This window comes from Aegilops tauschii, chromosome 2, assembly GCF_002575655.3.
Source record: "Aegilops tauschii subsp. strangulata cultivar AL8/78 chromosome 2, Aet v6.0, whole genome shotgun sequence".
In the NCBI taxonomy this organism is placed as follows: domain Eukaryota; kingdom Viridiplantae; phylum Streptophyta; class Magnoliopsida; order Poales; family Poaceae; genus Aegilops; species Aegilops tauschii.
This window is the reverse complement of record NC_053036.3, coordinates 202,049,418-202,121,506: the sequence shown is the minus strand read 5'-3', so window position 1 is coordinate 202,121,506 and position 72,089 is coordinate 202,049,418. Positions and strand designations below refer to the sequence as shown.

Here is a 72,089-nt window from a genome sequence, read left to right as displayed (position 1 = left end):
AAATGTTGAGGAAGGAATTCGGGGCTAGATCATGGAAATCTAGCCCATAGTAAAACATGAGACCGTGGCCGAAAGGATGGAGGGGAAACCCTAATCCACGAAGAAAGTGGGGGATGAATACTACCCTCTCATTGGGCTCCGGAGTGGGGATGATCTGCTTTTTGGCCGGAAGCCGGTGGGCGATTTCCTTGCCTAGGTACCCCGCTTCCCAGAGTTCCTTGATGTTCCCCTCCGTGACGGAGGAGGCCATCCACTTGCCCTGTGCTCCGGATCCGGACATGGCTGGAGTGTTTGCTGGGGATGGAAAAGATTGAAGCTTGGGCGCTCGAGCTTGAGGGCGGATGGGCTGAGGAGGAAGAAGGCGTGGGGTAAAAAGGTGGATCCTTATCCTCTTATAAAGGTAGTGAATGTCAAGCACCCCCTCCCCGGCCTTAAAATTTGCCTATTCCCAAGGGGTCATGCGGATGGCACGGTTGGATTACCCAAGCCCTCATTGATGAGAATCCGGTAATAAGGGGGCACGATCTCTGCTTTAACAAGACGTGTCACAGGAGGTTGCGTCTCGAAACACGAAACGGGAGGTCGAAAAACGATTCAAAATAATGAAGTGGCCAGACGTAACGTCTCACTAGCAAAGCTGTCAGTAAAGACATACCATGTTTTTCGATAAAGTATTATGCCCTTGCGGTTGTGGATTGTAACTGTTAAACAGAGCCGGATATAGTTCTTTTGATCAACTACTTTGAAGTGTTCGGAGGAGGAACCCACCTTGCAATGCCGAAGACAATCTGCGCGCGGGATACATCGTCATTGAAGCCTGGTTTAGGGGCTACTGAGGGAGTCCTGGATTAGGGGGTCCCCGGGCGTCTGGGCTATGTCACATGGGCCGGACACGTGGGCCGTGAAGATACAAGATAGAGGGCTTTTCCCCATGACCGGATGGGACTCTCCTTTGCGTGGATGGCGAGCTTCGCGCTCGGATATGAAGATTCCCTTCTTTGTAAACCGACTCTGTACAACCCTAGGCCCCTCCTGTGTCTATATAAACCGGAGGGTTTAGTCCGTAGAGGCAATCATAATCATACAGGCTAGACATCTAGGGTTTAGCCATTACGATCTTGAGGTAGATCAACTCTTGTAACCCCTATACTCATCAAAGTCGATCAAGCAGGAAGTAGGGTATTACCTCCATTAAGAGGGCTCGAACCTGGGTAAACATCGTGTCCCCTGCCTCCTGTTACCTTTGATCCTCAGACGCACAGTTCGGGACCCCCTACCCGAGATCTGCCGGTTTTGACACCGACAGGGCCCGCCTGGCCCACATCCTTCTTCTTCCTCTCATTCTCCCGCGATGCAGAGGACGATCGCGCGCGCCGGCGATGGTCCCCGGTGACACGGGTGGACTCAGGAGATGCCCCGGCCACAGGTGGAATCGGCATGGACCGCCGCATCCGCTGGTGCAGGACACGGCCACCGGAGATCAATGACTCGAGTGGGGCTTCGGCTGTGGCAGAAAGGGCTTTGGTCGATCTTGGGCGCATGTCAACAGGCCACCGGAGGAGTGGGAGAAGGGCAGGGGAGGGTCGCCGGGCATAGGAGGTTTCACTGGTGGTGCCTAGGGGAAGAGTAGGGCTCCGGTTCGGCCGAATTTAAGAAGAGGTCGGCGGCGAGGCTCCAACCATGGGAGGGGCAGGAGAGGTTCTCCGGCTCGGGGAAGAAGTGGGGCGGGGTCCTGGGAGTGAGGGGAGGGCAATGGAGTGCTCGGAGGAGGCCGGGGCTGGCTTATATAGGCGGGGTGAGGCGGTTCGAGCTCGGGTGCCGTCGTTCACGTCCGGCCGAGGCTCTGCCGGCCGCAGAGGTCACGGGGAGGCCCGGGAAGACGACGAGGGGGAAGAGGACGAATGGCATAGGCTCACGGAGATGAGCGGCGCTTGGGGACACGAGGAGGAAGAGGACACGGCCGAGGAAGACGACGTGGTCATGGGCCAGAACTGCGCGGCGATGGTGACGGCTCACCGGGGAAACAAACGGAGGGGGAGATGGCTCCAGGAGAACGGGGACGACGCGGGGAACACGCTAGACATGCCCGTGCTCACTGAGGCGCTGAGCAGAGGAGGGGCCTAAGCAAGAAGACGCTCAGCTCGCGTCCATGGCGTGCCAGGGCGGTGGTCACCGCGTGAGTTGGCGCAAGCAGGGCACAGTGATCGGCCAAATAATGTCTGGGGGACAAGGGAAGCAGAGCAAGATGCCAAGGAGGAAGAAACCACGCATAGTGCTCATTGGTGTGATCACAGGTAGCAAGAAAACAAGGGAACAACAAGGTGTTTGTAACTTTCTGAGGAAGATTGGTCGGGACGATTAGACTGAGCTTTGGCAGGGGTTGATCACTCACTAAGGTGATTCTCTCTACAAAGTTTCAGCTCAAAATAATGAAGTTATCTCGCACTTGATGTAGGAAATGCCCTACTGACTAGATTTGGAAATGAGGAAGTAGCACTCACATAAATGAGTGTATTTGGCTGAAATTTGGTACAGGTGAGTCATTTGGGCATATGAAGACTCTGTAAAAGTTTCATACCATTTGGATACACCAAAATAGTACTTGCTTCACAAAGCATCCCTCTGGACAGAGTCTTAGGAAAATTCTTGAGGAAAAATGGCTCAATGAAATGTGCCCAAATTTGGTGGAGATAGGTTATATGGGTAGGAGAAGGCTCAGGAAAAAATTGTCATCCATAATGGAGCAATATAAAATATACTTGCTTCACTAACTGAAAATTTGGACAGAAACAAAGAATTGATGCCCGGCTCACATGGATGCATTGCATGAGCTCAAATTCTGGGGAGGGCTTAGATTTGATGATATAAAGGACCATGCAAAATTTCAACTCAATTGGGTTAACCTAGATAGTACTTCCTTCACAAACAATTCCCTCAGACAGGAACTTTGAAAAATTGCTCAGGAATATTTACTAGGCAAATTAAGTTGAATTTTGGCATGAGGCAATTATTTGGACATGAAAAGGTGTCCAAAAAGTTTGGTGTCAATTGGGCAAAGGTAAATGGCACTTTCTTCACAAACTGCCATTCAAGACAGAATAGGGAAGGAATTAATTGAGCATGATGAGGAACATGGCAAATGAAATATTTTGCCATATTTGGTGAAGATATGACCCAAACAATTTATGAGAATTATTTGGGAATTTTGTGAGTGATGGAAATATAGGTTGCTTCACAACCTAGGGCAAATTGGGTTATTCCTTTAACAGAAAAAGGAATATTCCCAAGGAAAAGATTACTGGGGTTGGTCCAAGATGGAAATGGCAAGGTCTAGGGATGGATAAGAGGATGACAAGCCACTCTGGAAAGAAAGAAGAGGTCATCTTCTTCAATTTCCATCCCACATAGCCATGGAAAAAGAAAACTCAAGCAAAAATCTCAGAAAATCAAAAGAAAAAGAAAGGGCCAAAAATCAGGCTATGACAAACCTTCCCTCCTTAAAGAAATCTCGTCCTCGAGATTTGGTTGCTCAGGGAATAAGTATGAATATACTTGACTTAAGGAAACCGTTTCCAACTCAGGTATCCTTTTTCCTTTATTGATTGTTCCCCATTGAACTTCATATGACGAGACTGCCCGGTTCTGGGGTGGTTTGCTTCACTGTATCCACATGCTGACAGATCTGAACTCACAGGTTCATGCTTATACTGGCTCCAATTCTTTTCATATATGTTGCCTTAGCTGAGTGTGACAGATTACCATGACTGAAATATATGTCTGTTTCACAAGTCCGAGAGTGATTTCCGATGGATATGCCATCCAGCACTGACAACCTTTCATGAAGTTGGGAATAGGTTTTTCTGGTGAACACCCAATCTTTTTACTCCTTGCATTGGGTTTGTCAGCTAATGTAGGTCCTTCGGGTCCAAATTAGTGTTATGGATCATAACTGCTCTTCTGACTGATATTGATTTCTCGCGGAGTTTCTGAATCACCATGACTGGCTCCACTGTCTTGAGTGTCAGATCTGTACCAAATATTGGAATGTCTCCTGTCATGGCCAGCATAAAGGTGTACGACCTTGTATGTTAATATCCGCAGACTTGACTGATGGTGGTTCTGGCAAAAGAATTTGGTTCACGACAGGCTATCCTTTGATGATCCTCATAAGTGAGGGCACATGCCTCAAGACCGTTATTCACCATCCTGATTACTCATTCTGTCGATATGTCCATGGGGATAGTGGGCTGTGTGATGCTTTACCATAGTTGCTGGAGTCACAATGTTGATTTGACCTTTGGTCGGACTTCACAGACCCAGATATTTGTTACTGACAAGTCTGAGCAGATACTGTCGACTGAGCGGGTTGTCTCGATATGGGGTCCTTCCCAGGATTGAGTAGACCCCTTAGGTGGATATTCATGGTGATCAATACTGACTTAGACTGCCTGGGGTATCTGCACCACGTGGGTCATGCAACAATTATCAGTCTTGCTCCTTCATTATTGTTCTCCTTGTCTAGATCCTTTGCTGAAAGAGCTTGGTCATATTGCTTCTTTGTGTGACCATAGATTCTGTCGGGTGCAATATTCTGACATGTGTACTCATATCCTCATTTCCTGACATGGTAGCATCATTCAAATTGTCGGTTCATCGTCTCTCAAGTGTTAACCGTAGGAAAATGATCATCCGAACCCTTGCAAGAAATCGGGAAATAAATCAGTAGCCACCAGAACGGTCTTTACAACTCAGATCTGGGACATCACTGAAATAACTCAACCACGGCTCAAGGCAGCCGAAAAACGGCTCAGAGCATGAGACCGTGTTGATAAGAAGAAAGTGGCAGTTCCCTAAGACGACCGAAAAGCAGCTCAGAGCAAAGGGCCACTGTCACAAAAAGAAACTCAATAGCTGTACGAGACGGCTGGAAAGCAGCTCAGAACTCATTACAATTGTTGATTAGAGAAATATAAAGTCGGCATCCACCCCGGATAGCTAAAAACAGCTCATCATAGGCGTGGTGCCGTTACCGGAGAAGAGAAGACAAGGGCTCATCAGGATCATATTCCAGGTTCATAGGTACTTGTACTGAGCTCACTGTTGTCGTCAATCTTCACAATCCTTTGTTAGACTGCGGTGTATAACTAGCTTCCTTCACATATATATGAGAATCTGATTTCCGAGGCAGACTTGTGTTCTGACTGATTCTTGCTTCTGACCAAACTATTGCGGGTTTGTTGCTTGGGATTCACTGCCAAATGCTGTCTATTCACAGTGCAATATCTTACCCCAAATGCTGTACTGAGGATGACTGGATGGCTTATGCTGGAAACCATAAGGAGTATCTTGATGGGGAAGACTCAGTACCTTATACCGGAAGCTTTTGTGGTTGCTTACTGAAGAAGACAGAGTATCTTGCACCGGAAATCATCCATATATTGTGTTGAGGAAGATAGATGAATCTTGCACTGGAAGCTTCTCTGGTAGCTTGCAAGGAACGACTGGGTTGCTTACACCAGAAGCTTCTCATTGTGATATGCGGAGCGATTACCACATATACATACCATCTTAATATTTCCGTTGTTAACTACCTGTATGAAACGGGGTTTGCTGGACTATCCTTATTTCTGAGTCTTGAATACGTGGCACATTCTCACTTGCTTCCAGGTATATCTTGTTTCAATATCATCCTCAACGAAGAATCAAACCTTGCATCTGACCATACCTTTGACTGATAACATACTGTCGATCTGGCACACATTTCATCTTATTGTTGATTTGATCATCACTGCTATGAAGAGCGCACACTGAAGGAGACTTGATTATCCATATTGTTGTGAGGAGTGCACACTAATGCAAACTTGATACTAACAGTCCGTCCAGGATTTCTTTGGCATTCAGACGATACATTCCTAATTTCACTGCAGTCTGCTAATAATTCCATTCTGTTTAGCTGAGTTTCCAAATATATGCATTCCTTGCTGATTCTTCGGATCCGGTGTCGTTTGACGAGCAACTTTAATAAGGGAAAAAATATGTAACATCGAAGGCCCAAAGAAAGAAACAAAAGAAACGACGAAAACAAAAGCACACAAAACATACAAATAATATTACTCCCTCTCTCTCAGTTTACAAGGCGTGCATGTACCCCTAGGTCGTCGATTTGACCAACCTAATAGAAGTCATATATTACAAAAAACATACCATTATAAACTTCAGATGTTCTATTTTCAAACGGTATAATTGTTGTGTTATATAGTTTATATTATGGTGATAAAATTGACAACCTAAGTATACGCGCAGGACTTGTAAACTGAAACGGAGGGAGTAATTATCAAGCAACATCACATATTACTGCTACTCGCAACAGTAATATGCATGCATACCTAAGAACACAAATCACAGAAACTCTGGTATTACGGTCTAATATGTTGTGGCGGTGTGCACGAAAATGAAATCCATGTGTGGAAGGAATTGGTGTAACCAAGGCTACACCAAGCGCTGGCTGAACTCCGGTTGCAACTGGATGGATATGGAGGCGAGGATGGACGTGGTGATCATGTAGCGAGACACAAAGGTCACGACCACATCATCATCAAGCGTACGAAAGGGAATCGTACACGTCTAAAGAATTGGATGACAGGGCAAGATAGCGGTGAAAAGCTGGGCTTGCTGGCATTGCCCTTTTCCGATGACAAGGATCAATAAGGGTTGTCAAAGGGACGAGATGAAGATCACGGTTCGGGATAGAGACAAGTCTATCACCGAGTCGATATGGGTGGATGATGGAAAAGATATCAACGCAATTTCCGAGCATAACTCCCGCAAATGGTGTCTGGGACACTGGGTACCAGGGCATCACTCTGCTGGGATAGAGGTGAAGCCAAACACCAAAAAGCAGGGATGCAGAGAGGAATGGTGCATGTAGTGGATCGAAACCGATACCACCTACACTCACATGATCAGCTATAAGCGACCAGATAATAATCTATATGCATGTTATGCGACAAACAAATGCAGCAATCAAGTGCAACAAACTAAATGGGCTCTATACTACCGCATTCTAACACTCGCGCGGACTAGGGCATCCTACAGCCAGACCTACTCTGATACCAAGCCTGTGGCACCCCGGCTCAGAGAAACCGGGACGCCCCATATTCCATCCCAGAGATCAAGGAGAAGTCTTCTGGAATACGACACTGCTTAGCATAGAACAAATCAGCTCTTTATTACAAGCTATATGGGTACAGGGGGATTACATCGGCACGGCGACACTACGCCTGCCATGGTTGCTCCATGCAAGCAGCAGAACAACACGAAGCAGCGGAATAACTCTAGCAGCGGAACAACGACAATGGTGATGAACTCCACTCCGTAGGGACTCTGACTGGAACGCTTATCCTAGCTCGCAAACAAGGAATCCACGGCAAACAATCAATCAAATCCTGCATGACCTGCAAACTGGCATGACACGCCAGGTCAGTACATTGAATGTACTTGCAAGCTCACAACAACCAAGAGCAATCAAGACAGACAACAGCATGGCAATTACAGGTTAACAAGGATTAACATGATACTATCAGATCAATCGTAGCATGTACAACATGATACAGCTAGAACTATACGAGCATGGCATGAACATATGAACATGATGATACTAGCATGCAACATGATGACACTATCATGCACCAACTTACTCTGCTCGGGTTACCTCGTAACCATCACATGCATCAACTTACCATCACGAACATCACAGGATCATCTCAGGATCCAATCAAGCTTGGTAGTACAATAACGCAGTAATCATTCATGACCACAAGGAGCTTGACTTTTACCCTTGATTTTCGCACAACATCACAAATATTCAACAACTCGGTATCCTCGATACCACGGTGATCCTCTCACGATCACAACCAATCTCTTTCTCATCATTGAACCGGGGTTGAACAAGTTATTATTATTACTGTTGACCCATAGTGTGACCAACTACGAACTGGGCCGTTATCCACGGGCGCGGCTATCGATAGATTTAATACACACTCTCCAGAGGTAGCGCACTTTACCCACACCACGGAACCCATGGCCTCACACTCCCATTCGGGTGGACCAACGGCGTTCCGACAAAACCGATCTACTGCCATGACACTCTCCCGGCCACTCCGACCAACTCCCCTTTGGGCTCAGTCATGAGTTGCCCCATGCCTACCAAAGGCATCAATGGCCACCATCGTGGCAAAACAATAAACGGTCCCAAACGGGGACAACCCGGGTACAATACAACAACGGGCACACAAGGCTTATGCCGTCCTACCCGGCCAAGGTAGCGCCCGTGCATAACCTTCCCTCGTTGGAGGCACCGGCGAGAGGCATGACAATAGACCCAGTTAGGACATCCCCATAAAAGGCAAATGTGGTTGCACTGGTCTGCTCGATATGCTGGCACCATGACTCAGTGATTGCTCTCTGACTATAGCGCCAGAAAAGCTCCTGTCTGCTAGGACTACGTCGGTATTTCCCCAAAGAGGAAGGGATGATGCAGCACAACGACGGTAGGTATTTACCTTAGTGAAGAAACCAAGGTTATCGAACCAGTAGAAGAACCAAGCAACACAACATAAACAACACCTGCACAGAAATAACAACACCTCGCAACCTGACGTGTTAAAGGGGCTGTCAATCCCTTTCGGGTAACGATGCCAGAAATTGGTTATAGATTGAAGTAATAGATCACAAATAAAATAAAGTGCAGAAAAGTATTTTTGTATTTTTGGTTTAACAGATCTGAATAAAAATGCAAAGGAAAAGTAGATCGCAAGCAAATATAAGAGGGAGAAGACCCGGGGCCGTAGGTTTCACTAGTGGCTTCCCTCGAGAAAGATAGCAAACGGTGGGTAAACAAATTACTGTTGGGCAATTGATACAACTTCAAATAATTATGAACATATCCAGGCAATGATCATTACATAGGCATCACGTCCAAGATTACTAGACCGACTCCTGCCTGCATCTACTACTATTACTCCACACATCAACCACTATCCAGCATGCATCTAGTGTATTAAGTTCATGGAAAACGGAGTAATGCAATAAGAACGACGACATGATGTAGACAAGATCCGTTAATCTATTGCGTAGATATAGATCCCATCTTTTTATCCTTAGTAGCAACGATACATACGTGTTGTTTCCCTTTCTATCACTGGGATCAAGCACCGTAAGATCGAACCCACTACCGGGCACCTCTTCCCATTGCAAGATAAATAGATCAAGTTGGCCAAACAAAACCCAAATATCGGAGAAGAAATACGAGGCTATAAGAGATCATGCATATAAGAGATCAAAGAAACTCAAATAACTATCATGGATATAAAAAGATATAACTGATCATAAACTCGAAGTTCATCAGATCCCAACAAACACACCGCAAAAAGAGTTACATCATATGGATCTCCAAGAGACCATTGTATTGAGAATTCAGCGAGAGAGAGAAAGCCATCTAGCTACTAACTACGGACCCGAAGGTCTACAAAGAACTACTCACGCATCATCGGAGAGGCACCAATGGAGGTGGTGAACCCCATCCGAGATGGTGTCTAGATTGGATCTGGTGGTTCTAGACTCTGCGGCGGCTGGATGAATATTTCGTCGACTCCCTAGGGTTCTGGTATTTTTGGGGTATTTATAGAGCAAAGAGGCGGTCCGGGCGGCACCCGAGGTGGGCACAACCCACCAGGGCGCGCCTGGGCCTCCTGGCGGGCCCTGGTGGGTTGTCCCCTCCTCGGGACTCCCCCCAGGTGCAACCAGGGCCCAATGTGTTCCTTCTGGCCCATAAAAAATCATCATGGAATTTTGTGGCATTTATACTTTGTCTGATATTAATTTCCTGCGATGTAAAAAACATGGAAAAAACAGCAACTAGCACTTGGCACTATGTCAATAGGTTAGTACCAAAAAATGATATAAAATGATTATAAAACATCCAAGATTGATAATAAAACAGCATGGAACAATCAAAAATTATAGATATGTTGGAGACGTATCAGCATCCCCAAGCTTAACTCCTGCTCGTCCTCGAGTAGGTAAGTGATAAAAAAATTGATGTGGAGTGCTGTTTATCATGTCATGTCATATTCTTTTGTTTATAACATGGACATTTGGACTTTTATGTGATTCAAAGCAATAGTCTAGTTTTGACATAATAATTTAGATACTCAAGCATATCAACAAGCAACCATGTCTTTCAAAATATCAATGCTAAAATAAGTTATCCCTAGCACATCATGCTCAAACATTGATCCATTCATGAAACGCACTCGAATATTAGCTACACCCAATACTTAAGTACGATCATATTGCCTCCTAGTTGGTGCTTTTTATGAGAGAAGATGGAAACTCAAAATAAAAATAAAAATTGCATAAAGTAAAAGAAAGGCCCTTCACGGAGGGAAGTAGGGATTTGTAGAGGTGCCAGAGCTCAAAGCGAAAAAATAGAGATAAAAACATTTTGGGAGGTGTATCCATCCCACCAACGAAAATGACTCAGAGTTACAAAAACTTTCCATGCTAGATATGCCATAGGCGGTTCCCAAATAGAAAATAAAGTTTATTCCTTTTTCCACCATACTTTCACTTTCCATGGCTAACTGTATCCACGGGTGCCCTCCATACCAACACTTTCCAAGGTATTATTAGACAACATAAAGTAAATTCTTTTTGCATTTTGGGACTGGGCATCCCTAAAACCTTTGCCTTACTCTCGTGCAATGACAAGTGAATAAACACTCGTCGTGAGAATAACACATCTAGTATGGAAAATATTAGCCACCCGTCACCGTTCTGCGGGCGAAACAAACACACAAAAGAGAAATTTATTTTGAAAATTAGAGATGGCACATGCAAATTTGCTTAGAACGGCAAAAGAATACCGCATATAGGTAGATATAGTGGACTCATGTGGGAAAACTGGTTTAAAGGATTTTGGATGCACAAGTAGAGATCATACTTAGTGCAAAATTAAGGCTAGCAAAAAGATTGAGAAGCGACCAACCAAGAAACGGATAATCTCATAAGCAAGCATTAAGCATAATTAACACCGAATAATGCACCACAAGTAGGATATAATTTTCATTGCATGATTATTGACTTTCGTACTTGTATAGGGAATCACAAACCTTAACACCAATATTCTTAGTAGAGCACAATTACTCATCAACATAACTCACATATCACATCATCATATCTCAAAACTATAATAAGAATCAAGTTTATTTTGTCCAATGATCTTCATGAAATTTTTCTTTTCTTTTTGTTTATCCTTCTTGGATATTTATCACTTTGGGACTAATTTTCATGTGTTGCTTTTCATAAGCTCAAACAAATATAAGTGAAGATCATGAACATAATTCTTTTTCTTTCTCTCAAGATAATTTAAGTGAAGCAAGAGAGAATTTCTTTAAAATTTTACTAACTCTCAAATAAATCTAAGTGAAGCAAGAGAGCATTTCTTCAAAAATACTAAGCACACCGTGCTCAAAAAGATATAAGTGAAGCACTAGAGCAAGTCCTAGCTCATAAAAGGTTTAAGTGAAGCACAGAGAGCAATTCTAACAAGTCATGACATAACTTTGGCTCTCTCAAATAGGTGTGTCCAGCAAGGATTGATGACTTAAAACACAAAATAAAGCAAGCAAAGACTCATATCATACAAGACGCTCCAAGCAAAACACATATCATGTGAAGAATAAAAATATAGCTTCGAGTAAAATACCGATAGTTGTTAGAAGAAAGAGGGGATGCCACTCGGGGGCATCCCCAAGCTTAGTTGGTTGCTCATTCTTGGATAATAGCTTGGGATGCCGGGGCATCCCCAAGCTTAGGCTCTTCTATCCTTCTTTCATCCATCATAAGATAACCCAAAACTTGAAAACTTCAATCACACAAAACTCAACAAAACCTTCGTGAGATCCGTTAGTGTAAGAAAAATAAATCACTACTATAACTGCTATATCAAACCAATTCTTATTTTGTTTTTGTATTATATCTACTATATTCCAACTTTGCTATGGCAAAAACTCATCAAAGAAAACCATAGAGCCATCAAAATAAGCACACAACACAAAGAAAACAGAATCTGTCAAAACAGAACATTCTGTAGTAATCTGACTTTTGCGAATACTTATGGAACTCCAAAAATTCTACCAGATTAGGACGACCAGGATAATTTGTATATTAATCTTCTGCAAAAATAATCATGGCAAAAGCACTTTTCTGTGATTTATGAAAATTATTTTCCTGAGTGCAAAGTTTCTGTCTTTTTCAGCAAGATCAAACAACTATCACCCAAGAAGATCCTAAAGGCTTTACTTGGCACAAACACTAATTAAAACATAAAAAACACAATCATACCAGTAGCATAATTTTGTAAACACACAATAACAGAAAGCAAAAGGCAAAAATAAAATTTATTCATTGGGTTGCCTCCCAATAAGCGCTAAAGTTTTACGCCCTTAGCTAGGCGTAAAGCAAGGATCTAAGTTTTGTCCTCTTTCTTCTTAATTTTCTTAGAGGTATTTTCATCATGGGATTTTGTAAACACAACAAAAAACATATTATCCATGGAAACTTTAGCATTCCTTAGTTGGTTTTCATCATAACCCCTTTGATTTCCCGCAACAATCCAAGAGTAGTGTTGATTAACATTATTAAAAACTTGTTGGATTATTTCTAGAATGGGGACCTCCTTTTAAGATTATCATCAAAGATCTTATTATCCCCAAGAAAATGACTTAGTGCATAATAAATATTGTAAAGAACTTCATCTATCACGGGTTTTTCACGATTCATACCATAAAAGTCAAAGACTTCCCTAGCTTCCCGAATTATGTAGTCAAACTCGTTCATAAGAACGAGAGTGGCTAACTTTTTGGCTCTAGGATTCTTTATTTCAGGAAGCTCAAAAAACAATCTTTGCAAGGTAGGATGAGTGCAGATAAATTTACTTTAAGGTTTCAGAACTAGTGCTGAAATAGCATCCGCATAAGATCTAGTAGTTTTAAGTATAGGAGCATCGTCAAGACTCAGATTTCCAACACAACTGAAAAATTCTTGGATACGTTCTTTTCCCATAATGTTCCCTTGCCCCATGATAAAAGTTTTAGCATCCAGATTGCCTAGACGTCCAATGTTAGGAGTTAGGCCATCATCCTTGGTTCCATACCGAAATCACTCATAATGGCAAGCAGAGAATAGATCTGTCAAGAAAACGGCAAACGGAAAAAGAGAGGTGAATAACATGGCAAATTTTTGTGAAGTGGGGGAGAGGAAAACGAGAGGCAAATGGAAAATAAGGTAAATTGCGAGGAGATGAGATTTGTGATTAGGAACCTGGTTATGTTGAAGATCCTCCCCGGCAACGGCACCCGAAATTCCTTTTGATTGCTCTCTGACTATAGCGCCAGAAAAGCTCCTGTCTGCTAGGACTACGTTGGTATTTCCCCAAAGAGGAAGGGATGATGTAGCACAATGACGGTAGGTATTTATCTCAGTGAAGAAACCAAAGTAATCGAACCAGTAGGAGAACCAAGCAACACAACGTAAACAGCACCTGCACACAAATAACAACACCTCGCAACCCGACGTGTTAAAGGGGTTGTCAATCCCTTTCGGGTAAAGAAGCCAGAAATTGGTAATAGATTGAAATGATAGGTTGCAAATAAAATAAAGTGCAGCAAATTATTTTTGTATTTTTGGTTTAATAGATCTGAATAAAAATGCAAAGGAAAAGTAGATCGCAAGCAAATATATGAGGAAGAAGACCCGGGGGCCGTAGGTTTCATTAGTGGCTTCCCTCGAGAAAGATAGCAAACGGTGGGTAAACAAATTACTGTTGGGCAATTGATACAACTTCAAATAATTATGACGATATCCAGGCAATGATCATTACATAGGCATCACGTCCAAGATTAGTAGACCGACTCCTGCCTGCATCTACTACTATTACTCCACACATCGACCGCTATCCAGCATGCATCTAGTGTATTAAGTTCATGGAAAAACGGAGTAATGCAATAAGAACGACGACATGATGTAGACAAGATCCATTTATCTATTGTGTAGATATAGATCCCATCTTTTTATCCTTAGTAGCAACAATACATACGTGTTGTTTCCCTTTCTGTCACTGGGATCAAGCACCGTAAGATCGAACCCACTACCGGGCACCTCTTCCCATTGCAAGATAAATAGATCAAGTTGGCCAAACAAAACCCATATATCGGAGAAGAAATACGAGGCTATAAGAGATCATGCATATAAGAGATCAAAGAAACTCAAATAACTTTCATGGATATAAAAAGATATAACTGATCATAAACTCGAAGTTCATAAGATCCCAACAAACACACCGCAAAAAGAGTTACATCATATGGATCTCCAAGAGACCATTGTATTGAGAATTCAGCGAGACAGAGAAAGCCATCTAGCTACTAACTACGGACCCGAAGGTCTACAAAGAACTACTCACGCATCATCAGAGAGGCGCCAATGGAGGTGGTGAACCCCATCCGAGATGGAGATTGGATCTGGTGGTTCTGGACTCTACGGAGGCTGGATGAATATTTCGTCGACTCCCCAAGGGTTCAGGTATTTTTGGGGTATTTATAGAGCAAAGAGGCGGTCCGGGGGGCACCCGAGGTGGGCACAACCCACCAGGGCGCGCCTAGGCCTCCTGGCGCGCCCTGGTGGGTTGTCCCCTCCTCGGGACTCCCCCAGGTGCAACCAGGGCCTAATGTGTTCCTTCTGGCCCATAAAAAAATCATCGTGGAGTTTCGTGGCATTTGGACTTCGTCGGATATTGATTTCCTATGATGTAAAAAACATGGAAAAAACAGCAACTGGCACTTGGCACTATGTCAATAGGTTAGTACCAAAAAAATGATTATAAAGTGAATATAAAACATCCACGATTGATAATAAAATAGCATGGAACAATCAAAAATTATAGATACGTTGGAGACGTATCACTCAGCCAACAGTTGTTCAAGTTCATTTATGTCCGGTTAAACTTGAACGCAATAAGCTGAGTCATATTAAAATAACATGATGCAACTACAGTGCATGAGCGTGATATCAACATAAGCATGGAGGTGCAACATAATCATCGAGCATATCAACAATATTAAATCATATATCTGAATGAGCATGGCATACTGACTAGCATGAATATCACAAGCATATCATGACCACTAGCATCAACAATAAATACTAAGCAAGAACATATCAGGAATACTACCAGGTAAGCATGTAAACAACTAGATGCAAAGGAAACATGCGTAGCAACGGTACTCGGTAGCAGACGATAGTCATGCACCGAAGAACATGACCAACACCAACATGTACTACTACCAAGCATGACAATATGAAAGTAATACTAGCAGGTAGTTCATGATAACAAAGTGCATAAAAACATATCATGAAAGTAAACACAGATCCATAGCATAACCGAAACAACGATAGCAGTAGCAAAACAAACAGACAGTTATTAAGATTCAAGTTGAAAACCAATGCTACTGCATGGCTATCATGCAAATGGTGGTTATTGTTTGCCTGGGGATGAAGGAGGCTCCGGGAAGAGGTGCAGTGAAGCCGCAGAAAGATTTGCCGGAAAGATTCTCTCTTGGAGGGGGTTGATTAGGGGCAAGGGTAATATGGTCATTTTGAAAATGTGAACACATAGTGAAAATGGTATGAACAGATCGGGCTCGATGAGATGAAGAGGTAGGCTTTGGGTTCACCTTAATCGGAGTTACAGTCGCGAAGATACGAGAGGGGGAAGTCCAGGGACTAATCTGTAAAGACTTCTCCACTAACAGGTCCTAGGGCTGAAAACAGAAAGCGCATTTAGAGGAATATGCCTTCAGAGCAGAGAAAACGCATTTCTAGCCAGTGTTAAATGGAAATACGCCTTCTCTAAAAGAAAAGTATTTTCGGAAAAGCGTCTTCACTTAACGGACGTGGCGAGGCAGAGTCAACAGCTGTGTGGCTAACGGGTGGGGTCCGCGGGAGGTGGGGCCCGCCTGGCCCGGCTCCTTCTTCTTCCTCTCGTTCTCCCGCGATGCAGAGGACGGCCGCGCACGCCGGCGACGGTCCCCGGCGACACGGGTGGACTCATGCGACGCCCCGGGCACTGGTGGACTCGGCATGGACCGCCGCATCCGCTGGTGCAGGACACGTCCACCGGAGATCAATGACTCGAGCGGGGCTTCGGCTGCGGCGGACAGGGCTTCGGTCGATCTTGGGCGTGCATCAACAGGCCACCGGAGGAGTGGGAGAAGGGCTGGGGAGGCTCGCCGGGCATAGGAGGTTTCACTGGTGGTAGCTAGGGGAAGAGTAGGGCTCCGGTTCGGCCGAATTTAAGAAGAGGTCGGCGGCGAGGCTCCAACCATGGGAGGGGCAGGAGAGGTTCTCCGACTTGGGGAAGAAGTGGGCGGGGTCCTGGGAGTGAGGGGAGGGCGATGGAGTGCTCGGAGAAGGCCGGGGCTGGCTTATATAGGCGGGGTGAGGCGGTTCGAGCTCGGGTGCCGCCGTTCGCATCCGGCCGAGGCTCTGCCGGCCGCAGAGGTCACGGGGAGGCCTGGGAAGACGAGGAGGGGGAAGAGGACGAGTGGCAGAGGCTCACGGAGACGAGCGGCGCTCGGGGACATGAGGAGGAAGAGGACACGACCGAGGAAGACGACGTGGTCACAGGCCGAAACTGTGCGGCGACGGTGACGACTCACCGGGGAAACAAATGGAGGGGGAGATGGCTCTAGGAGGATGGCGACAACGCGGGGAACACGCTAGACATGCCCGTGCTCGCTGAGGCGCCGAGCAGAGGAGGGGCCCGAGCAAGAAGAAGCTCAGCTCGCATCCATGGCATGCCAGGGCGGTGGTCACCGCGTGAGTTGGCGCAAGCGGGGCACATCGATCGGCCAAATCATGTCTAGGGGACAAGGGAAGCAGAGCAAGATGCCGAGGAGGAAGAAACCAAGCATAGTGTTCGTTGGTGTGATCACAGGTAGCAAGAAAACAAGGGAACAACAATGTGTTTGTAACTTTCTGAGGAAGATTGGTCGGGACGATTAGACTGAGCTTTGGCAGGGGTTTATCACTCACTAAGGTGATTCTCTCTGCAAAGTTTCAGCTCAAAATAATGAAGTTATCTCGCACTTGCTATAGGAAATGCCCTACTGACCAGAATTGGAAATGAGGAAGTAGCACTCACATAAATGAGTGTATTTGGCTAAAATTTGGTATATGTGAGTCATTTGGGCATATGAAGACTCTGTAAAAGTTTCATACCATTTGGATACACCAAAATAGTACTTGCTTCACAAAGCATCCCTCTGGACAGAATTTTGGAAAATTCTTGAGGAAAAATGGCTCAATAAAATGTGCCCAAATTTGGTGGAGATAGGTTATATGGGTAGGAGAGGCTCAGGAAAATTTTCAGCCATAATGGAGCAATATAAAATATACTTGCTTCACTAACTGACAATTTGGACAGAAACAAAGAATTGATGCTCAGCTCACATGGATGCGTTGCATGAGCTCAAATCCTGAGGAGGGCTTAGATTTGATGGTATAAAGGACCATGCAAAATTTCAACTCAATTGGGTTAACCTAGATAGTACTTCCTTCACAAACAATTCCCTTAGACAGGAACTTTGAAAAATTGCTTAGGAATATTTACTAGGCAAATTAAGTTGAATTTTGGCATGAGGCAATTATTTGGACATGAAAAGGTGTCCAAAAAGTTTGGGGTCAATTGGGCAAAGGTAAATGGCACTTGCTTCACAAACTGCCATTCAGGACAGAATAGGGAAGAAATTAATTAAGCATGATGAGGAACATGACAGATGAAATGTTTTGCCATATTTAGGGAAGATATGACCCAAAAAATTTATGAGAATTATTTGGGAATTTTGGGAGTGACGGAAATATAGGTTGCTTCACAACCTAGGGCAAATTGGGTTATTCCTTTAACAGAAAAAGGAATATTCCCAAGGAAAAGATTGCTGGGGTTGGTCCAAGATGGAAATGGCAAGGTCTAGGGATGGATAAGAGGATGAGAAGCCACTCTGGAAAGAAAGAAGAGGTCATCTTCTTCAATTTCCATCCCACATAGCCATGGAAAAAGAAAACTCAAGCAAAAATCTCAGAAAATCAAACGAAAAAGAAAGGGCCAAAAATCAGGCTATGACAACCCCTTTGTCGCGTTGGTTGCAAGTTGGTGTTTGTTTGTGCAGGTATCGGTAGCTTGCTATGTAGTCTCCTACTGGACTGATACCTTGGTTCTCAAAACTGAGGGAAATACTTACGCTCCTTTGCTGCATCACCCTTTTCTCTTCAAGGGAAAAACCAACGCAAGCTCAAGAGGTAGCACACAACCACAACAATTGCTTTGCCATGTGTAGCGCCCCCCTCCACTATTTACACCCTCGGTCATATTTTTGTAGGCCATGGATAGATCTTGCGTGTGCGTAGATTTTTTTCTTGGGAAATGTTGCATGGAAAACAAAAAAAATTCTATGCACACGCAAGATCTATCCATGGAGATGCATAGCAATGAGAGGCGAGAGTGTGTCTACGTAACCTCATAGACCGTAAGCGAAAGCGTTTAGTAACGCGGTTGATGTAGTCGAACTTCTTCATGATCCAACCGATCGAGTACCGAACTACGGAACCTCCGCGTTCAACACACGTTCAGCTCAGTGACGACCTCACCTTTTTGATCCAGCAAGACGGTGAAGTAGTTGATGAGTTCCGGCAGCACGACGGCGTGGTGATGGTGGTGGTGATGCTATCTCCGCAGGGCTTCGCCTAAGCACTACGAAAATATGACCGAGGGACGAAACTGTGGAGGGTGTCGCCGCACACGGCTAAGAGATTGTCATGGGCTATGTGTGGCGCCCCCTCCCACATATATATAGGTGGGAGAGAGGGGAGGCAGCCAGGAGGCGCCCCAAGTGGGGACGAATCCCACTTGGGCTCCTACCCTTGGCCGCCCCTTACTTGTTTGAGCGTGGGAGGAAGGCAGGGGGAGGCAAGAGGGGCCAACCCTCCCCCTTTCCTTCCCCTAGGGCCGGCGATCAGGGAGAGGGCGTGCCAACCCACTTAAGGCAGGAGGGGCCAACCCTCCCCATTAGGCCCATAGACCTCCCGGGGGTATGCGGAACCCCTTCCAGTGATGCGATAACTACCCGGTGCACTCTGAAACTCTTTCGGTGTCCAAATAGTATCGTCCTATATATATCAATCTTTACCTTCGGATCATTCCGGAGCTCCTCATCATGTCTGCGATCTCATCCGGGACTCCAAACAACATTCGGTCACCAAATCATATAACTCATATAACACTATATCGTCAACGAACGTTAAGCGTGCGGACCCTACGGGTTCAAGAACTATGTAGACATGACCGAGACACCTCTCTGGTCAATAACCAATAGCGGAACCTGGATGCTCATATTTGTTCCTACATATTCTACGAAGACCTTTATTGGTCGAACCTTATGACAACATACACAATTCCCTTTGTCTGTCAGTATGTTACTTGCCCTAGATTCCATCATCTGTATCTTCATACCTAGTTCAATCTCGTTACCGGCAAGTTTCTTTACTTGTTTTGTAATACACCATCTTGTACTAACTCCTTAGTCATTTGCTTGCAAGCTTATTATGGTGTGTATTACCGAGAGGGCCGAGAGATACCTTTCCGATACTCAGAGTGACAAATCCCAATCTCGACCCAATTACGTTGTGACGTTTCATAGCACACAAGGTATTCCTCCGGTATCTTGGAGTTGCATGATCTCATGGTCGAAAGAACATGTATTTGACATTCAAGAAAGCAGTAACAATAAACTAAACGATCATATGCTAAGCTAACGTATGGGTCTTGTCCATCACATCTATACCTACTAATAAAAGAAGTAGGTATTCTTAGTCAATTTTTCTATTTTATAGAAAACCCCCTAATGTTTGTGACATTAAACCCGCAGTACATATCAAATGTTTTTTAAAATACTCATATCTTCTAAACCATAACTCCAAATTTAACATGTTATATATGGAATTTGATTAGAAACATATGTAGAATCTGAATATGATGTTATTTTCCCTGTTAACAATTTTAAAAATATTATCTAGGCTGCAATGTTAATCAACAATGCATTATCCATCTTTTTTTATACCGATACTAATTCAGATTGGGGATGAACACCTCAGCAAAATCAGGATTGGACATGAAATTGAAGATAAATATTCTAGAGACACCCTATAAATTAGGACATAAATGACAAGAAATAAAAGAATAACCCAATAAAGATGGAATGTCCGCTATAAAAGAAATAAAAGAGAAAATGCAGAGAAAATCCGATAAAGATGAGATGTTGCGCTGTTCTCCTTATATATAAGAAGAAAAAAGAGAGCACATGCATGAAAAACATAAAAAGGTGGCATGCATGAAAAAATATAAAATAAAAGAGAAGTTTGATAAGATATAAATAGTGATGAAACAGGGACCAATACCTGGCAAGAAATAATGATTAAATAGGGGCGCAAGTACCCGCATCCGTAGGTGACCATACAAAAATGTTCTTTTCCAGACAAAAAAAATCTCTTTTTGTGATTAAAAAATCATGTATTTTTTAACAATCTTTTTAACAACTCTTCATGTATTTAAGAAATATGCATGTGAAAGAAAGTGTTCAAGAGTTATCCTAAGTTGGTGATTCTCAAACTGAAAATTATCATTGATGCACACTTGTCTCTGTAGTGTGCTAATGTGTCATCGTTTATTTTTGTCATTTTTCTTTACTCGCCCGTAACAACACCCCATTTCAGACATGACATAAATAAATGCATGATTATTTGCCCGTTTCTTTGTACGGATTAAATCTACATGCAAGCCGGGTTGAAATAGAACACCTGTAGAATCTTAAACTGCACTTTTAGGCCTCATTTGGTTTCACAGTTTCCCCCCGGGATCCCTGCTTGTTCCCCGGGCTGGGACCCACGAGCCAAGTTGGCCCTGGGTGATCTACCCGGCCATTTGGCGGCCCACGATATCGAGGGAGCCCCGGCCCCTTCCACGTCTTTTCCCTGGGAGAACTTTCCACCCCTGGAGTGGCCGGGGAGGAAACCCTCGATCTCTTGGTCTCGCGAATGAGAGGCGATGGCGGCGGCAAGATCCAATCACGACGCGCCACCACGCTCCGCCCTCCTCCAGCCAAAGCCCCGCCCGACAACTGGAAGCGAAGCACCACCACGCTCCGGCCTGTACCTCCACGCTCTGTCCCTCCGGCGGGGGCGACGACGACCGGGCTCGTCATCCCCTTCTTCCCGGATCTCGTCTCTCCCTCGAAGCATCACTCATCTCCGACGAAGACGAAGGCCATAGATCATCCTCCTCTTTCTCATCAAGGTTATCCCCTCCTCCTCCTCTTCCACTCACTATTTTTCTTTGCCATGGTGATTCCTTTCCTGCTACACGCACTGACGAGCGTCTATACAGATCAAGGGACCTCCTCTCCTGTTTGAGGTTTGTACAATGTTCTAGTATATTGTGAAGAGGGCAAATTTGTTTGTAGGTGGGTTCGTTCAAGGAGGTAGGATTAATGCAAAATGGTAGTTGAATGACACATGAGATGAACTATATCATAGAAAGCTCGGTGGTTACTATGGTTGTAGGTGGGATGGGTCTGCTGCTATTTTGGTTTGGCGTGGGTAGCTGAACTTGTTCGGGTGGAAGAAGATGTTGCTTGCTGGGTTAAGATCGTTGCTGGCAATAAAACACTAGTTCAGTTTTTTTGGCGATGAAAAACTAGTTGAGTTGAGCGTGTTTGTTTTTTTGGTACCCATTGTGTACTAGTTGAGTGAAGGTTGCTTGTGTAGACTATATATGCAAGTCTGATGGATACTGGTTTTGTTGCTCCTGTTGGTCCCTAGTCTCTAGTTGCTGTTGTTGCGGGCAAAAATGTTCGTCTGCTCCTTGATGGATATGATGTGATGCCATTCTTTGGTTGATGTAGACTACACTTGTTTTATCGATTTGTCGCTGTGGCTAGCTGGCCAGAGTTCACATCTCTTTGACTGACCGACTACAGTTGATTTGTCGCTCTGTCGATTTGGGGTGTTACTACCTTGTATCGTTTGAGGTGTTACTACTGAGTCCAGTCGCATAATTGTTGTAGTTTTGTTTGTTCGTTCATTTCAACCTGTGCTACCTACTGCCAAAATTTGATTGATCCTCCTGACTGATCATTATTTTCTAGTAGGTGTTGATTTGTGGGTCTACTCTATTTAGTTATCTATATGTATCTATCCATTATTTTATCGTGTTTCAAATGCAGGTGCTCTAACATTACAAGTTGGCTTTATCCGAAGACTTTGTGTTCAGTTGCTTGGTGCCTTTTGATACGTCGATCATTGAGAAGTTTTCACTCGGAGCAAGAAAGGTATGTGACGCAGTCATCCCTTTGACATGGTCACTGAGGAAGCTTAAATTATGCAAAACTACTGCTCTTGTGATGTTGTTTTTCTCTGCCTAGTATTGAAAGTGGTCTTATTTTAGTATATGAGAAAACTGATGCTCTTAATTATGTATGTAGATGTTACAATAGAAATGGTATTATCTTTGTATTCACTCCTGAGCTTCCTAGGCTCCTAGCTATTGGTTCTGTGATTTGTGTCTGAAACCCATAAAACCCCAGACCCATGTTGGAGCTGAACCTTAGTTTTTTGCTTGTGGAAAATAATATCCTCGGCTGAATCGACTTCAAATCAGGAAGAGTGAAACTTAAAATCCTTTGGTGTGGTGCTGCGATCAAGACCTAGTTTTTGGTTGTGTCATCTAGTTTTTGCCCTGCAATGGAAAATAATATCCTTGGCTGAATCGACTTGAAATCAGGAAGAGTGAAACTATAATCCTTTGGCATGCGGATGCGATCCAGACCCAGTTTTTGTTGTGTCATCTATTTTTTGCTCTGCTACCTGATTGGCTGGTTTAGCGAGCATCTTGGCGACTGAATTTATGTTTTTTTCCTTCAATATATTGCAAGTTCCATATAGACCTACTCGTACATAGTTCAACCGAACGCTCTTAATGATCCGGGTCATGATTTAATTGCTCAATAGAGATGGTATTATTATTGCTTTATTTATAATTATTATTGTTGTATTAATTTTGTTTTCATTGGGTATAATAGTGATGGATTCTAGGAGAAATAAAATTATTAAGATTATCTCGCAAGAACAAGAAGAAGACGATGAACTATTTTTCCTTTTGGTTCCCGCTTTATATGCTTCCCTTTATGAGGAAAAGCATCCAGTTCACACATCATCTTTATCCGGGGCTGCAAAGGTTAAGGAAATATTAGAAGGCCACGAGAGTTGGTCTAGGGTTGAGTTTCGGATGGAACCTGAGATTTTTAAGTCTATCGTGGATTACCTTAGAAGAGAGAATCTATTGAAGGGCATGTCGCGTGTTGCTGTCGAGGAGCAGTTGGCAATGTTCATGTACATGATTTCGCACAATGCTAGTAATCAAGATCTACAAAAATACTTCCAACACAGCGCAGAAACAATTCATAGGAAGATAAACAGGATTTTTGACTTAATTCCAACTCTAGCCCAAATATTTATAAAGATTCCAAGTTCACTCCAGCCCCATCCGAAGATTGTTTTGAACAATCGCTGTTGGCCTTATTTCCAGGTGAACCACTACACACACATCTCCATATTAATGGAATTTTTGAAAACTTCTCCACATAGATTTCTAAACCTACCAACTTTGTTGTTTCTTTTTCAATGTGCAGAACTGCATTGGTGCTATAGATGGAACACATATCCCCATCACTATTGCTGAAGATAAGGCCACCCCATTTAGGAATAGGAAAGGAACCCTCTCACACAATGTCATGGTTGCATGTGATTTTGATCTGAATTTCACATTTATTTCATGTGGGTGGGAAGGATCCGCATCAGATGCAGGAGTTCTTCGTTCTGCTATTAGCAAGGGGTTTCATGTGCCGGAAGGAAAATTTTATCTCGTAGATGGTGGATATGCAAACACGCCTTCTTTTCTTGCACCATATCGAGGAGTTCGGTATCACCTGAGTGAATTTAGGAGGCGACGCTCATCTAATACGGGCTATGCCGACCATAGGGAGCTGTTCAACCATACCCATGCAATTCTCCGGAACCACATCGAAAGGAGCATTGGTGTTCTAAAAAAACGGTTCCCTATCTTGAAAGTGGGCAATCACTACCCTATAGAGTCACAAATCAAGATTCCGGCGGCATGTGCTGTATTCCATGACATCATTAGAGCTCAAAGTGGTGATGAGGCATGGTTGGATCACCAACCACCATTAATTCCACCAGAAACATATGTTGATGTTCCAGAGGGAGATGATGTCAACCAACATCATCACAATGAGGCAAATAATGGATACACTCTTAGAGATCAGATCGCGATGCAAATGTGGGCTGATTATAACAACTAGTGGGACATGAGTTTATTTTGTAAAAAAATTCTCACCTTTTCTTAGGTAAAGTAGTGGTAGAGAGAAATTTAACTAGTACCCCATTGTTGGTTCAATAATGTAGCTATGGCAGCGCCTAGGGCATCTTGGGACCATGAGTATGAGAAAGGTCTTGTTGATATAATGCTTGACCACAACAATCCCATCTATTGAGGTCAAAATGGGTGGACTGCTGAAGGGTGGACTAAGATTACAAATACATTCAATCAGAAATTTCCACTAGCTCAGTTCACCAAGCAACAAATCCAAGAGAAGGATAAGGATTTAAAAGGAAATTATAAGGTAGTGAGAGACTCTCGAAAACAGAGTGGCACGGGATGGGATGATACACTTTGCATGATCATCGCTGAACCTGTAATATGGGATAAACTTATCAAGGTTAGCTCTTTTCTTGATATATTGTTTGTTCACTGCCATTCATGCTCTTCAAGGCATTGTTTTATTTATCTCAACCATACAATGTTGCTGCATTCAATAGGACCATGCAAGGATAAAGAAGTTCCGTTCAAAACCATTCATGCTCTTCAAGTCATTGGCTTCACTACATGAAGGTGTGTTTCCTGTATCACGTGTTTCCATCGACCCTGCATATTAAATCCTTTTCATTCTTGCTTTAATTATATAGTATTTGGGAGATTGTTGAGATACTTGTATTTTTTCATGTGTTTCCATCGACCCTGCTTGAGTGCTCCTTTTCTTTCTAAACAGTTGTACGATGAAGGACCAAGTTATGTGTATATATACTTTCTTTATGGAATGGGTGGCAGTAAATATATGTATTAGCATTTGTAGATGAATCTGATGTTTCTGAGTGAACATGCTGATATGTTTCTTCTTTTTTGGAGCAGGAAGTGTTGCTTCAGGAGACTTGAACTTTGTATCAATTCCGCAAGTGGATCTCACAAGCGATGCCATTTCTCCTATGGATTCCTCTACCAATGATTTGAACCATATCTCCTCTACCAATGTTGATGATGGTATGTCCTCATCTGATATACAAGGGCAAGGGGCATCAAGAAGAGATGAACCTGAAGCTACAACATCTACCAACTCTGAACAAAAAGGGAGCACTGCCTGTGAAAAAGAGGAAGCAAAGCTAGATCGCTGTTGTACTTGAGGACTACATGGATTTTCGTAAGAAACAATCTGCAAAACTGGTTGACGAGTTGAAGGAATCAAAGCAAGATGACATGTTCTCGATTGGAAACTGTGTGGCTGCGCTAGAACCAATGGAAGATCTATCAGTTGCAGAAAAAGCAAAGGCACTACGGCTTTTCAAATGCCCAATGAATCGAGAAATATTCATCAATACCAAGGACTCAAATCTTCGGCTTTATTGGGTGAAGGAGGAGATTTCTGAGATGTAGATAGCATAAGGTGTGTAACCAGTTCACCTTGTTTTGCACTACATCCATTTATATTTATTTACTTTGTGGCATTATTGACTGGAGCTTTGTATAAGCTTGTTTCTCTCTGTTAATCGATGATAGATAAGCAAAGACAAAACACACTTCATTCTTTTAAAACTGGCTAGAAGAGCCACACATTTGGAGAAATGTTACTGCCTTTTGTTTGGTAGTTTTTGTGTACCTTTACAAGCTTGTTAGTGATACTTAATTTGGTGGCCTCCTCCCATTGGTTTCACCTCCTATTGCCTCATAACTCACCTCACAGCAATATATTACCCTGTTCATCTGGAGACTTTTTCAAGTAAACAAATTGGGTTACTGGACAGCCTTGTGATTGCGTTCCTAAACTATATTTGTAGTCTTGATTTTTTTATGCACAGTGCACAAATCATATGTTGGTTGATACTATTTCATTAGTTTGCTTATACTACAAAATAGTGTTGTGAGATTCTGAACTGATGCTAGCTAACTTATTTCTTTTTGTCATTCAGCCAGCATCAAGTTGTGGTACATGATGTCGAGGAAGGAGTGGAGAAAAGACTGGAGTAGGACGTGATTGTTGCTTTGCGGCCCATCTTGTTCGAAAGTATCCCTGCGTTGGACATGGCAACTTATAATCCAGAACTTTTTATAGTGCACAAACTTGATGATGTATCAATAACTCTTGTAATGATTGCTTTTATTTCCGCACACGAGAACGGCTTAGGCCAATGCTCGATCGTCGTGAAATGCAGACTGATTTCTTAAGCTTGATGAAGTGATGGATAAGTTGTAGTAATATTTTTAAAATTCTAGTTGACATGAATTATGAACCTTTGTTATGTGCCTGTGATTTTTGTCGTTTCTCAGAATTATTTGTGGAATGTGATTTTTATTGTTTCTCAGAATTATTTGTGGAATTTTTATCTATGATTTGGTTGTTTTTCAAAATTATCTATAGAATGTTTATGTAAGATCTGCTATATTATATTTGTCTGTAGTATGCAAGGGATTTCCTTCCCTCCCATGTTACTATTTGGGCACCTGGGCAATGTGAACATCTCCCACGTGGTGGGAGGGGTTGCATGTGCACAGGGGAATCTCCCCTAGGGGGTTTATGGCCTAGGTTTTTTCCTACCCGGCATCCAAACGAGGCCTTATAGGTTAAGACCATCTTTGTTTGGGCCGTAACTACAAATTCTTAAATTATAGATCATTTTTTGTAAATTAAGAGTGTGTGGTATTTTTTTTCTCCCGTTGCAACGCACGGGCCTTTTTGCTAATCATTCTCCTAATGATGTGATCCTGTCATTAAATGACAACAGATGTCTATGGTTAGGAAACCTTAACCATCTTTGATCAACGAGCTAGTCTAGTAGAGACTTACTAGGGACACGGTATTTGTTTATGTATTCACACATGTATTTTAGTTTCCAATCAATACAATTATAGCATGAATAATAAACCTTTATTATGAATAAGGAAATATAAAATAACAACTTTATTATTGCCTCTAGGGCATATTACCTTCACCCATGAGGTCATTAGAATTACGGAAATGATAACTGACGAACGTGATAGCGAGAAGGGATGGCAAGTGAACATTTTTTTGGTAAACTTACCTGGCAGGATATGGCAAATTCTTCCTTTTTGCCGCATTTTTTTATGTTTAGAAAATGCCATGCAGTTCTGAAGAAATTGAAAACCACATACAACTAAACTTGTCATCTAAAAACGTTCGCAAATGTCAACCCCTTCCAATAAACATTCGCCAAATATTTGCGGTCCTACAATTAAGGGTCGTTTAACCCTAAAAAAATTATGGTTACTTACATTTCTAACCCCTAAATCGAACCAACGGATTGCATTTACCTCTATTTTTTAGTGTCCTCAAACCTGCCCCTATTCTGCTGGCAGGCACACAGTGTTTCGGCATGCGCACACACGACCACGCATGGCGGCACACACACACACCATGTCGACACACTAGCGATGTAGCTCCAGCAGCACGTTCCGCGGCTACGAGGGCGCGCTCAAGACTGCGCGGGGCTGGATTAGAGTACTTGCGTAGATGGCTCCAGGAGTACGTGAGAGGCAGAGCGGCGATAAGAGCATCTCCAGCCGTTCGGCCCCTCAAGGGCTTGAAATAGAGCTTCTTGGGGGTTAACTGGCGATATTTTCGGCGTGGGGGTGGGGGGGCTCTGGTTCCCAGCCGCCCCTCAAGTTTGCCCCCAACCGCCGAGTTCTAACTCAAATTCGGAACAAATTCAGCCCAAATTCGGCACAGTTCAGGACAAATTCAACGAAAACTAATTTTTATCACATAATTCATCACAGAAATCAATACAGATCAAATAGTTCAACGAAGCAAGCTCATAATTCGAACACAAATTAAAACACATCTTTTGGCATTGCCCTTGAGCCTCCATAGGTGCTCCACCAAATCGTGCTGCAGTTCTTGATGCACCTGTGGGTCTCGGATCTCCTGACGCATATTGAGGAAGGCAGCCCATGCTGCCAGTACCTGGTGATTAATAGTTGCAAGAGGACCCTCCATGAAATATGGTTCAGTGTCAAACACTGGCTCTTCCCGCTCGCTCTCAATGATCATGTCGTGCAAGATGACACATCAATTCATCACCTCCCACATCTAAGATTTCGACCAGGTCAGAGCGGGGTACCGGACAACAACAAATCAAGATTGGAGCACACCAAATGCCCGCTCGACATCCTTCCTGCAAGCCTCGTGACACTTAGGAAAGTAGGAGTTCTTGCCTCCTGGCACAAGATTTGAGATAGTCTTCACAAATGTGGACCATCTTGGATAGATGCCATCTGCTAGGTAGTATCCCTTATTGTAGTGGCGCCCATTGACCTCGAAGTTCACCGGAGGAGTATGACCTTAAACAAGCTTGGCAAACACATTCAAGCACAGCAGTACGTTGATGTCATTGTGAGTTCCTGGCATACCAAAGAAGGAGTGACAAATCCAGAGGTCCTGTGTAGCTACTACCTCAAGTACCACACTACAAGCTCCTTTGACGCCTTTGTACATCCCTTGCCAAGCAAATGGACAGTTTTTCCATGTCAATGCATGCAGTCGATGCTTCCAAGCATCCCAAGAAATCCTCTTGCAGCATTCTGTGTTAGGATCCGAGCAGTGTCTTCAACATTGGGTGATCGCAAGTATTGTGGTCCAAACACTTCCACCACCGCCCTGCAGAACTTGTACAAACACTCAATGGTGGTGGACTCGGCCATGCGTCCATAGTCTTCCTGCATATCACTGGGAGCTCCGTATGCAAGCATCCTCATAGCCGTCGTGCACTTCTGGAGTGAGGAGAATCCAACTGTGCGAGTGCAATCCTTCTTGCAAATGAAATAGCTGTCGAAATCCCGGATGACATTCATAATATTCAGGAAGAGCTTCTGGCTCATCCGATAATAGCGCCGAAATACTTTCTCGCCGTGCAGTTGAGCGTCGGTGAAGTAGTCGGCGTAGAGCAAGCAATAGCCCTCCATTCGATGCCTCTGCTTGCTCTTGTGGTGGCCCGACACCGAGCCACCTTGTTGCGGCTTTGCATTGTTCACGAACATGCCAGCTAGAGCGGCGAGGATCATGAGGTGCTCTTCGTCATTGGTGTCGGCCTCGGCTTCCTCCTCCATCAGAGCTGCGAACGCCTCCTCATCATCGGAGTCCATCGCCGAACAGGCAAATCGCCGAACAACTCACGGGCGTGGTGGGTGGGCAGCCACTGGTATCCCCGCTTGCGTGGTCGGAGTCCTGGAAAGCTCGCCCAGGAGCGGGTTGGAGGCTGTCACGGTGAAACCCTCTCTTTCTAGTGGGGGAATGGCCTTTCTAGGGGCGGAGCAGCGGCTGTAGGCAGGTGGGTGGTGCCGGGATTAGCATGACGGCGAAAGGGGAAGTGGCGTCCTACCTGTTGGGGATCGTAGCAGAAATTTAAAATTTTCTACGTATCACCAAGATCAATCTATGGAGTCATCTAGCAATGAGAGAGAGGGGAGTGCATCTACATACCCTTGAAGATCGCGCGCGGAAGCGTTCAAGAGAACGGGGTTGATGGAGTCGTACTCGTCGTGATCCAAATCACCGATGATCCTAGCGCCGAACGGACGGCACCTCCGCGTTCAACACACGTACGGAGCGGGGACGTCTCCTCCTTCTTGATCCAGCAAGGAGGGAGGAGAAGTTGATGGAGATCCAGCAGCACGACGGCGTGGTGGTGGAAGTAGCGGGATCCCGGCAGGGCTTCGCCAAGCGCAAGCGGGGAGGAAGAGGTGTCACGGGAGGGAGGGAGGCGCCAGGGCTTGGGGTGCTGCTCCCATGCGCCTCCCCACTATATATAGGGGTGGAGGGGGCTGGTATCTTGCCCTCCAAGTCCATTTGGGCGTTGGCAAAGGTGGGGGAAAGAAATCCCATCATTTCCCTTCCCCACCGATTGTTATCCCCCTTTTTAGGGATCTTGATCTTATCCCTTCGGGATATGATCTTATTCCTTCTAAGGTGGGATCTTGGTGCGCCTTAACCAGGGGTGTGGGGCCTTGCCCCCACTACCCACGTTCATGTGGGTCCCCCCATGCAGGTGGGCCCCACTCCGGAACCTTCTAGAACCTTCCTGGTACAATACCGAAAAATCCCGAACATTTTCCGATGGCCAAAATAGGACTTCCCATATATAAATCTTTACCTCCAGACCATTCCGGAACTCCTTGTGACGTCCGGGATCTCATCTGGGACTCTGAACAACTTTTGGTTAACCGCATACTAATATCTCTACAACTCTAGCGTCACCGAACCTTAAGTGTGTAGACCCTACGGGTTCGGGAGACATGCAGACATGACCGAGACGACTCTCCGGTCAATAACCAACAGCGGGATCTCGATACCCATGTTGGCTCCCACATGTTCCATGATGATCTCATCGGATGAACCACGATGTCGAGGATTCAATCAATCCCGTATACAATTCCCTTTGTCAATCGGTACGTTACTTGCCCGAGATTCGATCGTCGGTATCCCAATACCTTGTTCAATCTCGTTACCGGCAAGTCACTTTACTCGTACCGTAATGCATGATCCCGTGACCAAACACTTGGTCACATTGAGCTCATTATGATGATGCATTACCGAGTGGGCCCAGAGATACCACAGTTGGGGAACGTAGTAATTTCAAAAAAATTCCTACGCACACGCAAGATCATGGTGATGCGTAGCAACGAGAGGGGAGAGTGTTGTCCACGTACCCTCGTAGACCGACAGCGGAAGCGTTATCACAACGCGGTTGATGTGGTCGTACGTCTTCACGATCCGACCGATCAAGTACCGAACGCACGGCACCTCCGAGTTCTACACACGTTCAGCTCGATGACGTCCCTCGAACTCCGATCCAGCCGAGTGTTGAGGGAGAGTTTCATCAGCACGACGGCGTGGTGACGATGATGATGTTCCACCGACGCAGGGCTTCGCCTAAGCTCCGCGACGGTATTATCGAGGTGTAATCTGGTGGAGGGGGGCACCGCACACGGCTAAAATATCGTATATCAAGTGTGTTCTTAGGTGCCCCCCTGCCCCCGTATATAAAGGAGCAAGGGAGGAGGAGGCCGGCCCTAGGAGGGGGCGCACCAAGTGTGGAGTCCTACTAGGACTCCCTAGTCCTAGTAGGATTCCACCTCCCATATGGAATAGGAAAAGAGGAAGGGAAAAAGAGAAGGAAGGAAGGGGGCGCCCCCCTTCCCTAGTCCAATTCGGACCAGACCAAGGGGAGGGGTGTGGCCACCCTTAGGCCCTTTTCCTTCTTTCCCGTATGGCCCAATAAGGCCCAATACGTATTCCCGTATCTCTCCGGTACTCCGAAAAATACCCGAATCACTCGGAACCTTTCCGAAGTCCGAATATAGTCGTCCAATATATCGATCTTTACGTCTCGGCCATTTCGAGACTCCTCGTCATGTCGCCGATCTCATCCCGGACTCCAAACGCCTTCGGTACATCAAAACTCAATAAAACTGTCATCGTAACGTTAAGCGTGCGGACCCTACGGGTTCGAGAACTATGTAGACATGACCGAGACACGTCTCCGGTCAATAACCAATAGCGGGACCTGGATGCCCATATTGGCTCCCACATATTCTACGAAGATCTTTATCGGTCAGACCGCATAACAACATACGATGTTCCCTTTGTCACCGGTATGTTACTTGCCCGAGATTTGATCGTCGGTATCTCGATACCTAGTTCAATCTCGTTACCGGCAAGTCTCTTTACTCGTTCCGTAACACATCATCCCGCAACTAACTCATTAGTCACAATGCTTGCAAGGCTTATAGTGATGTGCATTACCGAGTGGGCCCAGAGATACCTCTCCGACAATTGGAGTGACAAATCCTAATCTCGAAATACGCCAACCCAACAAGTACCTTTGGAGACACCTGTAGAGCACCTTTATAATCACCCATTTACGTTGTGACGTTTGGTAGCACACAAAGTGTTCCTCCGGTAAACGGGAGTTGCATAATCTCATAGTCATAGGAACATGTATAAGTCATGAAGAAAGCAATAGCAACATACTAAACGATCGAGTGCTAAGCTAACGGAATGGGTCAAGTCAATCACGTTATTCTCCTAATGAGGTGATCCCGTTAATCAAATGACAACTCATGTCTATGGCTAGGAAACATAACCATCTTTGATTAATGAGCTAGTCAAGTAGAGGCATACTAGTGACACTCTGTTTGTCTATGTATTCACACATGTATTATGTTTCCGGTTAATACAATTCTAGCATGAATAATAAACATTTATCATGATATAAGGAAATATATAATACTTTATTATTGCCTCTAGGGCATATTTCCTTCAGTCTCCCACTTGCACTAGAGTCAATAATCTAGTTCACATCGCCATGTGATTTAACATCAATAATTCACATCACCATGTGATTAAGACCCATAGTTCACATCTCTATGTGACCAACACTCAAAGGGTTTACTAGAGTCAATAATCTAGTTCACATCGCTATGTGATTAACACCCGAAGAGTACTAAGGTGTGATCATGTTTTGATTGTGAGATAATTTTAGTCAACGGGTCTGTCACATTCAGATCCGTAAGTATTTTTGCAAATTTCTATGTCTACAATGCTCTGCACGGAGCTACTCTAGCTAATTGCTCCCACTTTCAATATGTATCTAGACCGAGACTTAGAGTCATCTAGATTTAGTGTCAAAACTTGCATCGACGTAACCCTTTACGACGAACCTTTTTGTCACTTCCATAATCGAGAAACATTTCCTTATTCCACTAAGGATAATTTTGACCGCTGTCCAGTGATCTACTCCTAGATCACTATTGTACTCCCTTGCCAAAATCAGTGTAGGGTATACAATATATTTGGTACACAGCATGGCATACTTTATAGAACCTATGGCCAAGGCATAGGGAATGATTTTCATTCTCTTTCTATCTTCTGCCGTGGTCGGGCTTTGAGTCTTACTCAATTTCATACCTTGTAACACAGGCAAGAACTCTTTCTTTGACTGTTGTATTTTGAACTACTTCAAAATCTTGTTAAGGTATGTACTCATTGAAAAAACTTATCAAGCGTCTTGATCTATCTCTATAGATCTTGATGCTCAATATGTAAGCAGCTTCACCGAGGTCTTTCTTTGAAAAACTCCTTTCAAACACTCCTTTATGCTTTGCAGAATAATTCTACATTATTTCCGATATGTCATTCACATATACTTATCAGAAATGCTGTAGTGCTCCCACTCACTTTCTTGTAAATACAGGCTTCACCGCAAGTCTGTATAAAACTATATCCTTTGATCAACTTATCAAAGTGTATATTCCAACTCCGAGATGCTTGCACCAGTCCATAGATGGATCGCTGGAGCTTGCATATTTTGTTAGCACTTTTAGGATTGACAAAACCTCCTGGTTGCATCATATACAACTCTTCTTTAATAAATCCATTAAGGAATGCAGTTTTTGTTTATCCATTTGCCATATTTCATAAAATGCGGCAATTGCTAACATGATTCGGACAGACATAAGCATAGATACGAGTGAGAAACTCTCATCGTAGTCAACACTTTGAACTTGTCGAAAACCTTTTGCGACAATTCTAGCTTTGTAGATAGTAACACTACTATCAGCGTCCGTCTTCCTCTTGACGATCCATTTATTCTCAATTGCTTGCCGATCATCGGGCAAGTCAACCAAAGTCCATACTTTGTTCTCATACATGGATCTCATCTCAGATTTCATGGTTTCAAGCCATTTTGCGGAATTTGGGCTCACCATCGCTTCTTCATAGTTCGTAGGTTTGTCATGGTCTAGTAACATAACCTCCAGAACAGGATTACCGTACCACTCTGGTGCGGATCTTACTCTGGTTTACCTACGAGGTTTGGTAGTAACTTGATCTGAAGTTACATGATCATCATCATTAACTTCCTCACTAATTGGTGTAGGAGTCACAGGAACAGATTTCTGTGATGAACTACTTTCCAATAAGGGAGCAGGTACAGTTACCTCATCAAGTTCTACTTTCCTCCCACTCACTTCTTTCGAGAGAAACTCCTTCTCTAGAAAGGATCCATACTAAGCAACGAATGTCTTGCCTTCGGATCTGTGATAGAAGGTCTACCCAACTGTCTCCTTTGGGTATCCTATGAAGACACATTTCTCCTATTTGGGTTTGAGCTTATCAGAATGAAAAAATTTCACATAAGCATCGCAATCCCAAACTTCAAGAAACGACAACTTTGGTTTCTTGCCAAACCACAATTCATAAGGCGTCGTCTCAACGGATTTTGATGGTGCCCTATTTAACGTGAATGCAGCTGTCTCTAATGCATAACCCCAAAACGATAGTGGTAGATCGGTAAGGGACATCATATATAGCACCATATCTAATAAAGTACGGTTACGATGTTTGGACACACCATTACACTGTGGTGTTCTAGGTGGCGTGAGTAGTGAAACAATTTCACATTGTTTTAACTGAAGGCCGAACTCGTAACTCAAATACTCTTCTCCACGATCAGATCGTAGAAACTTTATTTTCTTGTTACGATGATTTTCCGCTTCACTCTGAAATTATATGAACTTTTCAAATGTTTCGGACTTCTGTTTCATTAAGTAGATATACCCATATCTGCTCAAATCATCTGTGAAGGTCAGAAAATAATGATACCTGCTACGAGCCTCAATACTCATCGGACCACATACATCTGTATGTATGATTTCCAACAAATCTGTTGCTCTCTCCATAGTTCCGGAGAACGGCGTTTTAGTCATCTTGCCCATGAGGCACGGTTCGCAAGCATCAAGTGATTCATAATCAATTGATTCCAAAATCCCATCAGTATGGAGTTTCTTCATGCGCTTTACACCAATATGACCTAAACGGCAGTGCCACAAATAAGTTGCACTATCATTATTAACTTTGCATCTTTTGGCTTCAATATTATGAATATGTGTATCACTACGATCGAGATCCAACAAACCATTTTCGTTGGTGTGTATGACCATAGAAGGTTTTTTATTCATGTAAACAAAACAACAATTGTTCTCTAACTTAAATGAATAACCGTATTGCAATAAACATGATCAAATCATATTCATGCTCAACGTAAGCACCAAATAACACTTATTTAGTTTCAACACTAATCCCGAAAGTACAGGGAGTGTGCGATGATGATCATATCAATCTTGGAACTACTTCCAACACACATCGTCACCTCGCCTTTTACTAGTCTCTATTTATACTGCAACTCCCGTTTCGAGTTACTACTCTTTAGCAACTGAACCAGTATCAATTACCGAGGGGTTGCTATAAACACTAGTAAAGTACACATCAATAATCTGTATATCAAATATACCTTTGTTCACTTTTACTAGTCTCTGTTTATTCTGCAACTCCCGTTTCGAGTTACTACTCTTAGCAACTGAACCAGTATCAATTATCGAGGGGTTGCTATAAACACTAGTAAAGTACACATCAATAATCTGTATATCAAATATACCTTTGTTCACTTTGCCATCCTTCTTATCCACCAAATAGTTGGGGTAGTTCCGCTTCCAGTGACCAGTCCCTTTGCGGTAGAAGCACTTAGTCTCAGGCTTAGGTACAGACTTTGGGCTTCTTCACTTGAGTAGCAACTTGCTTGCCGTTCTTTTTGAAGTTCCCCTTCTTCCCTTTGCCCTTTTCTTGAAACTAGTGGTCTCGTCAACCATCAACACTTGATGTTTTTCTTGATTTCTACCTTCGTCGATTTCAGCATCACGAAGAGCTCGGGAATTACTTTCGTCATCCCTTGCATACTATAGTTCATCACGAAGTTCTACTAACTTGGTGATGGTGACTAGAGAATTCTGTCAATCACTATTTTATCTGGAAGATAAACTCCCACTTGATTCAAGCGATTGTAGTACCCAGACAATCTGAGCACATGCTCACTAGTTGAGCGATTCTCCTCCATCTTTTAGCTATAGAACTTGTTGGAGACTTCATATCTCTCAACTCGGGTATTTGCTTGAAATATTAACTTCAACTCCTGGAACATCTTATATGGTCCATGACGTTTAAAAACGTCTTTGAAGTCCCGATTCTAAGCCGTTAAGCATGGTGCACTAAACTATCAAGTAGTCATCATATTGAGCTAGCCAAACGTTCATAACGTCTGCCTCACTCTTGCAATAGGTCTGTCACCTAGCGGTGCATTAAGGACATAATTCTTCTATGCAGCAATGAGGATAATCCTCAGATCACGGATCCAATCCGCATCTTTGCTACTAATATTTTTCAACATAATTTTTCTCTAGGAACATATCAAAAATAAACACAGGGAAGCAACAACGCGAGCTATTGATCTACAACATAATTTGCAAAATACTATCAGGACTAAGTTCATGATAAATTTAAGTTCAATTAATCATATTACTTAAGAACTCCCACTTAGATAGACATCCCTCTAATCATCTAAGTGATTACGTGATCCAAAGCAACTAAACCATGTCCGATTAACACGTGAGATGGAGTAGTTTCAATGGTGAACATCACTATGTTGATCATATCTACTATATGATTCACGCTCGACCTTTCGGTCTCCGTGTTCCGAGGCCATATCTGTATATGCTAGGCTCGTCAAGTTTAACCTGAGTATTCCGCGTGTGCAACTGTTTTGCACCCGTTGTATTTGAACGTAGAGCCTATCACACCCGATTAACACGTGGTGTCTCAGCACGAAGAACTTTTGCAACGGTGCATACTCAGGGAGAACACTTTTATCTTGAAATTTTAGTGAGAGATTATCTTATAATGCTACCGTCAATCAAAGCAAGATAAGATGCATAAAGGATTAACATCACATGCAATCAATATAAGTGATATGATATGGCCATCATCATCTTGTGCTTGTGATCTCCATCCCCGAAGCACCGTGCTCGTGATCTCCATCTCCGAAGCACCGTCATGATCACCATCGTCACCGGCGCGACACCTTGATCTCCATCGTAGCATCGTTGTCGTCTCGCCAACTTATTGCTTTTACGACTATCGCTACCGCTTAGTGATAAAGTAAAATTATTACATGGCGATTGCATCTCATACAATAAAGCGACAACCATATGGCTCTTGCCAGTTGCCGATAACTCGGTTACAAAACATGATCATCTCATACAACACATTATATCACATCATGTCTTGACCATATCACATCACAACATGCCCTGCAAAAACAAGTTAGACGTCCTCTACTTTGTTGTTGCATATTTTACGTGGCTGCTACGGGCTTAGCAAGAACCGTTCTTACCTACGCATCAAAACCACAACGATAGTTTGTCAAGTTGGTGCTGTTTTAACCTTCGCAAGGACCGGCGTAGCCACACTCGGTTCAACTAAAGTGAGAGAGACAGACACCCGCCAGTCACCTTTAAGCAACGAGTGCTCCGAACGGTGAAACCAGTCTCGCGTAAGCGTACGCGTAATGTCGGTCCGGGCCGCTTCATCTCACAATACCGCTGAACCAAAGTATTACATGCTGGTAAGCAGTATGACTTATATCGCCCACAACTCACTTGTGTTCTACTCGTGCATAGCATCAACGCATAAAACCAGGCTCGGATGCCACTGTTGGGGAACGTAGTAATTTCAAAAAATTTCCTACGCACACGCAAGATCATGGTGATGCATACCAACGAGAGGGGAGAGTGTTGTCCACGTACCCTCGTAGACCGACAGCGGAAGCGTTATCACAACGCGGTTGATGTAGTCGTACGTCTTCATGATCCGACCGATCAAGTACCGAACGCACGGCACCTCCGAGTTCTACACACGTTCAGCTCGATGACGTCCCTCGAACTCCGATCCAGCCGAGTTTTGAGGGAGAGTTTCGTCAGCACGACGGCGTGGTGACGATGATGATGTTCCACCGACGCAGGGCTTCGCCTAAGCTCCGCGACGGTATTATCGAGGTGTAATCTGGTGGAGGGGGGCACCGCACACGGCTAAAATATCGTATATCAAGTGTGTTCTTAGGTGCCCCCCTGCCCCCATATATAAAGGAGCAAGGGAGGAGGAGGCCGGCCCTAGGAGGGGGCGCACCAAGTGTGGAGTCCTACTAGGACTCCCTAGTCCTAGTAGGATTCCACCTCCCATATGGAATAGGAAAAGAGGAAGGGAAAAAGAGAAGGAAGGAAGGGGGCGCCCCCCTTCCCTAGTCCAATTCGGACCAGACCAAGGGGAGGGGTGCGGCCACCCTTGAGGCCCTTTTCCTTCTTTCCCGTATGGCCCAATAAGGCCCAATACGTATTCCCGTAACTCTCCGGTACTCCGAAAAATACCCGAATCACTCGGAACCTTTCCGAAGTCCGAATATAGTCGTCCAATATATCGATCTTTACGTCTCGACCATTTCGAGAGTCCTCGTCATGTCGCCGATCTCATCCGGGACTCCAAACTCCTTCGGTACATCAAAACTCAATAAAACTGTCATCGTAACGTTAAGCGTGCGGACCCTACGGGTTCGAGAACTATGTAGACATGACCGAGACACGTCTCCGGTCAATAACCAATAGCGGGACCTGGATGCCCATATTGGCTCCCACATATTCTACGAAGATCTTTATCGGTCAGACCGCATAACAACATACGTTGTTCCCTTTGTCACCGGTATGTTACTTGCCCGAGATTTGATCGTCGGTATCTCGATACCTAGTTCAATCTCGTTACCGGCAAGTCTCTTTACTCGTTCCGTAACACATCATCCCGCAACTAACTCATTAGTCACAATGCTTGCAAGGCTTATAGTGATGTGCATTACCGAGTGGGCCCAGAGATACCTCTCCGACAATTGGAGTGACAAATCCTAATCTCGAAATACGCCAACCCAACAAGTACCTTTGGAGACACCTGTAGAGCACCTTTATAATCACCCATTTACGTTGTGATGTTTGGTAGCACACAAAGTGTTCCTCCGATAAACGGGAGTTGCATAATCTCATAGTCATAGGAACATGTATAAGTCATGAAGAAAGCAATAGCAATATACTAAACGATCAAGTGCTAAGCTAACGGAATGGGTCAAGTCAATCACGTTATTCTCCTAATGAGGTGATCCCGTTAATCAAATGACAACTCATGTCTATGGCTAGGAAACATAACCATCTTTTATTAACGAGCTAGTCAAGTAGAGGCATACTAGTGACACTCTGTTTGTCTATGTATTCACACATGTATTATGTTTCCGGTTAATACAATTCTAGCATGAATAATAAACATTTATCATGATATAAGGAAATATATAATACTTTATTATTGCCTCTAGGGCATATTTCCTTCAACCACTCCGTCATACGGAGTGACAAATCCCTGTCTCGATTCATGCCAACCCAACAGACACTTTCGGAGATACCCGTAGTGCACCTTTATAGCCACCTAGTTACGTTGTGACGTTTGGCACACCCAAAGCACTCCTATGGTATCCGGGAGTTGCACAATCTCATGGTCTAAGGAAATGATACTTGACATTTGGAAAAGCTCTAGCAAACGAACTACACGATCTTGTGCTATGCTTAGGATTGGGTCTTGTCCATCAAATCATTCTCCTAATGATGTGATCCCGTTATCAATGACATCCAATGTCCATAGTCAGGAAACCATGACTATCTGTTGATCAACGAGCTAGTCAACTAGAGGCTCACTAGGGACATGTTGTGGTCTATGTATTCACACATGTATTACGATTTCCGGATAACACAATTATAACATGAACAATAGACAATTATCATGAACAAGGAAATATAATAATAACCATTTTATTATTGCCTCTAGGGCATATTTCCAACAGTCTCCCACTTGCACTAGAGTCAATAATCTAGTTACATTGTGATGAATCGAACACCCATAGAGTTCTGGTGTTGATCATGTTTTGCTCTAGGGAGAGGTTTAGTCAACGGATCTGGTACATTCAGGTCCGTATATACTTTACAAATATCTATGTCTCCATTTTGAACATTTTCACGAATGGAGTTGAAGTGACGCTTGATATGCCTGGTCTGCCTGTGAAACCTGGGCTCCTTGGCAAGGGCAATAGCTCCAGTGTTGTCACAGAAGAGAGTCATCGGGCCCGACGCATTGGGAATAACTCCTAGGTCGGTAATGAACTCCTTCACCCAGATTGCTTCTTGTGCTGCCTCTAAGGCCGCCATGTATTCCGCTTCACATGTAGATCCCGCCACAACGCTTTGCTTGCAACTGCACCAGCTTACTGCCCCACCATTCAAAATATACACGTATCCGGTTTGTGACTTAGAGTCATCCAGATCTGTGTCGAAACTAGCATCGACGTAACCCTTTACGACGAGCTCTTCGTCACCTCCATAAACGAGAAACATATCCTTAGTCCTCTTCAGGTACTTCAGGATATTCTTGACCGCTGTCCAGTGTTCCATGCCGGGATTACTTTGGTACCTTCCTACCAAACTTACGGCAAGGTTTACATCAGGTCTGGTACACAGCATGGCATACATAATAGACCCTATGGCCGAGGCATAGGGGACGACACTCATCTTTTCTCTATCTTCTGCCGTGGTCGGGCATTGAGCCGTGCTCAATTGCACACCTTGCAATACAGGCAAGAACCCCTTCTTGGACTGATCCATATTGAACTTCTTCAATATCTTGTCAAGGTACGTACTTTGTGAAAGACCAATGAGGCGTCTTGATCTATCTCTATAGATCTTGATGCCTAATATATAAGCAGCTTCTCCAAGGTCCTTCATTGAAAAACACTTGTTCAAGTAGGCCTTTATGGTCCCAAGAATTCTATATTATTTCCCATCAACAGTATGTCATCCACATATAATATGAGAAATGCTACAGAGCTCCCACTCACTTTCTTGTAAACACAGGCTTCTCCATAAGTCTGTGTAAACCCAAACGCTTTGATCATCTCATCAAATCGAATGTTCCAACTCCGAGATGCTTGCACCAGCCCATAGATGGAGCGCTGGAGCTTGCATACCTTGTTAGTATTCTTAGGATCGACAAAACCTTCTGGCTGCATCATATACAATTCTTCCTTAAGAAAGCCGTTAAGGAATGCCGTTTTAACGTCCATTTGCCATATCTCATAATCATAGTATGCGGCAATTGCTAACATGATTCGGACGGACTTCAGCTTCGCTACGGGTGAGAAAGTCTCATCGTAGTCAACCCCTTGAACTTGTCGATAACCCTTAGCGACAAGTCGAGCTTTATAGATGGTAACATTACCATCCGCGTCCGTCTTCTTCTTAAAGATCCATTTGTTTTCTATCGCTCGCCGATCATCGGGCAAGTCTGTCAAAGTCCACACTTTGTTTTCATACATGGATCCTATCTCGGATTGCATGGCTTCAAGCCATTTGTTGGAATCTGGGCCCGCCATTGCTTCTTCATAGTTCGAAGGTTCACCGTTGTCTAACAACATGATTTCCAGGACAGGGTTGCCATACCGCTCTGGTGTGGAACGTGTCCTCGTGGACCTACGAAGTTCAGTAGTAACTTGATCCGAAGTACCTTGATCATCATCATTAGCTTCCTCTCTAGTCAGTGCAGGCACCACAGGAACATCTTCCTGAGCTGCGCTACTTTCCGGTTCAAGAGGTAGTACTTCATCAAGTTCCACTTTCCTCCCACTTACTTCTTTCGAGAGAAACTCTTTCTCCAGAAAGGACCCGTTCTTGGCAACAAAGATCTTGCCTTCGGATCTAAGGTAGAAGGTATACCCAATGGTTTCCTTAGGGTATCCTATGAAGACGCATTTTTCCGACTTGGGTTCGAGCTTTTCAGGTCGAAGTTTCTTGACATAAGCATCGCACCCCCAAACTTTTAAAAACGAAAGCTTAGGTTTCTTCCCAAACCATAATTCATACGGTGTCGTCTCAACGGATTTCGACGGAGCCCTATTTAAAGTGAATGCGGCGGTCTCTAAAGCATAGCCCCAAAATGAGAGCGGTAGATCGGTAAGAGACATCATAGATCGCACCATATCCAATAGAGTGCGATTACGACGTTCGGACACACCATTTCGCTGAGGTGTTCCAGGCGGTGTAAGTTGTGAAACTATTCCACATTTCCTTAAGTGTGTGCCAAATTCGTGACTCAAATATTCCCCTCCATGATCTGATCGTAAGAACTTTATTTTCCTGTCACGTTGATTCTCAACCTCACTCTGAAATTCCTTGAACTTTTCAAAGGTCTCAGACTTGTGTTTCATTAGGTAGACATACCCATATCTACTCAAGTCATCAGTGAGAGTGAGAACATAACGATAGCCACCGCGAGCCTCAACACTCATTGGACCGCACACATCAGTATGTATGATTTCCAATAAGTTGGTTGCTCGCTCGATTGTTCCGGAGTACGGAGTCTTGGTCATCTTACCCATGAGGCATGGTTCGCACGTGTCAAATGATTCGTAATCAAGAGACTCTAAAAGTCCATCAGCATGGAGCTTCTTCATGCGCTTGACACCAATGTGACCAAGACGGCAGTGCCACAAGTATGTGGGACTATCATTATCAACCTTACATCTTTTGGTACTCACACTATGAATATGTGTAACACTACGTTTGAGATTCATTAAGAATAAACCATTAACCAGCGGGGCATGACCATAAAACATATCTCTCATATAAATAGAACAACCATTATTCTCGGATTTAAATGAGTAGCCATCTCGAATTAAACGAGATCCTGATACAATGTTCATGCTCAAAGCTGGCACTAAATAACAATTATTGAGGTTTAAAACTAATCCCGTAGGTAAATGTAGAGGTAGCGTGCCGACGGCGATCACATCGACCTTGGAACCATTCCCGACGCGCATCGTCACCTCGTCCTTTGCCAGTCTCCGTTTATTCCGCAGCTCCTGCTTTGAGTTACAAATATGAGCAACCGCACCGGTATCAAATACCCAGGAGCTACTACGAGTGCTGGTAAGGTACACATCAATAACATGTATATCTTATATACCTTTGGTGTTGCCGGCCTTCTTGTCCGCTAAGTACTTGGGGCAGTTCCGCTTCCAGTGACCACTTCCCTTGCAATAAAATCACTCAGTCTCAGGCTTGGGTCCATTCTTTGGCTTCTTCCCGGCAACTGGCTTACCAGGCGCGGCAACTCCCTTGCCGTCCTTCTTGAAGTTCTTCTCACCCTTGCCTTTCTTGAACTTAGTGGTTTTATTCACCATCAACACTTGATGTTCCTTTTTGATCTCCACCTCCGCTGATTTCAGCATTGAATATACCTCAGGAATGGTCTTTTCCATCCCCTGCATATTGAAGTTCATCACAAAGCTCTTGTAGCTCGGTGGAAGCGACTGAAGGATTCTGTCAATGACCGCGTCATCCGGGAGATTAACTCCCAGCTGAGTCAAGCGGTTGTGTAACCCAGACATTTTGAGTATGTGCTCACTGACAGAACTATTTTCCTCCATCTTACAACTAAAGAACTTGTCGGAGACTTCATATCTCTCGACCCGGGCATGAGCTTGGAAAACCATTTTTAGCTCTTCGAACATCTCATATGCTCCGTGTTGCTCAAAACGCTTTTGGAGCCCCGGTTCTAAGCTGTAAAGCATGCCGCACTGAACGAGGGAGTAATCATCAGCATGCTGCTGCCAAGCGTTCATAACTTCTTGGTTCTCTGGGATGGGTGGTCACCTAGCGGTGCTTCTAGGACATAATCTTTCTTGGCAGCTATGAGGATGATCCTCAGGTTCCGGACCCAGTCCGTATAGTTGCTGCCATCATCTTTCAGCTTGGTTTTCTCTAGGAACGCATTGAAGTTGAGGGCAACATTAGCGTGGGCCATTTGATCTACAAGACATATTGTAAAGATTTTAGACTAAGTTCATGATAATTAAGTTCATCTAATCAAATTATTCAATGAACTCCCACTCAGATAGACATCCCTCTAGTCATCTAAGTGAAACATGATCCGAGTCAACTAGGCCGTGTCCGATCATCACGTGAGACGGACTAGTCAACATCGGTGAACATCTTCATGTTGATCGTATCTTCTATATGACTCATGCTCGACCTTTCGGTCTTCCGTGTTCCGAGGCCATGTCTAAGTGTATTGCATGTGTAAATCTGGCTTACACCCATTGTATTCGAACGTTAGAATCTATCACACCCGATCATCACGTGGTGCTTCGAAATAACGAACCTTCGCAACGGTGCACAGTTAGGAGGAACACTTTCTTGAAATTATTGTGAGGGATCATCTTATTTATGCTACCGTCTTTTTAAGCAAATAAGATGTAAAACATGATAAACATCACATGCAATCAAATAGTGACATGATATGGCCAGTATCATATTGCTCCTTTGATCTCCATCTTCGGGGCGCCATGATCATCTTCGTCACCGGCATGACACCATGATCTCCATCATCATGATCTCCATCATCGTGTCTTCATGAAGTTGTCACGCCAACGATTACTTCTACTTCTATGGCTAACGTGTTTAGCAATAAAGTAAAGTAATTTACATGGCGTTATTCAATGACACACAGGTCATACAAAAAATAAAGACAACTCCTATGGCTCCTACCGGTTGTCATACTCATCGACATGCAAGTCGTGATTCCTATTACAAGAACATGATTAATCTCATACATCACATATATTTCATTCATCACATCCTTTTGGCCATATCACATCACAAGGCATATGCTGCAAAAACAAGTTAGACGTCCTCTAATTGTTGTTGCATGTTTTTACGTGGCTTCTATAGGTTTCTAGCAAGAACGTTTCTTACCTACGTAAAACCACAACGTGATATGCCAACTTCTATTTACCCTTCATAAGGACCCTTTTCATCGAATCCGATTCGACTAAAGTGGGAGAGACAGACACTCGCTAGCCACCTTATGCAACTAGTGCATGTCAGTCGGTGGAACCTGTCTCACGTAAGCGTACGTGTAAGGTCGGTCCGGGCCGCTTCATCCCACGATGCCGCCGAAACAAGATAAGAATAGTAGTGGCAAGAAAATTGACAACATCTACGCCCACAACAAGTTTGTGTTCTACTCGTGCATAGAAACTACGCATAGACCTAGCTCATGATGCCACTGTTGGGGATCGTAGCAGAAATTTAAAATTTTCTACGTATCACCAAGATCAATCTATGGAGTCATCTAGCAACGAGAGAGAGGGGAGTGCATCTACATACCCTTATAGATCGCGCGCGGAAGCGTTCAAGAGAACGGGGTTGATGGAGTCGTACTCGTCGTGATCCAAATCACCGATGATCCTAGCGCCGAACGGACGGCACCTCCGCGTTCAACACACGTATGGAGCGGGGACGTCTCCTCATTCTTGATCCAGCAAAGGGGGAGGAGAAGTTGATGGAGATCCAGCAGCACGACGGCGTGGTGGTGGAAGTAGCGGGATCCCGGCAGGGCTTCGCCAAGCGCAAGCGGGGAGGAAGAGGTGTCACGGGAGGGAGGGAGGCGCCAGGGCTTGGGGTGCTGCTCCCATGCGCCTCCCCACTATATATAGGGGTGGAGGGGGCTGGTATCTTGCCCTCCAAGTCCATTGGGGCGTTGGCAAAGGTGGGGGAAAGAAATCCCATCATTTCCCTTCCCACCGATTGTTATCCCCCTTTTTTAGGGATCTTGATCTTATCCCTTCGGGATATGATCTTATTCCTTCTAAGGTGGGATCTTGGTGCACCTTGACCAGGGGTGTGGGGCCTTGCCCCCACTACCCACGTTCATGTGGGTCCCCCCATGCAGGTGGGCCCCACTCTGGAACCTTCTAGAACCTTCCCGGTACAATACCGAAAAATCCTGAACATTTTCCGGTGGCCAAAATAGGACTTCCCATATATAAATCTTTACCTCCGGACCATTCCGGAACTCCTCGTGACGTCCGGGATCTCATCCAGGACTCCGAACAACTTTCGGTTAACCGCATACTAATATCTCTACAACTCTAGCGTCACCGAACCTTAAGTGTGTAGACCCTACGGGTTCAGGAGACATGCAGACATGACCGAGACGACTCTCCGGTCAATAACCAACAGCGGGATCTGGATACCCATGTTGGCTCCCACATGTTCCACGATGATCTCATCGGATGAACCACGATGTCGAGGATTCAATCAATCCCGTATACAATTCCCTTTGTCAATCGGTACGTTACTTGCCCGAGATTCGATCGTCGGTATCCCAATACCTTGTTCAATCTCGTTACCGGCAAGTCACTTTACTCGTACCGTAATGCATGATCCCGTGACCAAACACTTGGTCACATTGAGCTCATTATGATGATGCATTACCGAGTGGGCCCAGAGATACCTCTCCGTCATACGGAGTGACAAATCCCAGTCTTGATTCGTGCCAACCCAACAGACACTTTCGGAGATACCCATAGTGCACCTTTATAGCCACCCAGTTACGTTGTGACGTTTGGCACACCCAAAGCACTCCTATCGTATCCGGGAGTTGCACAATCTCATGGTCTAAGGAAATGATACTTGACATTTGGAAAAGCTCTAGCAAACGAACTACACGATCTTGTGCTATGCTTAGGATTGGGTCTTGTCCATCACATCATTCTCCTAATGATGTGATCCCGTTATTAATGACATCCAATGTCCATAGTCAGGAAACCATGACTATCTGTTGATCAACGAGCTAGTCAACTAGAGGCTCACTAGGGACATATTGTGGTCTATGTATTCACACATGTATTACGATTTCCGGATAACATAATTATAGCATGAACAATAGACAATTATCATGAATAAGGAAATATAATAATAACCATTTTATTATTGCCTCTAGGGCATATTTCCAACACTACCATGCGGGGGTCGAATCTGGGCGGGGAAAGGCATTTCTCGCTTGACAGTGGTGGCCCACGCGCCACTTTTCTTTCCATCAGAGCCCCCAAGAGCCCCTAGTGTGCTGGGTTCGGCCTGGGATCGCCGGGCCAAAAATGGGCCGAACCGGCGGAATTCGGCGTCCTGGGGGCGCGACTGGGTTTTTTTTTGCACTGACGGAAAAAAAGGCGTCTTGGGGGCCTCTTGGGGGTGCGGCTGGAGATGCCCTGAGCATTAAAGCGACAATGACAGATGTGTGGTGCACGAACCGAGGTATCCGGAGGACACGAGGGCTGCTAGGGGACAATAGGGACTTGAGGAGCTCCTGTGTAACAGCCCTGGGATTATCCTGGAATATAAATTGTTCATTATTTTTTGCATCACAAGCATTGCATCAACATCCCATTGCTTTTATACTAGATTTATCTAGATATTCTATTAGACCCCTAGCCCTATTTTATTTAGCTATTTTCCCGAAATGGTAAATAAGTACCCCTTCCCTTTTGACCTTCTGCTTCGGGACTCGCCCCGACACTTTGCAACGTCGGATGGTGACGAGGGGATATGCTGGACATTATCCACGACGGAGGTGGCTTTTAGGACAGGTAAGTGGATGACTCCTAGTCGGAGCTGTACACCGAGCAGTCGTGCATGCACGCCGAGTGGACGAAGGAGTCAGCGGCACAGTGACGAGGGAGGAGTCACGGGCAACCGGTCTAGGAGGGCAAAATTGACGTTTTTGCATGGACTAAAACTTTTTTGATCACACACATGTAAAAACTTATGAAGATTCGTTGGTTTTTTTGGTTGTGAAGATTGCATATGTATGCACTTTTATTTGCTCGCCAGACTTCTGTTGATTAACATAATTTCAAATGGAGGAGGCCGGACCTGAGGCAGACATTTTGAGCATGTGGTTGGATGGTCGGCTACCGTATCCGTGTTCAAGGACACGCCTGCGATTGGTAGTGTTTATGATTTGTGGCACAACATTGGAGATGCCCTAATTTGACAGGCAAACATATCCATGGTGAGGTGATTTGTAATAAAACTTATACAAAACTTTATTTATGCTATTCAAGACAAAAGTACTTCACATATTTTATTTTATGTCTAATTACAGAATTATGGGACACTTGTATAAACCACGTGTGATGATCAAGCAAAAGAGCATGATTAGATGTTGTACAATAAGTTCTCCCATGTCACTTTGGGCCCAAGAGAAGTTAGATACCAAGTCCCTCATGTTCTGAACTCAAATTTCGACTACACAGACATGTCTAAACTGAAAAACCTACAACTTTTGCATCCGGACTCTGAATTAGGTGAATTTTTTCCGTTGGAAAATTATCTCGTGGACTTCCCAACCCAGTCGGATAAATTCCACCCGAGTGCGGAGATAAAGCAAACAACGATGCGACGCTACTGCAGAATCCGAGACAAAAGGTGTTGTGTCATGTCCACTTAGGACCATGGGACCAATGGTTAGGTTTTGGCTGCCTTGGGACCTCCTTCGACTTTCTTGGCCGCCAGTCCTTAGTCCTATATAAGTAGACCAACTTTGTAGTGTTTTTTTTGTTAAAAGTTGGCCATTGCAATTTCTTGTACTCTGTTTGTCTCCAATGACCAGACCAAGACCATTTTCGGAAATCCACTTTTATCAACACTTCATTTGTATTCGCAATATTTAGATTGTTTTTATTATATTATTTAATGTTCTTCAATTGCTTGCAGGAATAGACCTTTGTGGTCACCTCATCGTGTTTCTGTCATTGCCAGTAAACTCCATGAGATTGGTTTAGAGATTGCTAAGCCCCAATGTGGTTGCACATTGTAGTCGGCTCATCAATGTTATTCTCCACCAAATTGGTAGCTATCTCTCATCGAAATATTGGGACAACCTCGCCCTATCAAGTGGTATCGGTTTTTAGGTTGCTCAGTACGAATTTTCAGTTATCCCTAATTTAGATTTATTTTCTTACCTATTGCCCAAGAAAAAAAACAAAAAGTTAGATATGTTCATCCTTTGTCCGAGCCAGTCTGAGCCTTTGCATATTTATTTTTAGTACATTGCATAGTTAAATTATCGATTACATCATCGTGTCGAGTTGCTGGTCTTAGCATCTACTCATTTAGAGTTCCAAGTTCTGTTCACTTTAGTCACGCCCCCACTACACCATCGTCCCCTCCGATGTCGACCACGACATCCATCAATTTCCACCACGTCCCACCATCAACCATTTTCATCATCATACTTAAGGCCATTTCCATCTTTGCTGCAACCAATTTGTATATCATCTGGTTTGTTTGAAAAAACAGAGATAAAAAAAGTTGAGGAAAAGTTAGAAAAATAAAGAGACAAAGAAAGCAGAAAAAATTCGCATCTAACTACACTCAAACTAGTACCCTAGTTTTCGTTGAAATCGGTTTTACGGAATGTTCAGTAAAACAGGCATATCTCTCTTATACGGAATCTGATTTAGCTGCACAAGTACTCAAATTAAAGCTATCGACGAGTGCATTTGAATAGTTGCCAAGCTCGTTCACAATTGGAACCTCAAAATTGGCTACTAAATAGGAAATTCCCCCTCTGAAGATGGCGAGCACATTTTGTCGCAGTTTTTCAAGCCGGTTTTTAGTTTTTCTGACTCCTCATCCGAACTCCAAATTGAGTGATTCTTTTTTGCTTTGGACTTAAGTCGATAATGTTCTTGAAAAAATATCACAAATTTGGCCAAAAAAAATTTAAATAGGAAAGTTGCAGGAAGAACCTTCGCTGTGTCCTATTTGGAGCTTATTTTTTATCATTATTTTTACATTTTTTGTGCTCATCATAGATATCTTGCTGTCCAGAGCTCAATCATATCCTTTGTCTCTGCTAGTTGTGCTACGATATGATCCTGTTAGTACTCTAGGGTTGTATCTCCGGTACGATGTAGTCTAGGGCCATCACATCACCATCATTGAGTATTTATTCAGTATTGCATCTCAAAATTTATTATCTCTCACTTTTTGCTACCATATATATAAAGTCAACCCAATTCCACATATTTCTACACTGTGCATGCACACGTCAACCTAGAAATCATTTTATCAATCATTGGAGTTATTTGCCATCGCTGGTTGCCGGTCACCACCTACTGCATGGTAAGAACTTGTATGCCTTTTCTATTTTCTATATTGTGATAGATTTTCCACCACATGAAAGGGCATTTTTCGTCTGAAGTGTTTTGGTGTTGATGACAACACAAGTTGTGGACTAACCGTGTGCTTGATCAACACAAGCATATATGCTTGGCACAAGACGGTTATGTACCCCTCTGGAAGGAAAAGACGGGAAATGACATTTCCGACATGTTTATTTCTTTGGTCATAGGAAATCTACACTATTGAGAAGGGGTCTGTTGGAAATATGCGCTAGATTAATAATAATTGTACTATTCATTTCCCTATTTAGAATTAGATATTTATAGTCTATGCTATAATTGTTATCATTTTTGAATATATGATTCAGACGAAAACCCTGATTCCTACTCTCGCCTCCAGGACTAGTTCAAGCGATGCATGTTGATTATGTTTTCCTGATCATGGGCATAAGTTAAGTGTAATAAGGATGCTGGCAACTTTGAGAGTATGATGTTAGAAGAACAATCATACTGATTGACCCAACTTGTTTGTTATACTTAGAGATGGCATCATCACAAGTCTATAGTCTATAATACGGAGAGTTAACGTATGCTCAGTTTCTTAGACCATGAGAGAATCGAGTCACTTCGTACTAGCCGATGCACTTTGTTGTTGGTCTAACATTATTCGTAACAGGGTAATCATAACGGCAACTTCAACTTCATCAGAAAGTATGACAAGGGGCAAGATAGCTCAAGAGTGAGATTTTCTCCTCTGACGATGGGAAGATATTCTTAGGCCCCTCTAGGTGTGAAGGCATCCATCATCGTCTGAACAGACACATGTGACTAGCTCACAAGGATCTCAGAACAAAAAACCGAGAAAGAATAGAACTGGCAACGAGGAGAAATATATAGTGAGCTTGAGTGTGACTCAAGAGGATACCGATATATCTCACCTTGGGTTTTGTAAAGTATCATGAAGCAAAAGGAATGACATATGATAACCAAATGTTCACTTGAATATCATTCTTATGGATATAGTGGTCAACATGGATGCCCACGGTTCTGCTCATCATTGAACGAAAGAAAGTTTTGTTCCTGTCTATATTCCACCGAACCTACAGGGTCACATGCTTAATGAATTACGGTCTGTTGAGTACTAGTGGAGTGAGGAATATGAGAAAATATTACCAGAATAGTTTCAGGGAAAAAAGAAATAGTGTTTCGGGTAATATTGGAGATTGATATATATACGGTAAATATTTCTAGGTACCTAATATAAATAATAAAGTGCTCGAATATTACTTGGGATACCATTGAGATTAATTTATAGTCAATAGGCTTAAGAAAAATAAAAGGCCTAGTAGTGGAGAGATAATGGGTCCTAAGGGCCATATAGAAGTGCCACCCCCAATAGGCGCGCACGCGGGGGTGGGGGAGGACTCTTCCTTCTTGGTTGGCGCACAAAGTGGGGGAGTCCTCCCTTAAGTCGGCCAAGCCCCCTCCCACCACCTATATATACACAGTGAAGATTTATTTAATATGCAATCAACATCTTTTTTCATATAGTGAATTTTTGTAATATATGTTGAAAACTTTTTAAATACACATTGAACATTTCCTTTATATATGTTGACCATTTTCATAATATACGATGATCTTTTTGTAATACATCATGAATTTTCTTTTAGAATACACACGAAACTATTTCTAAACACATACTAAATATTTTTTAGTACATGATGAACATTTTTAAATATATTTTTATTAGGTTCTTATCGATTTAAAATCCTAAAAAAAGGGTTAAAGCAACAATATTTTGGGAATAAAATCGACTAAAAACTAAAGAAATAATAAATAAATAAATAAAAGTGTGCCACTTATCGCTAGTGGGCTAGCGGCCCATTACGCACGAACCTGCGTGAACATATATGTTTGACTTTAACTCCCTAAAAATAAATTCTATCTGACGCTAACGAGCGTCAAGCAGGCAGAGCTTCTCCCAAGCGCCTTAAGTGCGAGGGAGCGTAGCGAGCGCCCACGCGCAATCATCATGGGCTAGCCCAAGAAGGATGCGAGCAACTCGCTCGCGGGCGCCGGAATTTTCGGATTCGTTGGTCGCGTTGATCGGTCTATCATTTACCGTCGCCTTTTCAAGAAACAAAATCATTTTTGTAAGAAAATTCATGACTTCAAACAAAAATTGTGTGTTTTATTTTTTAAATCACAAATTTAGAAAAAGTTTGTGATTTTGAGAAAAAGTTCATGGATTTGGAAAAATGTTCATCAATTTTTTTAAAAAGTTCACAGATTATGAAAATGTTCATCCATTTTGAAAAATGGTTCACGAATTTGAAAAAATGTTCATTATTTAAAAAAATCCTTGAATTTGATAAAAGTTCATCGATTTTTCAAAAAAAACTGCATGAATTTACAAAAAAATCACATATTTTTAAAAAGTTCACGGATTGGATAAGTTGATAAATTTTGAAACAGAAAGGAAAAATGAACAAGAAAACAATAAAAAGAGAAAGAAAAATAAAAAGAAATAAAAATAAGATGGAAATTAAACAGAAAAGAAAAACCAAATAAAAGTGATCGAGAAAACCAAATGAAGGAAAAAGAAAAAAAATAGGTCAGAAGCTCCTGGAAGCTCCACAATACCGGTTGGATCTGTTTCAAGAAACAAACAACGTCCCTGCCACATTTTCACGTGTGACGTGTGTGCGGTCAAGAAAAAAATAAGTGGAATAGAAACTGGGACTTGCGGGTGCTCCAAATAGAGGAGCCACTAATTAACATGCGCTCTTTTGGAAGCCTCGCAACAATTAGTGTCACTTGGTGCGTTCTTAGCCATTCGCCACCTGTCGCATTCTGGGAGCTCCCTCCGGAATTTTTTTTTCGCACGTGTTTTCGGCTATTTAAACGGTTTTTTTTCTGGGTTTTTTCGAGGTTTTGGTTTTCCACCGGTCTTTGTTAACATTTCAACCAAATTTATTTTTTGAATTTTTATTGCGCGAAAAAGTGTTTTTTTTCCTTTCGCGAGAGTCACGGTTTTCCTTTCACGAGAGGCACGGTTTTGCTTTCGCGAGAGTCACGGCCGTGCCTCTCGGAAACGAAAAAAACGTGTTTTATGTTTTTTCCTTTTGCGAGAGTCACGGTTTTGCTTCCATGAGAGGCAGTTGTGCTTTCGCGAGAGTCACGGCAATACCTCTCAGAAACGAAAAAAACGCGTTTTCTGTTTTTTTCCTTTCGCGAGAGTCACGGTTTTGCTTCCGCGTGAGGCACGGTTGTGCTTTTGCGAGAGACACGGCCGTGCCTATCGGAAATGAAAAAAAATGCGTTTTCTCTTTTTTTTTTCCTTTCGCGAGAGTCACGGTTTTGCTTCCGCGAGAGGCACGGGTGTGCTTTCGCGAGAGTCACGGCCGTGCCTCCTTGGAAACGAAAAAAAGGGTTTTCTCTTCATTTTTTTTCCTGCGGGAGTCACGGTTTTGCGTCCACGAGAGGCATAGTTGTGATTTCGTGAGAGGCACGGGCGTGCCTCTTTCGCAAAGGGAAAAAACCCGTGCTCCCCATTCGGTTTTTTCGTTCAGTTTTTTCCGGCCAGTTTTCTCGTGAAAAAAAGTTGTCAAAATCTATCAACATGGGATCTAGTTTTAAAAATCTCGACATGAGAAATCCAACGGTGAAAGCGGTTTGAGATTTGGACGCACGGTTTGAGAGATATAACGTTTTGAATAAACGGATCTATGAAAAAAGGGAAACTCTCAGGTTGCAACAAGTGGCGCGCTGCATGTGCGCCACTTGTCGCAACCTGAGGAGTTTGAGCGATCTTTGCAATGAGTACTCCTCAACTAGTGATTTCGTTCAAATAGGCACCAATCATGCACCCCTTGCATCCGAGTGCATTTTCGGTGCGCCCATGTGCATGTTGCGGAACCAATTCTTCAGTTTTTTCTTTTCGTTTTGTTTCTTTTATGTTTTTTAACTTCAAGAATTGTTCACTAACCTAAAATACGGGATTTGAATAATTGTTTTGAATTCAAAAATTGTTCATGAATTTGAAAAGTTCTGAATTTCAAGAAATCTCCACAAATTTGAAAAAATGTTCAGGATTTCATAAAAGGTTCATGAATTTAAGATATTGTTCATCGATTTGAAAAAAAAATCTCAAATTTCAAGAAATATTCACAAATTTGAACAATGTTCATAAATTCTAGTAAATAATGTTTATGATTCCAAAAAATATTCGTGAATCCAAAAAATGTTCGCAATTTAAAAAATTGTTCACAAATTTAAAATATATTGCTCAATACAAAATGTGTTCATGAATTGAAGAAAGTGTTCGCGAGTTCAATTTTTTCCTACATTTCAAAATTGTTTTCAAATTGAAAAATTGTTCGTGAATTTTTCCCGATTTCAAAATAAATCCATGATTTCAAAAATAGTAGCATATTCAAAAAGATGTTTGCAATTTAGAAAAATGCTTGCAAATACGGAAAATGTTAAAGTATTCAAAAATAATGTTTGCGTAAGAAAAAAGGAAAAAGGAAACAAAAATAAGAAGAAAAAACTAGGAAAAAAACCAACGACCTGCACGGTAAATGGGACTAGCCTAAGTTGCCCCTCGATCTTCTTCACGGGCTGATGCACATGTCGGTAGACATGTAAAATATATAGCTTCTCGTGGGCTTTAGCAGGCTTAATCTCATGAGTATTCCTATACTCCGCTTAGCGCAGAATAGCAGCTGAATCTCGTGCGGTTGTTATCCCCTACTAGTAAGTGTGCACATGCAATGCACGTCTCGCTAGAATACAAATTTAATATTCCTAAAGCCCATTCTTCTAAATATCTCGATGAACAGTTTATATCTCCATGCACGTGAAATATCATATATCAACAATCATGCATGTGAAATGATTTTGGAGTAGATCCATGCACTCTTTGAGTTTATATCTCGATGGGATGTAATACTTCACAAACTTGCCTAAATATAAAGATTTATCGTTTGGTCATACTATACAAAACATATTTAACTTGAGATACTTATATGGCGTATACAAGATCAGGATCAAACACAACATGTATGAGCTCTAAAAAATCCGCTTTTCGATATCATAAAATGGCCACAATACTTGTTTACCATATCACATGCACTAAATGTGAAGATTATATATATCACAGAAAAATGTAAAGAGGCAAATAAGCCACGTGTGATAACAACAAAATTACCAACAAAAGGACAATATAACAGTCATATAAAGTCGAGGACTCAGATACACAACAAACTAGAAATGTACAACAGGGCGTTTCGGTGCCCAGACTCATCTGCACCCGGTTAGAAAAAAATCATAAAAAATTCAAAACAAATTCAATAAATTCCAATTTTTTCTATGGTAGAAAATTTGATGCGTGAGACCCGCTCCAAATTTCAAGTTATTTGGACATCTGAGCAGCTCTCAGCAAAAAAGACAAATCGGGTCAAAATAGTACATGAACAGTAAACATTTTTACAGACCCCAATTTGTTTTTTTTGCTGCGAGCTGCTCATATATCCAAATGACTTGAAATTTGAAGCGGGTCTCACGCAACAAATTGTCTAGCACACAAAAAATTGGATTTTTTTGAATTTTTCTATTTGTTTTGATTTTTTTCGTCAGTGCGGGTGCAGATGAGCTCGTGTGCAGAGATTGATTTTCGTGTACAATGTGTTTTCGTCCTAACTCGCTCATCCATGCATTATGGGCAAGGGACTCATCCTTCTCTACTACTGTGGATACAAAACATTTTACACAATGTAGAGTCAGCTATCCTCTGCACTCTCATCCAGGCATACAATCTACAAGCTTTGAATTTATCCTTCCCTGCTGCCATACATGTCACGACGTTCCCATAATTACCAGTTAGCATGTCCATTCATCATATCACATAGAAAAGAAAATGCATTTAGCATACAAACCATTTGATGCTGTCAAGTTCGCATGGACTATTTTTTCATATAAGGATAAAAAATGCAAGAGTAGATGCATATTTGTATGCCTTACATCAGTTACTTATCATATCCCATAAATTAACTTCGTAACAAGATGCTAACAACATATATCATCTTTGATTCATGTCTCGACTAAGTTGTTTTCAAGATCAGGTAGAACTGATGGTATAATATGAAGACCCTTTATTTCAATTTCCAACAACATGCCAAACCGACACATATAGAACATTTCGAAGATAATATATCACATGAAATTGACAATTCTTCAAGGAGATGCAGTCGCAATCCTTGGATGTGAACAATTTTCTTAATCTGCAGGAAGAAACTGTTTAATCAAATGTAGAAAGGGTCAAATGGATGGACAAATAGCAAACAACAAACATGGAATCAGAGTGCTCTCCAATGCAGGTGGTGTAGCCCGGGGTTATTGATAGGATTATCTCCAACCAAATGATTATAAATTTATCAAATAAGAATGAATCAGCGTGCATTTTGATATATCAGGTGGCATAAACTGTTTCTTATAACCAGCTAATAAAAAACCGAACTTAAAACAAGCTTCAGAAGAAGAAGAATACTGCGCCATGAACTCACCAGTCTAGTGTTGTCATGTAATGAATGCCACCTTGGATCTGGCCATTAGGCACTTACACTGAAGCTTTGCAGACATATGCACATTAGAAACACATCAAAATCATTGGAAAAATACTGAAACTTGAAAGTAACTGAAATCACAATAGGAAACATGGATTCTACCAATTTGATTGCATGGTATGTCTGGACTACACTATATATAGTTCTATTCCATTTCAAATAGAGCCAGACATATATTTTTCCCCGATTCTTCTCATATATTTTTCTTGCCCATTCCATTCCCATTCTTCATAATTATCGATATATCATATCCACTTAAATAACCCTTACAAAAACTGAAATCAAGAATTTATATTCACCAAAAAATAGAAAAAGTGGACGGAAGTGCATATCACGATGGAGTCGCACTCAAACTCTTACGACTGAGATATCGATTGAAATCCTAATTCACCAAGAAATAAGAAATATATGGCTGCAATATATCAATGGCCTTAAATAATGTGTAACATATCAATATCAGCTATACAATACACGAACAGTTTAACCAAAATTCTGAAATACGAGGCTTCTAATAATAGCAATATATCAAATATTAATCCAAACCCACTTCTGGTCGAAAACAAATCGATGAAGTATCTGGTTGAAATGTTGCCGCAAGTTTTTATTTGTATTAGCACTGGTTAAATATCTGTTCGAAATGATTAAATATACATGGTTAAATATGCAGCTCGACAAATCTATCCGTGACCGGATCAAACTTCGATGACCACATCTACATCAATTCACAAGGCAAACATAATGAAATTATATACATATGGAACTTGATTAAGCATATCCATGACACAACCGGGCATAGTGCTTTATGTTCATTATTCTTGCTGCTAGCTAGAGCAAATGGCTAGAGATTTCCAGATTTTAGGATTTTAGCTAAGTAATCATCATCATTATTTTGTGAGCCCCAAGAAAGTTACCGCATCAGGTTCTACTGCAGGCTTTGAACTATGGATGATCTAATAATTTACTGTATTCTTGTTAGTCTATCGGTATTGTCTAATCCTCGATAAAAACAAAAGTTCCCTTGAAAATTCATCCAGAATAGAATTTGCCAACAAGAGAAATGTGGTAAGCAAACCAGCTGATTAGTGAAGATGTCCATCATCTAGCTTTGCTCTACAATCTATAGGGTTAAAATGGTATCAAAACAAAACGTAGTGAAAACTTCTTTGATGTAAAACGGATAATGACAACGTGACTATACATATTGTCCATAGGATCCAGGCATCAACCTAATTTGAAATATATCATTAGGAATTATTCTTTCAGACAAAGGACAAACTATGTAGGCAAATGCTAATACGTCCATTTTGCATCATGTTTTCCTACTGTTATTTATTATGTTCTGGGTCACTATTTCACTTTATGATGCTATTCTAATGCCTTTTCTCTCTTATTTTGCAAGTTTCACAAGAAGAGGGAGATTGCCGGCAGCTGGAATTCTGGACCTGAAAAGGCTATAACAGAGATGGATATTCTCCAAAGCTCCAAATGACCTAAAAATTTATGGAGATTTATTTGAAATATATACAAATTATTAGCAGAATAATTACCAAAAGGGGGCCACCAGGGAGCGACGAGCTCAGGGGGCGCACCTATGAGCTTGTGGGGCCCCTGGTAGGCCTCCGGTGCCCATCTTCTCCAATATGGGGCTATTTGCCCTAGAAAAATAAATAAGAAGAAGACTTTAGAAGCGCCTCCTTCTCGAGGCGGAACCTGGGCAAGGAGCACTTTTGTCCTTCGGTGGAGCGATTCCGCCGGGGAAACTTCCCTCCAGGAGGGGGAATCGAAGCCATCGACATCACCAGCGATCCTCTCATCGTGGGAGGACCAATCTTCATCAACATCTTCACCGACACCATATCATGTCAAACCCTAGTTCATCTCTTGTATTCAATGTTTGTCCCAAAACCTCAGATTGGTACCTATGGGTTGCTAGTAGTGTTGATTACATCTTGTAGTTGATACTAGTTGGTGTATTTGGTGGAAGATTATATGTTCATATCCTTAAGCATATCCAATACACCTCTGATCTTGACCATGAACATGGTTTGTGAGTATTTACTTTTGTTCTTGATGACATGGGAGAATTCTTGTTATAAGTAATCATGTGAAGTTTGTATTCGTTCAATATTTTGATGATATGTATGTTGTTCTTCCTTTAGTGATGCCATGTGAACGTCGACTACATGACACTTCACCATACTGGGGCCAAAGGGAAGTCATTAGGGAGTAATAAGTAGATGATGGGTTGCAAGAGTGACAGAAGCTTAAACCCTAGTTATGCGTTATTATGTAAGGGGCTGATTTGGATCCATATGTTTCATGCTATGGTTAGATTTATCTTAATTCTTATTTCATAGTTGCGGATGCTTATGAGAGGGGTTAATCATAAGAGGGTTGTTTGTTCAAGTAAGAACAACACCCTAGCACCGGTCCACCCAGATATCAAATTATTAAAGTAGCAAATGCGAATGAACTAAACATGATGAACGTGACTAGATGACAATTCCCATATGTCCTTGAGATCACTTTGCTTTATATAGGAGAACTTTTCGGCTTGTCCTTTGCTATAATAAGATTGGGCCACCTTGTTGCACCTTTGTTACACTTGCTACTTGTTACTTGTTACGAATTATCCTACTACAAAACTATCTATTACCATTACTCTACTTTCAGTACTTGCAGACAATACCTTGCTGAAAACCGTTTGTCATTTCCTTCTGCTCCTCGTTGGGTTCGACACTCTTACTTATCAAAAGGACTACATTTTATCCCCTATACTTTTGGGTCATCAAGACTCTTTTTTGGCACCGTTGCCGGGGAGTGAAGAGCCTTTGGTAAGTGGAATTTGGCAAGGAAACATTTTTATTACGTGCTGAAATTTATTTTCACTTGTCACTATGGAAAGATAATCCTTGGAGGGGTTTGTTCAGGGTATCTTCACCTCTACTGGAAGCAATAAGAGTTTCCCCTCAACCTACTGAACCTACTGAAAATATTTATTATGAGATTCCTTCGGGTATGTTAGAGAAACTGCTAGCTAATCCTTATGCAGGAGATGGAACGGTACATCCTGATATGCACCTGATATAGATAGATGAAATTTATGGATTGTTTAAGCTTGCAGGTTTATCCGAGGATGGAGTTAAGAAGAAGGTATTCCCTTTATCTTTGGGGGGAAAGTCATTGACATGGTATAGGCTATTGGATGATATTGGAACATGGGGTTGGAACTGGCTAAAGCTAGAATTTCATCAAAACTTTTATCCTATGCATTTGGTTCATCGTGATCGGAATTATATATATAATTTTTGGCCTCATGAATGAGAAAGCATGCTCAAGCTTGGGAGAGGCTTAAATCTATGATGCACACATGCCCCAACCATGAGATCTCAAGATAAATTATTATACAATTTTTTTATGCTCGACTTTCTCATAATGATCAATCCATGCTCGATACTTCTTCTACTGGTTCCTTTATAAAGAGAACTGTTGAATTCAAATGGGATCTTCTAGAAAGAATTAAACGCAACTCCGAAGATTGGGAAGTCGACAAAGGTAAAAATTCGGGTATAAATCTTGAGTTTGACTGTGTTAAATCTTTTATGGAAACCGACGCTTCTCATACGTTTAGTACTAAATATGGATTTGACTCTGAGATAGTAGCTACCTTTTGTGAATCATTTGCTGGTCATGTTGATCTCCCTAAGGAGAAGTGGTTTAAATTTCATCCACCTATTGAAGAAAATTACGAGGAACCTGTTATAGCTAAAGATGAAATAATTGTTTATAATGTTGATCCAGTTGTGCCAACTGCTTATATTGAGAAACCTCCTTTTCCTATAGGACTAAAGAACATGCTAAAGCTATAACTGTGGTTCATAAGAGTAATATTAGAACACCAAAACCCTCTCAACAAATTAAGATGGAACCTAATATTGCAATGCTTAAAGATCTCTTGGTCGACAATATTGATGGACATGTTATTTATTTCTGTTCTGAGGCTGCTAGAATTGCTAAACCAGCTAGAAACGAACAAGATATGTTAGTTAAAAATAATGCTCTTCTATTTTTGTGCCCCTGGTTCCTTAGTTGTGCTCAGCTTTGCCCATGCTCTAAACTTTTGCTCACTTTTTCCCACTCCCTTGTCTGAAACCCTCACAAATTCTCAAACTGGACGTTGCCGTCGGGTCAATGTTTGACCATTAACTGCTGACAAGTGGGGCCACATTAGACTTTTTTTTCTCGGTCGTTGTTGGAGTCGGCCCCTGTAGGATAGATTGGCCGTGGTTCGATGATTCAGTCCGCTATGAATGGGCGCATCTTTGACCTTGACCTGCATGCATGCGTGCCGCCAGGATTCAGTGCCGCTGGCGCCGCCGCAGAGAACTACTGGCCACAGCGCCACCGAAGATAGCTGCTGGCCACGCCGCCGCCGCACACAGCTGCTGGTCACTCGACTTAGCTCCGTTGCATTAACTCAGGGGAGCAGCTCGCTGACCATGCCCGCACATACTGGTCGAAGTGCCTCGCTTCAATGCGTGGCCTCTTTTTCAGTGTGAAACCCTAAAGCAAGGGCATTACCGACGACGCGCCCCCACGCACATGCATTACATGCAGGTCAAGGGTAAGGGCATGCATGCATACATATCAACGCGCCTCATTTTAGTGTAGCAACACGGCTATTTAAACCACCCTACCGCGTGTACCTCTTCTAACACACTCTTCCATCTACGCTGCCCTTCTCTTCTCTTCACCAAATTAGCCAGAGCAAGATCCAATCAAAGATGCAGTACTACGGGCCCACTTTCCTCCTGCTACCAACCGTGCCGGAGCGGCATTACCCCACTGGCGTCGTTGTGGAGACCATACTTCGCATGTAGGTGATCTCGAGGTGGCGGGTGCTAGGGAGTTGGCCGAGCGGTTCCTCCGTGCTGGCTTTGCCCACCTCCCTGCGGGCTCGCCTATCATGTTCCGCCTTGAGGAGATGTGCCCCAATGCCAGCTCGCCGCCGACTGCGCTTGTCACCCACTTCATTGATTGCTTCGACGCCTACTACCTCCTCGGGAAGGTGTTTTGGTGTGGCTGCGAGTTCATTGTATTCAACCTAGAATATCTTCACCGACTTCGAGAGCATCTTCCCTGCAGAAGACCGCATGCACACTCTCCCCTATTATCTAGGCGAGGAGGAGCACACGGAGTGAAGATGCCAACGTTGAAGGCCCAGGTGGAAGACGATGGTGAAGACGATGATGAAGCAGCTGGTGAAGACGCGGATTTCATGTTCTGTTTCCCTAGTTGCCCTAGCTAGCTATATAGTTTTAGCTAGCTAGCTAGGGGCTTTATTATCCCCCTTATATATATTGTGCTTTGTTCGATCGTGTGTACCGCATGAACTTTAATCTAGCTACCCTTAATTATATTAATGTTGTGTACATGTTATATATGTCGCGTGTTACATATCTATATATGTCCTATATGTTATGGGTGTTATATTAAGGGCTTATATTAATGTTGTGTGTAGTTATATTAATTTGTCCCAAGTTTTGGCGCTGCTAATAATTTTGTTTTCACGAATAAATACTGGTGGGGGTGTGCCAGCCACGAGACCCCACAGCCATGCATGCCTCCTCCTGGATCGGCTAATCTATAAAAAAATGAGATGGTGTGAAACAAAGTTTGGATTTGATTCCGGCCGTATATATCATCAAAACAAAGCTAGAAAAGAAGAGCCGCTCGCAATGCTGGATTTGTGGGGCTTAAATATGGCTATATAGTATACTCATTGAGCCATATCTCACTATTATTGGGCCAAATATATTGAGCCAAACTATTTATTGAATTCTCATAGTTACCATTTTTTTTGAATTCTCACTATTTATTGAATTAATCTCACTATTATTGAACCAAACTATTTATTGAACTCTCACTATTATTGAATTAATCTCATTAGGCCATATCTCACCAACAAAAACCTATGCATGCTGGTAGTTGATGCATCAAGCTTCTTCTTCTCCACCAATTCCGCTCTTGCATCAGCCAGAGCTTCTTCAGCTTTGGCCTTCAGGGCTAGTGTCACCTGATTTTCCTCAACCATTTGCTTAAGCTCATCTTGGGCATTCCTCAGGTCACGGTGAAGCTTCTCAATCTCATCTGTGAACTTAAACCTTGTTTCAACATTGTTGAAGGCATCACGAACTCTACCATCTCTCACTTCAGTGTACATTTCCCATAGCTTCGACAAGGATTTAATCAGTGGACTCGGCCACACAGGATAAACCCATTGCACAAAGTCACATTTGTCTCCAAACTACAATATATATGACAGAGCAGAATCTATTAGGAAATTACACAGCAAAAACTTAATTTGGATGACTGTAAATAAGTTCATAGACGTCCCCTGAATAGGCCAAGAACCTCCTGCCAGTCCAACATCCTTCAAAAGCAACAAATTTGGAGGGCACATAATTGCATTTACAATGGATAGGCTTATCTCCATCATCGGCTAAGCTGCTATAATCAGAATTGTACATTGTATTTGGACCCTAACAATACAAATATCCATAGTAAATAGGGTTTCCCTAGTAAATAAATGGAAATCAGTGCTGAAATCAAAAATGCCCAAATTGATATGAACCCTAACCGTAGATTGACGAGAATGCAACACTTACGTCGGTGCCAAGGGAGTTCGGATCGGTGGAGGATTCCTGCCATCGCCCCACGAAACCATGCCATCCTTGAGTGGCTACAGGAGATCTACGACACTGCGATGATGGGAGGCGATGAGTAAAATGGCAGGGGAGAGGATGGGGACATGAGCTGGAGCAAAGGAGGGGGACAAGAGCGGGAGTAGAGGAGGGGGAGGACACTGTTTGAAACGTGCCCCAGATGTCATTGTGATCGCCGGCCCCACACACGGCCTAGTCGTCAGCCTCTCGCAGATTGCCTAGTAATACGCGACCAATCACATCGCAGAGACCAGCCTCTCACAGATCAACTCGCCAGTCCTTCCAGAAAACCATATCTGACGGATCTAGTTCGGCGCTAGGGTATGATCGAACGGCTGCAGTTCGGTGCTAGGGTTTGGAGGGTCTGGAGACGGTCAACGGGGTTTTGTAGGGTTTGACCAACAATCAAATGAGCATAACTAATTAAAAAATAGAAAAAATACAAAACCGGCGCACATAGTCGTTTCAAGTGATATACTGTCGATAAAAAAATATAAACTTAGTATGTCGTTAGTTTTATGAAAAAACCTTCACAAAACTTAGCTACCTCGAATAATGTTGCAGAGAGTTCAAGGCGCAAGTGAGAGGGGTTGAAGGTTTTGAATTAAAAAATCAAAAAAATCAGAAATGCTTCATTATGGAGTGACTAAGATGGATCTGAACTTACTTTTTCATTTTCATACGTGTTTTCTAATGGTTTCTATAAAAGCATAACTAATGAAAAAAATCAAGAAATGGAATTAATTCAAAAAATAGTGAGACTTTAGATGGACATTATATATATTGAATAGGTCTTAATAAAAATTATTTGGCTCATTTAGACAAGGTAAAAGAACTTGATTACAAATGGGGTTGGTACCCTAGCTTCGTAGCTCATTTTAGCATTTGGAGCTTCGGAGCTCATTTTGAGCATTTGGAGCTTCAGAGCTCATTTGGAGCTTACGATCTCATTTTGGAGCAAATGTGTAATAGTTCAGAAAACATTGCAATATCACACATAGAGCAATGGACTTTAAATGTTGGTTCAAATTAGAAATTTGCCTTAAATTCAAAATTTGCCTTAAATTCAAAATTTGCCTCAAATTTGAAATCTACCACAAATTTGACATCAAAGTACAAATGCCATTTTGCATTACTACACCTTACAAGTTTTCACAGTAGTTCAAAGATCTAATTCAAATATTTGACTTTCTCCTTGTGTTCACAGATGGCTTAACTGTCTTCCTACTGGTTTACCTAGATGGGATATTCTGCGGCTTTGTCTTCTTCCTTTTGATCTTCACTTGGGATAGTTGCTCCTGGTTTCCCAAGCACTTGATGACCAGTTGACGGTCATCTGTTGGTTCCATAATCTTTAAAGGAATGACATGAACCATGTCTTGCTCCTCTCGTATAGCATCAAAACCATCATAAGCCATGGCTTCAAATTCTGCATCACTTGATGGTTCAACGGAAGTTTCTTCCTCTCTAGGCCTTTTCTTTCCTTTATCTCCACCTATCCTAGAGCTGGGTCAGACAAAAATAAGATTATGGATAAGCCATCGATAAAAAAGAGAACAAATGCATACAAAAAAGAGAAGGTTGCACACATACCAAGATGCCAGTGCTTCTAATGCACACATACCAAGACGCCGGTGCTTCTCCTCTGTTGCTGCATTCTGCTTTGCATTTGCTGTTGCCCATTGTTCCTCTTCTCCAAATGATGCATCCACTGGATTGGTACAAAGCCTAGCAATGTGCCCTAGGGTTCCACATTTTTTGCACTTACGCTGTCTTTTTACATGACCCTCTTCATGTTCTCTTATATGTTCTTTCTTGGTCTTCCTGATAGTCTAGTAAGTATAGGAACATATAGTTCGAACCCTGGATCTACTCTATTCCATTGGTCTTTTCCCAAGAGTGCAGGTACATTGTCAGCATACACAGCCTGAAATTTGGCAACAGAGAAATATTCAGAGCAATACTGATCAACTTCACCATCTTCACCCCCGATAATAGTCATGAGATGTAGGGCATTATGCATGGCTTCCCACGGATCTGCCATTGCCTACAACTGCATTCCCTAGTTACTAGGTTCACTGGATACCTCCATTCCCTATTTTTAGTGTCAGTATATGTTTCGTGAGCCTCGTATGTCGATGGTCGAATGCATTTCATCTTCAGTCCTCTTGCCTTGGCATGCAATGCCTTAATCAGACATGGGAGCATAACATGGCCAACGTTTTGTGTTTCTGCAATTCTTTTACGAAGAGCCATCTTTACCATGATCATCTGCCCTATCTTATCAAATGCTTGACACAACAATAGCCCTTTCACTGACTTGACCTTTGCATTGAAGCACTCTGCAAGGTTACTGCTCACATAGTCTACTTTGCAGATTTCATTGAATTTTCTTCTTGACCACACCATTCCATGATGTGCTTCCAAGTACTCCGCCTCGGGATTGTGAGCGCACAACACTCTCAAATGGTGCACATGCTTCCTCAAGCTGCATGTGTATGATGCTGGCCATATGTTCTCATCATAAACTTTACCTCTGAATTTCTTTTTGAAATTCTGTGCCGGCTGTCGCATACATTCCCTATGCTCTGCTCCAGGGAATACAATCGTACTACAGTCTCTAAACCCTTGCAAGCATCTGTATGTATAGCTAAACCTGGGGGTGCACCTAGCTATAACGTTGTGCAACTGCTGCAAAAACTAGACCCAACTTTCCTCGGACTCTGCCTCCAACACACCAAATGCAACTGGGAATAGCCAGTTGTGTCCATCAACTGCAGAAGCTTCTACTAGCTGTCCTCTCCATCTTCCATTCAATGCAGTTGCATCAACAGCCAAATAGGGCCTGCAACAGTCCATAAACCCCTGCCAGCAAGCTTTGAAACAAACAGAAGCCCTCCTTCTCAAATGACTTCTCTCTGATTTTGTATGAAACTGTATGCTTGTCAGTCTCTACAACACTCCTTGAACTAGCCATCTCAACTTCAGCTTTATAAGTGTAAAGCAACTGAAAACTCTCATTCCGTGGACCATTTATCCTATCAAGAGCCATTCTCATACCATAAAAATCCTCATGTAAGGTATATCAATTTTGTACTTCTCAAAAAGCTTCCCATGGAGTGTTGTTGGACCAAATGTTGTTGTTTCTCTCAGCCAATCAAAGATTGCATCTGCCACCCACCTAGTGTTTGCTAGCTTTGTTTTGGTCTTTCCCCTCCCTCTCTAGGTGGACAAGTGTGCTGGTGTGGGTTTTGTTTTATATGAAACAAAATAAATTACAATTAAGGAACATTACACAATGATCTGAAAATATAATGGATCAAACTGAAATCCACAATGAGGTGTAATACCTGAATCAATTTCCTCTTTCGCATACGGGATGCATGCAGCCTCCACCTACACCTATCATATGGGCAACGAACGGTGAACCTTGTTGGCTCACTCCTATCAATCACATAATATTTTTCCAGTGAGAATGCAATATGTAGTCATTGCATTACGATAGTCCACCACTGATTCGAATATGCTTCCTGGAGTAAGCTGATGATCTTCCCTGTTCCACTCAATTGTTGGCATGTCGTCACCATCGTATTCATCTGAAACTAAGCCGCCAATGTTCTCACCCCTCTCTTCATCGTCAATGTCATAAAATCTAGCACGACTACTGAGCTCCTCCGGACATTCATCTTCCATTGCCTGTTAACTGACTGTATCTACCAGTTCGGGGTACATCATCTCATCCTCATCATCAAGTCAAGGCACTTCCTCGTCAGGCTCCGCGGCAGCACTAACGACAGGGACATGTTGTGGCTTTCAGAACCACTAGTTTTACTTGGTCTCGACCTACAAGGAGTGCCAGGGCGCTCGCTATTATAAGAGACAGATGATGCATGGACACTCTTCCCATTTTCTCATTCTTTGCATTGCTGAAGCACCTCGATACGGATTTTACCGAAATGTCTGTCAACATTCAAACTAAAATAGCAATTCCAGATGCTCGTAGCAAGTTAGTGGGAGAAATGTTTGTTTGCTACGGTTGAAATATTTCAGTTCAACAACATCGACAGTGCTCCAATCATACACGAAACGGAGTGCATCGCGAAAAACTTTGAAAGAAATGCTAGTTTCTATCACCTTTGGGCAGAAAAATCCAGAGATCATTTGCAGTTTAGTACCACGCAACACGCTAGTTTCTGTTCTAACCACCAGCCGAAAAGCAAGCGCAGGATCAATCCTATTTGATCAAAATAAAGGGTGAAAATTAAGCAACCCAAATTGGTACAATTCAAGCGAGTACTGGTCAAATACTACCTAATTGACGAGTTTTCTCATAAATTCGAGGGGAAACGATGTTTACCTAGATGGAATCCATAAATTATACACCTCCAATTCGACCCAATCATCTCCACGGTCGATGGGCCGGAGGGCGTCTACCACCGACATCGCTTCTTAATCCCAGTTTGGGGGGATTGATGTGGCGGAGGCACGACGTCTCCGATGGACGGAATAGGGTTTGAGGGTGGAGGGCACAACGGCAGCGGCGGCGGAGGAGGTGGCGCGGGAGTGGCTTGATCTATTTCAGACAAGCTGCTCTGGCGTGTCTCCTTATGGCCCCACTCATCAGGATATAACGGTCAAAGGAGAACCCGGCCCTAGCCCCACCCGACCACAATTAACGGTCAAGCCATTGACCCGACGACAAATGTCCAGTTTGACCATTTGTGAGAGTTTCGGACAAGAGTGTGGGGAAAAGTGAACAAAAGTTTATAGCATGGGGACAACTGAGCACAACTAAGGAAACAAGGCCACTATCATAAAAACCCTAAAAATAAACCGATAGTTGGTATGCCTGTTGTTTATGCTAAAATTGAAGATAATTGCTATCATGGTTTATGTGATATGGGTGCTAGTGTGAGTGCTATTCCATTTTCCTTATATCAAGAAGTTATGAATGACATTGCACCTGTTGATTTAGAAGATATTGATGTTACTATTAAGCTTGCAAACAGAGATATTATTTGACCGCTTGGGATTGTTAGAGATGTTGAAGTCTTGTGTGGCAATATCAAATACACTAGTGATTTTGTAGTACTTGATACGTCTCCAACGTATCTACTTTTCCTAACGCTTTTCCACTTGTTTTGGACTCTAATTTGCATGATTTGAATGAAACTAACCCCGGACTGACGTTGTTTTCAGCAGAACTACCATGGTGTTGTTTTTGTGCAGAAATAAAAGTTCTCAGAATGGAACGAAACTTTGCGCGGAATTTTTATATAATATATAAGAATTTCTAGAGCCAAGACCTACCGAAGAGGGGCCCCTAGGTGGGCACAACCCACCAGGGTGCGCCCCCTCTCCTGGTGCGCCCAGGTGGGTTGTCCCCACCTGGTGGCCCCACTGACCCTAAAACCGATGCTATAAATTCCTATTTTTCCAGAAAAAAATCAGGGAGAAAGAATTATCGCGATCCATGAGACAGAGCTGCCGTCACCTCTTGTTCTTCATCGGGAGGCCAGATCTGGAGTCCGTTTGGGGCTCTGGAGAGGGGGATCTTCGTTCTTCATCATCACCAACCCTTCTCCATCGCCAATTCCATGATGCTCCCCACCGGAAGTGAGTAATCAATCCCTTTGTAGGCTCGCTGGTCGGTGAGGAGTTGGATGAGATTCATCATGTAATCGAGTTAGTTTTGTTAGGGCTTGATCCCTAGTATCCACTATGTTCTTAGATTGATGTTGCTATGACTTTGCTATGCTTAATGCTTATCACTTTCGGCCCGGGTGCCATGAACTCAAATCTGAACCATTTATGTTATCATAATTATATCCATGTTTTAGATCCGATCTTGCAAGTTATAGTCACCTACTACGTGTTATGATCCGGCAACCCCGGAGTGACAATAGTCGGGACCACTCCCGGCGATTACCGTAGTTTGAGGAGTTCATGTATTCACTATGTGTTAATGCTTTGTTCCAGTTCTCTATTAAAAGGAGGCCTTAATATCCCTTAGTTTCCAATATGGACCCCGCTGCCACGGGAGGGTAGGACAAAAGATGTCATGCAAGTTCTTTCCATAAGCACGTATGACTATTTACGGAATACATGCCTACATTATATTGACGAACTGGAGCTAGTGCCGTATCGCCCTAGGTTATAACTGTCTCAAGATGAATATCATCCAACAAGTCACCGATCCAATGCCTACGAATTTATCTTATATTGTTTCTGCTAAGTTACTACTGCTATCATCACTATTATACTTGCTACAAAATTACTGCTATCATTGTTACTGTTACCGTTGTTGCTGTCACTATTATCAAAACTATCAAACTACTTTGCTATTGATTACTTGCCGCAGATAATTAATCTCTAGGTGTGGTTGGATTGACAACTCAGTTGCTAATACCTTCAAATATTCTTTGGCTCCCCTTGCGTCGAATCTATAAATTTGGGTTGAATACTCTACCCTCGAAAACTGTTGCAATCCCCTATACTTGTGGGTTATCAAAACCTTTTTCTGGCGCCGTTGCCGGGGAGCATAGCTATATTTGTTGATTCACTTGGGATTATTATCATATTATCACTATGAAGAATCTGAAGGATCCAAAGCCTAAGATTTATCCCTCAAAGACGAGGGGAGGTAAGGAACTGCCATCCAGTTCTGCTTTAGATTCACCTTTTGTTATGAGTAAACTTGCAACACCACCACATGCTGTCAATTCCAATATGTCGCAAGTTATGGATGATGCTACTTCTGCTATGGATAATGCTTATGATGATGCTAGTACCTTGCTTGATAATGATGTTCACTTGGTGAATTTCTTGATGAACAAATTGCTAGAGTAATACAACATGATGTTGTTGAATCTGATGATGAGCTTGAAACTGAAACTCTTGAAACACCTGCTAGAACTAGCCTTCCTAGATATGAATTGCCTAAGGTACCAGAACGTTATGTTATGAATGAGGAGACAACTAGAGATATTCTTGCTTGTAGGGATAGAGATGATCTAGAGAAATTATTATGCAAGTATAAAGAAAAATCTTTGAATGCTAGAATGAAATATGATCCTAAGTTTGCTACTTCACCTATATTTATTGATGATAAGGATTATGAATTCTCTGTCGACCCAGAGTTAATTACTTTGGTTGAATCTGATCCTTTCCATGGTTATGAAACTGAAACTGTTTTGGCACATCTTACTAAGTTCAATGACATAGCCACCCTTTTTACTCATGATGAGAAAACTCGCTATTACTTTATTCTCAAATTATTTCCTTTCTCATTAAAGGGTGATGCTAAAGCTTGGTACAATACTCTTGCTCCTGGTTGTGTGCATAGTCCCCAGGATATGATTATTACTTCTCTGAAAAATATTTCCCTGCTCATAAGAAACAAGCTGCTTTACATTAACTTTGTTCAAATTAAAGAAGAGAGTCTCCCACAAGCTCGGGGGAGGCTTTTCCAGCTACTTAATGCTTTGCCTGATCATCCTCTTAAGAAAAATGAAATACTTGATATCTTCTATAATTGAATAACCGATGCTTCTAGGGATTTCCTAGATAGTTGTGCTGGTTGTGTTTTCAGGGAACAAACTGTTGGACAAGCTGAAGAATTATTGAATAACATATTGAAAAATTATGATGATTGGACTCTTCCTGAACCACCGCCTAAACCCACTCCAAAGAAGAGGGGTATTGATGCGACCCCATCTTCGAAGAAGAGGGAGTACAAGGGGAGGTCCGATCTTCACGGCGTAGGATCGATACATGGATGGGGATAACTAGCTGCAAGCAGCCGGAAAATGGAAATAAGAGATTATGACCCGATGAGGAGGAGGCTCACCGAAGCTTGCAATCCGAACATTCTCCGATTGACAACCCGCAATACTACCCCACACAACCACACTCAAGTTGTGGAGCACGGGATAGGTGCAATCCGCAAGGGAAACCACGAACTCTAATCCACACAACACGATCTAGTTGTGGAGCACGAATTAGGAGCAATTTCTCAAGGAATCACGAGAATAAGGATAACAAGAGCTCTCCAATCTCAAGAGGAGTCTATGTCTTTGGTCTTTGATAGAAATGGCAAAATTCCCCAACGAAGGGAAGAGCTAGCCTATTTATAATCGGGACAACCCCCCTGGATAGGTGTGAAAGAGAACCAACTTTGTTTTGACTAAATGGCTTAGAGACTTAATGAGGT

The 72,089-nt window shown here is 42.7% G+C and overlaps 2 protein-coding genes across 4 annotated transcripts; one reads left to right on the top strand and one right to left on the bottom strand.

The window, feature by feature from the left end:
• Nucleotides 1-21,161: 21,161 nt before the first annotated feature.
• Nucleotides 21,162-26,874, top strand: LOC109742373 (uncharacterized). 3 transcript variants are annotated; one of them, XM_020301461.4, is made up of 8 exons: nucleotides 21,215-21,463; nucleotides 21,554-21,580; nucleotides 22,392-22,496; nucleotides 23,247-23,752; nucleotides 23,856-24,962; nucleotides 25,063-25,135; nucleotides 25,433-25,961; nucleotides 26,485-26,874. In XM_020301461.4, exons 4-5 carry the CDS (start codon nucleotides 23,249-23,251, stop codon nucleotides 24,543-24,545), a joined length of 1,194 nt encoding a protein of 397 aa, XP_020157050.1. In that variant the 5' UTR covers nucleotides 21,215-21,463; nucleotides 21,554-21,580; nucleotides 22,392-22,496; nucleotides 23,247-23,248; the 3' UTR covers nucleotides 24,546-24,962; nucleotides 25,063-25,135; nucleotides 25,433-25,961; nucleotides 26,485-26,874. The 3 variants fall into 3 exon arrangements, with proteins under 3 accessions (XP_020157049.1, XP_020157050.1, XP_045088822.1); XM_020301460.4 differs by lacking the exon at nucleotides 21,554-21,580 and having other exon boundaries at nucleotides 21,162-21,463; XM_045232887.2 differs by lacking the exons at nucleotides 21,215-21,463; nucleotides 21,554-21,580; nucleotides 22,392-22,496 and having other exon boundaries at nucleotides 22,966-23,752.
• Nucleotides 26,875-29,059: 2,185 nt separating this feature from the next.
• On the bottom strand, nucleotides 29,060-29,674 carry LOC141040886 (uncharacterized). Its single transcript, XM_073507002.1, has one exon. It carries the CDS (start codon nucleotides 29,672-29,674, stop codon nucleotides 29,060-29,062), a length of 615 nt encoding a protein of 204 aa, XP_073363103.1.
• Between the last annotated feature and the right edge of the window lie 42,415 nt (nucleotides 29,675-72,089).

Bases quoted from the DNA above. Each gene is read 5' to 3' on its own strand.
- LOC109742373 (XM_020301460.4), top strand. From the start codon at position 23,249: ATGGATTCTAGGAGAAATAAAATTATTAAGATTATCTCGCAAGAACAA. The intron at 23,753-23,855 runs GTGAACCACTAC...TTCAATGTGCAG, and splicing joins GCTGTTGGCCTTATTTCCAG to AACTGCATTGGTGCTATAGA.
- LOC141040886 (XM_073507002.1), bottom strand. From the start codon at position 29,674: ATGGACTCCGATGATGAGGAGGCGTTCGCAGCTCTGATGGAGGAGGAA.